The sequence below is a fragment of the Eumetopias jubatus genome, unplaced genomic scaffold (genome assembly GCF_037043125.1).
Source record: "Eumetopias jubatus isolate StellerSeaLion01/CBP00866 unplaced genomic scaffold, mEumJub1_p1.0 scaffold_1, whole genome shotgun sequence".
In the NCBI taxonomy this organism is placed as follows: domain Eukaryota; kingdom Metazoa; phylum Chordata; class Mammalia; order Carnivora; family Otariidae; genus Eumetopias; species Eumetopias jubatus.
Genome location: NW_028274807.1, coordinates 121,295,304 through 121,367,392, shown reverse-complemented (window position 1 = coordinate 121,367,392; position 72,089 = coordinate 121,295,304). Strand labels below are relative to the sequence as shown.

Here is a 72,089-nt window from a genome sequence, read left to right as displayed (position 1 = left end):
CCTTGACCTGAGTGTCAGGTTAAAGGTGCTTTGGCATGGTTATTGTGGCTGCAAAAGGAAGGTGTGGCTCAACTCGTTATCTAGTGTTAATAGGAAGAAACACCCAACACTGAATTTGGAATAAGTAATACTCCTAATATGGTTACAGAGGACAACAAACCATTTCCTTCCACCCCTGTTCCTTAACCACGCGATTGCTCACTTTATACCTTTTTACAAAATAGCATATTTATATTTTCATTTTCAGGGCTGTGTAGCATTCCTTTGTATGGAATTACATTTAAACCAGACCTCTCTTAATGGACATTTAAGCTAGTGGTCTGTGACTTGGCGGCATTGCCATTCCCTGGAAAATTTGTGGAAAATGCAGATGCTTTCCTCCATCCCAGAATCACTGAATCAGAATTCCTGGAGCGTGAGGCCTAGGAATTCTCTGTGAGCACCTCCAAAAAAATTTGTTTTACACTGAAGTTTAAGATCACTGAGTTTGTTTTCATTAGTGGTTGAGAGGTTCTGGTAGCAAGGTGGTTATGCCTGCGATCACGGCCCTGATTGTTGGTGACAAAGTTACGAAGAAAAGTCAAACTTCCTGGGCTACATTCAGGGTTTTTCCTTGCACAACTGGCCGGCATCCACTCTTATGGCCGGGTTTCTGGGTATTCCTGGCTGTGCGAGAAATTCCGTGAGTTGGTGCGACCTGGGGCAAGGCACAGTCTACAAGGCTCTCTGCGGCCTCGGTGCGATGAGGGGAGGAGGCGAGGGGAAGTGCGGGCTGCGGGGAAACTGCAGTTGTCACGGGGTGAATGTGGAAGCCGTTGCAACCTACTCCAAGGGTCTATCCCAGGTGATAGGAGCAACCGCTTTGCTGCGGGTTCAGGCAGAAGATAGTGGTATGGTGTAGGGAGTTAGGGGGTGGGGATGGGGGAGGAGCTTGCAGGAACCACTGCTTTGGCCCTTGAAATTTCCAGGCTCCGGGAATCACGGGAGTTCCACTCAGGAGACTGAAAGTGGATGTGCCCTGGTGTAAGGCACAGATGGACGAGTTTAAAGCTAGCCAGGACACAGGGAGGGGTTTAGAACTCCTGGCCTGCCCTGTAGTGGGGCTCTGAGCAAGGTGGAGCCTGGCCTTGGCTGGTACTACCTGGTGTCTGCTGCTCACCTGACCTAAGCAATTCCACTTTGGAGCTCATCATTGTCCCTGGTCCTGTGAATCCTCACTGTGAACTCCCCTTCCAAGGGAAGATAGTCCTGCCCTGAAATAGAAGCAGTTAGCAGGGGTCCTGGGATAGATGCACCCGATTTCCTCTTCTCGTCATCCACTTTCTTTTTTTCTTTTTTTAAAGATTTTATTTATTTATTTGACACAGAGAGAGCTAGAGACAGAGAGCAAGCACAAGTAGGGGGAACGGCAGGCAGGGGAGAAGCAGGTTCCCCCCTGAGCAAGGAGCCCGACATGGGGCTGATCCCAGGACCTTGTGATCGTGACCTGAGCCGAAAGCAGCCGCTTAACCGACTGAGCCACCCAGGCGCCCCTGGTCATCCACTTTCTACTTGGGTCATTTCACCTTCTCTGAGCCTCAGTTTCCTTACATGTAAAAGGGAGAGTGTCATCTACTGTGCCGGCTGGTTGTGAGAAAATGTATGTAAAATGTTGGAACATAGTAAGTGCTTAGTAAATAGTAGCTGTTTACTGTTTATTATGTTTATAATCTGTCTCTCCCACTTGATAATGTCAGCACTGTTCCCCAGTGTCTTGAACAGCGCTTGGCATGTAGCAGGCATTGAATGAATGGTAAAGAATATTGTCATCGTCATCATCATGATCATCATCCTAAAAGGGAGTCTGATCTGTTAGAAAGTACTCTTCCAGGTATTTTTATGACATAATATCCAAGTGGTTCAGGAATGGCTTGCTGGGCACTGGAGCAGATATGTTTCATCTTGCCTGACTTGACTTTCCTGCAAGAGTCCCAGGGACTCTCAGGGTCACTCCTTGGGTTTCCTTGGTGTCAATCAGTATTGCCTAACCAATCAGCACGAAATGCTTGAACCACTGTCCGGGCGGAATTAGCAGCTATTGCTTCAGGTTCTGGGCAGGGTACAGGTTGGGCACAGAGACATTGTATTGGAAGAAAAAAGTGGAGGGAACCTGGGTACTGGAAGTTAGGTACAAGATGGACATCAGTGAGTGGGACTCAAGAATTTCCTCAGCATTGGGCATCAGAGCATTCTGACCCCTTCATTGCTTGATTGGAGACTCTGAGGCCCAGGTCCTGAGCTCTGAGCCCTGACACTGGTCTTGACATTGGCTGTTATGTTATCTCCTAGAGTGCATAACTGGCTTTAAGAAAATTTTATTTACATAAGTAATAATACTTGAATACATTTTCAAAAAAATGTAAACAGTGTAGCTGTCCCTTCCACTCCCCACCAACCCTCAATCCAGGATTGATGTAGTAAGATACTTTTGTTTGTTTTTACAAACGTAACATAGGGGATATTTTTCCTTCCTGGAATGGCCAACTATTGTGGATATTTTTCTGTAATATGTTAGAGCTTACTGCTACTTGGTACTATCTGCAAAGTACATGATCTCTTCTATCTTTTATGAAGAGATCTTTTTTTTTCAAAGATTTTATTTATTTATTTGAGAGATAGAGAGAGCAGGAGAGGGGGGAAGGTCAGAGGGAGAAGCAGAATCCCCGCTGAGCAGGGAGCCCGATGCGGGACTCGATCCTGGGACTCCAGGATCATGACCTGAGCCGAAGGCAGCCGCTTAACCAGCTGAGCCACCCAGGTGCCCGAAGAGATCTTTTTCAACGTGCAGTACTGGTGTCTGTATCTTTGGAAATTTTGTGTAAGTACAAGAAAAGGCGACTTCAGATATCTTTTGTACAGCAACTCCTTTGTCTTTGCCTGAAGAAGAATGATTGTAATGGCTCATTCACTTTCTGCTTATCTCAGGGTAATTCTGGTGATTCTGGTATATCTTTATTTCCTGAACACATCACTGAGGGGTGAATGGCATTATATAATGACTGATGCTATTACAATGATTAGATATGATCATGGCCTATGTTATCATAAAATCAGTAATACCTTACTATTCTAAGAATGCCCAAATTGACAGTAAAGTAGTTATTTGGGTATTTGGTCTTTTAAAGGCTGATGCTAAATTGCAGTTGTTTTTTTTAACCAAATGCTTAGGTTTCTCTGTTGTAAGTGAATGCCAATAATTTCTCTGTGTGTGTGTGTGTGTGTGTACAATTTTAAAATTTTATTTATTTAAGATTTATTTATTTATTTGAGAGAGAGGGGGAGAGAGAGAGCGAGCGAGCATGTCTGCTCCCGAGTAGGGGGAGCGATGGAGGGAAAGAATCTCCAGCAGATTCCGCTGCTGAACCTGGAGGGGAGGGGGGTTCCATCTCAAGACCCATGAGATCATGACCTGAGCCGAAGTTATCAGTCCCCTGCTCAACTGACCGAGCCCCCCCAGGCACCCCTTATTTATTTTTTTTTAAATTTTAAGGTACAAATGGCCTCTATTTGCAACAGGTAGTGAAAGAGGAGGGGACATGGCAGCTCTGGCTTCGGGGACCGCTCCAAAGACTGAGTCCATTGCCATCCTCCCCGTGGTTTCTGTATATTAATTTTGCATTCAGATTTCTTATGAAATTGTCTTATTTTTTTTCAGTTACTTTCTAGGTTTACGATCATATGGTCAGCAAATGGTCTTCTCTTTTGAAGTTTTATACATCTGATTTCTTTCTCTTTTCTAATTTTGTTGTCTAGTTAAATACTAGTGGGAAAGTGGTATCTTTTTCTTCTAGACTTGGGTGGGAATGCTGCTGGTGTTTGCCTGTTAAGCATAACACTGGCTGTGGCTCAGAAATTAATGTCCATGTCAAAGAAGTATCAATCTCTTTATGTTTTGTTAATTTTTTAATGCTTTGTTTTGAAATATTTCCAAAATTACAGAAGCATTGCAAAAATAATACAAAAAACTACCATTTATCCTTCATCAACTTTTTACATTTTGCCACATTTCTCTATATGTTCTGTCTCTCAGAAAGACCACAGGAGATACAAATGTATATATTCCTTGAATCATTTGAGAGTATGTTGTATATATTAGGCCTCTTTACCCCATGATATTTCAGTGTATATTTCCTAACAAGAATATTCTTATATATCTTTAGTACACTTATCAAATTAAGAAAAATTTAGCATTGATGCCACACTTTAACAGTCCATTTTCCAGTTTTGTCCATTGTACCAATAATTTTTTTTAAAGATTTTATTTATTTGAGAGAGAGAGCATGAGAGAGAGAGAGCACATGAGAGGGGGGAGGGTCAGAGGGAGAAGCAGACTCCTTCCTGAGCAGGGAGCCTGATGCGGGACTCGATCCCGGGACTCCAGGATCATGACCTGAGCCGAAGGCAGTTGCCCAACCAACTGAGCCACCCAGGAGCTCCTCAATAATGTTTTTTATAATATAATTCTATTTATCTATCTCTGTATCTACCTTTTTAAAAATTTATTTTATTTATTTATGCATTTATTTCTTTTTTTGCCTCTAAGATGCAGGTCAGGATCATGTATTGCTTTCAGGTGTCATGTCTCAGGGGGAGAGTTGGGAGGAGAGGCAGCGGGAGAGGGACAGAGGGAATCTAAGCAGACTCCACGCACAGCATAGAACCAACCTGGGGCTTCATCCCAGGACCCTGAGGTCATGACCTGAGTAGAAATTAAGAGTCGGACACTTAACTGACCGAGCCACCCAGGCGCCCTGCTTATTTTGATGTAGTCCCAATAGCTTATTTTTGCTTTTGTTTCCCTTGCTTCAGGAGATCTATTTAGAAAAACATTGCTGTAGCTCTTATAATAATAGTTCTTGTCTTAAAGTCTACTTTTCCTCAATGTTAATATACTTACTCTGGCTCTCTTCTGGTTACTGTTTGCATGATATATCTCCTACCATTTCAACTCATTTGTTTCTTTAAGTCTTAAGTGTGTTTCTTTTAGACAACACATAGTTGGATCTTGCTTTTTTTTTAGGCAGTGGAACAATTTCTGCATTTTGATTGGGATGTTTAGACTATTTGTATTTATGGTAATTATTGATATGGTTGAATTTACACTTGCCATTTTGATATTTATTATCTAATTGCTTCTGTGTTTTTTTGTTCCTCTGTTATTCCTTGACTTCTTTTGCATTAAGTAAATATATTTGTGTGTCTCATTTTAAATTTTTCTGTTGATTTTTTAACCATATTATTTTGAGCTGTTTGGTTGGGATCTAGAGATCACCATATGCGTCTTAACTTATTACAGTCTGCTTAAGAGTAATACTAACTTAATTTCAATACTATATAAAAATGTTGCTCTAATATAACACCATTCCCTCTTTTTCATTCTATACTTTTATCTATATTATATTAATATACATTATGAATCTAATAATATGTTATAATTATTGCATTTTACAGTCATGTCTTTTAAGGAACTTAAAAGAAGAAATGAGAGAATATATTTATAGCATTTCTTAATAATAGATATTATTTTTTAGAGCAGTTGTAGGTTCACAGCAAAATTGAGCAGAAAGTGGGAGCAGGTTCACATAAGCCCCCTCTCATATGTGTATAACCTCCCCAAATATTAACATTCTGCACCAGTATTACATTTGTTACAATTGATGAGCCTACAATGACACATCATTATTACCCAAAGTCCATAGTGTACATTAGGGTTCACTCTTGGCATTGTACAGTTCTATGGGTTTTGGCAAATGTGTAATGATGTGTCTGTCATTATGGTATACCAAATAATTGCCCTAACAATCCTCTGCTCTGCTTATTCATTCTGCCCTCCTCCTCCCTAACCGCTGGCAATATCTATCTGATCTCCTTACTGTCTCCGTAATTTTGCCTTTTCTGGAATGTTATATATTGGAATTATAGATTGCAGCCTTTTCAGATAGGCTTCTTTCACTTAGTAATATGCATTTAAGGTCGTTTTACCGCTTGATAACTCATTTGTTTTTAGTATTGAATAATATTCCTTTGTCTTATGTGCCATAGTTTATTTATCAGTTCAACTACTGAAGGACATCTTGGTTGCTTCCAAGTATCAGCAATTATTATATTTTTAAAAAATTTTTAAGATTTTATCTTTATTTGAGACAGAGAGAGCACAAGCAGGGGGAGCGGCAGAGGGAGAGGGAGAAGCATGCTCCTCGCTGAGCAAGGAGCCCGATGAGGGACTTGATCCCAGGACCCTGAGATCATGAGATCACAGCTCTTCAGATAAACAATAAGGAGCACAATTGCTAGATCATAATGGTAAGAGTATGTTTAGTTTTTTTTTTTAATTTTTTATTTTTATGTTAATCACCATACATTACATCATTAGTTTTGGATGTAGTGTTCCATTATTCATTGTTTGTGCATAACACCCAGTGCTCCATGCAGAATATGTTTAGTTTTTTAAGCAACTGCCACACTGTATTCCATAGTAGCTGTATCACTTTGCATTCTCACCATTAATGAGTGTTCCTTTTGCTCCATGCCTTTTTCAGCACTTGGTGTTGTCTGGTTTTTTTTTTATTGTTGTTTTTGCTTTTTTTTAAGATTTTTACCATTCTAATAGATATGTAGTGATATCTCGTTGTTTTAATTTCTTTGGTGACATGATTTGGAAGCACCTTTTCATATGCTTATTTTCCATCTGTATATTTTCTTTGATGCAGTGTCTCTTCAGCTGTTTTGCCCATTTTTAAGTCAGGTTGTTCATTATCTTATTGTTGGTTTTTAAGAATTCTTTGTATATTTTGGCTAACAGTTTTTTTTTTTTAAGATTTTTATTTATTTATTTGACAGAGAGAGACACAGCAAGAGAGGGAACACAAGCAGGGGGAGTGGCAGAGGGAGAAGCAGGCTTCCCGCGGAGCAGGGAGCCTGATGTGGGGCTCGATCCCAGGACCCTGGGATCCTGACCTGAGCCCAGGGCAGATGCTTAACCATCTGAGCCACCCAGGCGCCCTGGGATTTTCTACATAGGCAATCATGTCATCTGAGAAGAAAGGTAGTTTTATTTCTTCTTTCTCAATTTGTATACCTTTTATTATTATTTCTTCTCCTTCTTCTTCTCCTCCACCTCCTTCTTCTTCTTCTCTCTCTTTTTTTTTTACCTTATTGCACTAGATAGGATTTCCAATACGATGTTATATTGGAGTGGTGAGAAAGAACAGCCTTAACTTGTTCTTGACCTTAGCAGGAAAGCTTCTAGTTTCTTTTCTTTTTTTTTTTTTAAGGTTTTATTTATTTATTTGACAGAGAGAAACACAGCTAGAGAGGGAACACAAGCAGGGGGAGTGGGAGAGGGAGAAGCAGGCTCCCCGCTGAGCAGGGAGCCCGATGTGGGACTCGATCCCAGGACCCTGGGATCATGACCTGAGCTGAAGGCAGACGCTTAACAACTGAGCCACCCAGGCGCCCCAAAGCTTCTAGTTTCAACCCACAGTTATGATGTTAGCTGTAGGTTTTGTATACCTACAAAACTCTTCGTTAAGTTGAGAAAGTTCCTCTCTATTCTTGATTTGCTGTGAGTTAAAAAATATCATAGATACAGGCCTATTCAGATAGTCTATTTCTTTTTTGCAGGTTTGGCAGATTGTGAGTTTTGTCAGATCATGTCTTTCAAGGAATTTGTTTCATCTCGGTCATCAAATTTGTGGGCATAGTGTTGTTTATAATACTCCTTTATTATTCTTTTAATGTCCATGAGCTCTGTAATGATTGTCTCCTCTTTTGTTTCTGATATTAGTAATTTGTATCTTCTTTCTTTTTCTTCTTAGACTTGCTAGAAAGATTTATCTATTTTATTGCTTTTTCAAGGAGCCAGCTTTTGGGTTTGTTGATTTTCTCTATTGATTTCCTGTTTTATTTTTTCATTTTCAAAATAGAATTTATTTCTGTAATAAAGAATTAAAATATGGCTGTGAAAGTAGAAAATAATATAGAAAAATATTTAAAATGTGCAATAGTAATTTTAGAATAAAGGTAGTTAAGCACTAGAGTCCATGCTCAACTTCTACTTGAAAGATCAACCCTGTTTTTAATTTCATTGATCTCTGATCCAATTTTTATTTTTTCTCTTCTTTGGATTTTTTTTTTTAAAGGTTTTATTTATTTATTTGACAGAGAGTTAGAGAGAAGAGCACAGCAGAGGGAATGGCAGAGGGAGAGGGAGAAGCAGGCTCTGCACTGAGCAGGGAGCCCGATGCGGGACTCGATCCCAGGACCCTGGGATCATGACCTGAGCCGAAGGCAGACGCTTAACCATCTGAGCCACCCAGGCGCCTCTTCTTTGGATTTAATTTGCTCTTCTTTATTTAGTTTTCTGAATGTAAGATTAGATTTTGGGTTTTAGATCTAACATATGCATTCAACATCTTGCTAGACACGTCTTCAAAGGCAAGGGAAACAAAAGCAAAAATGAGCTATTGGGACTTCATCAGGATAAAAAGCTTTTGCACAGGAAAGGAAACAGTCAACAAAACTAAAAGGCAACCTAGGGAATGGGAGAAGATATTTGCAAATTACATATCAGATAAAGGGCTAGTATCCAAGATCTATAAAGAATTTATCAAACTCAACACACAAAAAACAAATAATCCAGGCAAGAAATGGGCAGAAGACATGAACAGACATTTCTCCAAAGAAAACATACAAATGGCCGACAGACACATGAAAAATGTTCCACATCACTTGGCATCAGGGAAATACAAATCAAAAGCACAATGAGATACCACCTTACACCAGTCAGAATGGCTAAAATGAACAAGTCAGGAAACAACAAATGTTGGCGGGGATGCGGAGAAAGGGGAAGCCTCTTAGGCTGTTGGTGGAATGCAAGCTGGTACAGCCACTCTGGAAAACAGTGTGGAGGTTCCTCAAGAAGTTAAAAATAGAGCTACCCTATGACCCAGCAATTGTACTACTGGGTATTTACCTCAAAGATACATAAATAGTGATCCAAAGGGGCACCTGCACCCCAATATTTACAGCAGCAAGTCCACAATAGCTAAACTGTGGAAAGAGCCAAGATGTCCATCTACAGATGAATGGATAAAGAAGATGTGGTATGTATATGTGTGTGTGTGTGTGTGTACATATATATATACACAATGGAATATTATTTAGCCATCAGAAAGGATGAATACTTACCATTTGCATCGACGTGGATGGAACTGGAGGGTATTATGCTGAGTGAAGTAAGTCAGTCAGAGAAAGACAATTATCATATGTTTTCATTCATATGTGGAATATAGGAAACAGCACAGAGGATCATGGGGGAAGGGAGGGAAAACTGAATGGAAGTCATCAGAGAGTGAGAAAAACCATGAGAGACCCTTAAGTATAGGAAGCAAACAGTGTTGCTGGAGGGGAGGTGGGTGAGGGGGTGGGGTAATTGGGTGATGGCCATTAAGGAGGGCCCGTGATGTGATGAGCACTGGGTGTTATATGCACCTCATAAATTGTTGAACCCTACATCTGAGACTAATGATGTACTCTATGTTGGCTAATTGAATTTAGATAAAAAAATAAAAAATAAAAAAGAATAATGTATTTTTTTTGAGGGATTTTAAAAAAAATTCCAGTATTGCTAACATACAGTTTCAGGTATACAATATAGTGATTCAACAATTCTGTACTTTACTCAGTGATCGTCATGATAAATTTACTCTTTAATCCCTACCCCTTTTTCACCTATCCCCCCATTCTACCTCCCCTCTGGTAACCATGAGTTTGTTCTCCATAGTTGAGAGTCTGTTTATTGGTTTGTCTCTTTCTTTTTTTCTCCTTTACTCCTTTGTTTTGTTTCTTAATTTCCACATACAAGTGAAACCATATGGTATTTGTCTTTCTCTGACTGACTTATTTCATTTAGCATTATACTCTCTTTTTCCATTCATGTTACTGTAAATGGCAAGATTTCATTCTTTTTCATGGCTGAATAATATTCCAGTATATACATTATATGTATATATATACATATATATGTATACACACACACACACCCCACATCTTCTTTATCCATTCATCTATCAGTGGACCCTTAGGCTGCTTTCATAATTTGGCTATTGTAAATAATGCTGCAATGAACATAGGGGTGGCATGTTTCCCTTTGAATTAGTGTTTTTTTGTTTTGTTTTGTTTTTTTGGTATTTTGTAAATACCTAGCAGTTTAATCCTGGATTGTAGGGTAGTTCTATTTGTAAATTTTCATTGCTGGTAATCATTCTGTTCAAATTTTCTATTTCTTCTTGCTTCAGTTTGGCAGGTTGTATGTTTCTAGGAATTTATCCATTTCTTCTAGGTTGTCCCAATTTGTTGGCATTTAAGTTTTCATACTATTCTTTTACAATTATTTGTATTTCTGTGGTGTCAGTTGTTATTTGTCATCTTTCATTTGTAAAGATTTTGTTTATTTGAGCCCTCTTTTGCTCTCTTTTCTCTCTCTCTCTTTTGATGAGTTTGGCTAGAGGTTTATCAACTTTGTTGCTGTTTTCAAAGAATCAGCTCCTGGTTTCATTTATCAGTCCAATTGTTTTGTTTATTTGTTTGTTTTTAGTTTTTAAACATTTATTTCTGCTCTAATGTTTACTATTTCCTTACTTCTGCTGGTTTGGGGTTTTGTTCTTCTTTTGCCAGCTCCTTTAGGCATAAGTTTAGTTTGTTCATTTGAGATTTTCTTGTTTCTCAAGTAGGCCTTTATTGCTGTAAACTTCCCTGTTAGAACTGCTTTTGCTTCATCCCAAAGATTTTGGACCCTTGTATTTTCATTTTTATTTTTTTCCACATAATTTTTAATTTCTTCTTTGATCCAGTCATTGTTCAGTAGCATGTTATTTAACTTCCACGTATTTGTGGTCTTTCCTGATTTTTTTCTTGTTGTTGATTTCTAGTTTCATAGTGTTGTGGTCTGAAGAGATGCATGGTATGACTTCAATCTTTTTGAATTTGCTGGGACTTGTTTTGTGGCCTAATATGTGATGTATTCTGGAGAATGTTCCATGTGCACTTGAAAAGAATGCGTATTCTGCTGTTTTAGGATGGAATGTTCTGAATATTTCTGTTAAATCCCATCTGGTCCAGTGTGTCATTGAAAACCACTGTCTACTTGTTGATTTTCTGTTTGGATATACTGTCTCTTGATGTCGGTGGAGTGTTTAAGTCCCCTATTGATTAGTTCCTTTATGTTTGTTATTAACTGTTTTATGTATTTGGGTGTTCCCATGTTCAGTGTATAAGTATTTACAATTATCATATCTTTGTATTGGATTATCCCTTTTATTATTGTATAGTGTCTTTCATTGTTTCTTCTTGCAGTCTTTGTTTTAAAGTCTATTTTGTCTGATAGGAGTATTGCTACCCTGGCTTTCTTTTGATATCCATTTGCACAATAACTATTTCTCCATCCCCTCACTTTCAATCTGCAGGTGTCTTTATGTCTGAAACGCATCTCTCATAAGCAGCATATAGATGGGGTCTTGTTTTTTCACTCTATCTTGTCATTCACTCTATCACCCTGTGTCTTTTGATTAGAGCATTTAGTCCATTTACATTCAAAGTAATTATTGATAGATATGTATTTATTTTTCATTTTGTTACTTGTTTTGTTATTGTTTTTATAGTTTTTCTCTAATCCTTTCTTCTCTTGCTGTCCTTCATAGTTTATTCACTTTCTTTAGTGATAAACTTCGATTCCTTTCTCTTTATTCTTTGCATACCTATTACTGGTTTTTGATTTGTGGTTACCATTAGGTTTGTATATAATATCTGCTATATAGGTTGCTATATGAAGTTGATGGCTGCTTAAGTTTGGATCCATTCTTTACTCCTCTCCCCCCACATTTTTGGTATGTGGTGTAATATTTTACATTCTTTTATTTTGTGAGTCTCTTGGCTGATTTTTACAGATATACTTAGTTTTATTGCTTTTCTGATTCCGGCTTTTCATACTTTCACTTATGGTCTTTCCTTTCCACTCAAAGATTCCCCTTTAATATTTCTTATAGGGCTGGTTTTGTAGTCATGAATTTCTTTAGTTTTTGTTTGTCTGAGAAACTCTTTATCTCTACTTCTATTCTGGTTTTTTCTTTTCTTTCTTTCTTTTCTTTTTTAAGTAACCTCTCCCCGCCACAGGGGGCTCAAACTCATGACCCAGAGATCATGAGTAGCATGCTCTACTGACTGAGCCCGCCAGATGCCCTTTTTCTTCTATTCTGAATGATAGCCTTACTGGATAGAGTATTCTTGGCACTGATTTTTCCTTTTCAGCACTTTGAATATATCATGTCATTCCTACCTGGCCTGCAAAGTTTCTGCTGAAAAATTTGCTGATAGCCTTAGGGGGTTTCCCTTGTATGTAGCTGTCTTCGTTTCTCTTGATGCTTTATTATTTTTTTAAAAACTTAATAAGCACTAGGTTTATTATTACTATTTTTCTCAAGCTCTCAGTGATTATTTTTTTATTATGTTATGTTAATCACCATACATGACATCATTAGTTTTTGATGTAGTGTTCCATGATTCATTGTTTGCGTGTAACACCCAGTGCTCCATTCAATATGTGCCCTCTTTAATACCCATCACCAGGCTAACCCATCCCCCACCCCTCTCCCCTCTAGAACCCTGAGTTTGTTTCTCAGAGTCCATAGTCTCTCATGGTTCGTCTGCTCCTCTGATTACCCCCCTTCATTTTTCCCTTCCTGCTTTTTTTTTTTAAACATATAATGTATTATTTGTTTCAGAGTTACAGGTCTGTGATTCAACAGTCTTGATGCTTTAAAATTTTTTTCTTTATCACTACTTTTTGCCATTTTAATTACTATATGTCTTGGTGTGGACCTCCTTCGGTTGATTTTGTTGGTGGGGATCTCTGTACTTCTTGGATCTGGATATCTGTTTCCTTCCCCAGATTAGGGAAGTTTTCAGGTATTGTTTCTTCAAAAAAATTTCTGCCCCCCTTTCTCTTCTTCTGGGATCCCTGTAATGTGAATATTATTACACTTGATGGGATCACTGAGTTCCCTAAGTCTAGTCTCAATTTGCATAATTTTTTCCCTCTGATTTGCTCAATTTGGTTGCTGTTTACTCTGTCTTCCAGGTCATCAATTCATCACTATGCTTCCTGTAGCCTGCTATGTATTCCCTCAGGTGTATTTTAAATTTCATTTATTGTGTTTTTCATCTCTGATTGGTTCTTTTTTTATCTCTTTGTTACAGGTATCACTGATGTCCTCCACTCTTTTCTCATGTCAGTGAGTATCTTTATGATTGTTACTTTAAATTCCTTATCAGGCATATTACTTATATCCATTTCACTTAAGTCTCTTGCTGTGGTTTTTCCTGTTCTTTCATTTGGGACATATTTCTTTGTCTCCTCATTTTGTCTAACTCTGTGTCTGTTTCTGTGTGTTAGGAAAGTGAGCTTTATCTCATGCTCTTGAAGATAATGTCTGATGAAGAAGAGGTCCTGTAATCCTCTGCAGTGCAGTGTCCCCTGTTCTTCAGGACCTGGTGCTTCAGGGAGTGTCTCCTATGTGTATTGCCTATGCCCCGCTGTTGTGTCCTGGCCGTTCTTTCCTTCAGTCATTTGCAGAGGCTCTCTTTGCCTGTTGTGGGCAATGTTTTGTCCTTCTGGGGGGCGGTGGGGCACATTTTAACAAGGTGAATGCTGCTCTGCTTGTGAAATGAGGCCTGCCTTGGCTGCTACCAGAACTGAGGGCCTGTAAAATGCATGGGTTGGAGACATGGTGTTGGTGGGGCTTGTGCCAGTCTTCTTGGGGAGAGAACCCACAATAGCTGGACTGAGACAAGTGTGACTAGGAAGGGTGGATCTGCTGAAGCACAAAGGGGTGGGGCTTGGTGGAAGCAAGTTGGATAGCTAGTGTCAGTGCAGTGCTGGTTCCCACAGGTGGCCCTATGTTTATGCTGAGGGTTGGGGAAAGGAAATGTTGACTACCATGTCCCTTGTTCTTGGAGGACTCTTCCTGTGATTTCTGCCTCTCCAGCCACACTCTGAGATGAGTAAATAACTCTCCCTCCCATATGCTCCAGTCGTTTTTCAAGCTGCTATTTCTGTACTGTATCTCTGTGGGCTGTTGCTGTGCTGTCTCTTTAAGGGTGGGGACTCAGCTTCCTATCGCCTTCCAGACTCTCCTAGAGCTGAGCCTCTGATTTTTTTAAATTCCAGGCTTTAAGTCCCACTGATTATAGTAACTCATGAAATTTGTTCCCTCTCACTTTGAAAGCCAAATGTTATGAGGATTCTTCTTCCCCATGAGGGCTCCCTAGTGTGCTAGTCTGTTTCTTGCCCTTCACTGTGCCCCCTACTTACTCCCAATCATGGACGGCTATGATTTGTTTTTCTCCCAAACCACATCTCTGCCCTTCTTATCTTCTTTGATGTGACCTCTCCTCTATCTTTAGTTGTGTTTATTCTGCCAGTCTTTGGGTCATTTTTTGGGTTATTTGTGCTGATGTGAATGTTACCTAGTTGTATCCATGAGACAAGACGAGCTTAGGGTCCTCCTACTCTGCCATCTTTCCAGCCTTTCTATGCATTTCTTTTTGATTATTAGAGTTTCTGTCTCTCTACTTACATTACTTATTTATTCTTGCAGGTTTTTCCTTTTTCCATTGGAGCCCTTAGTGTATTAGCCATAGTTCTTTTAAATTCCTGGTATAATAATGCCAACATCACTACCATATCTGAGTCTGGTTATGATGTTTGTCCTGTTTCTTTAAACGATGTTTTTGCCTTTTAGTATGTCCTGTAATTTTTTGTTGAAAGCCATGCATTATGTACTAGGTAAAAGGAACTATAATAAATAAGCCTTTAGTGATGTGGTGGTAAGGTTTGTGTGGGGATGGGAAGTATCCTATAGTCTTATGATTAAGATCTCAATCTTTTAGTGAGCTTGTATGCCTTGTAGAGTATTTATTCCACACCTATTTTTCAATTTCTTCCAGTGTTGGACAGGATGGCTAGAGGGGTATGAGTTGGGCATTTCCCTTTCTCCAGATTAGTCAAGCTCTGAGAGAAATCCAGTAAGTTCTGGTAAAATGGTTGCTCTCGAGGTCATGCCTTGTTAAGAACAGAATGCTCTGGCATATTTAAAAATATTTATTTTTCCCTCCCTCTGCTGGAAGGAGGAGGGGATTTTTCTCCAGTCTTTATTGGTAGAGCTCCTGGAAGTAAAACCCACAAAAATGTGGATTCACTTCCTAAGTTATCCTCTGTATCTGTCTTTTTCTCTAATTTTGGTGGCAGCAGTTTCCTGTGACTTCTCTGATGGATTTAAGAAGAGTTGTTGATTTTCATTATGTTCACCTTTTTACTTTTTTTGTTTGTTTGTTTGTTTGTTTGTTTTAGGATGGAGTAACAACTTCCAAGCCCCTTATATGCTGGATAGGGAACTGGAAGTCTCTTCATAGTGTTTTAATGTTAATGTAGACGTTTAACATTTTCCTGCTCTTATTACCTTCTTTGGATTTGAGTTGTTGTCTAGTGTCATTTCCTTTTACTTGAAGGACTTTATTTCATTTTTTTAGATTTTATTTTATTTATTTGAGAGAGAGAGCCAGAGTCAGAGAGATCACAGAGGGAGAGGGAAGGGGAGAAGAGACTCGCCATTCAGCAGAGAAAGTCTGATGCAGGGCTCAATCCCAGGATCCCAAGATCGTGACCTGAGCAGAAGGCAGACGCTTAACTGAGCCACCCAGGTGCCCCGACTTGAAAGACCTCAGTATTTTTTTGGTACAAATTTTTTAAGAATTGAAATTCAGTTTAATTAACATATAGTGTATTATTAGTATCAGAGGTGGAATTTAGTGATTCATCAGTTGCGTATAATACCGAGTGCTCATTCATTCAAGTGCCCTCCTTAATGTCCATCACCAGTAACTCCATCCCCCCACCTACCTCCCCTCCAGCAACCCTCAGTTTGTTTCCTATGATTAAGAGTCTCCTATGGTTTGTCTCCCTCTGTGTTTTTGTCTAATTTTTCCTTCCCTTCCCCTATGTTCATCTGTTTTGTTTCTTAAATTCCACATATGAGTGAAATTATATGATAATTATCTTTCTCTGACTGACTTATTTTGCGTAACATAATACCCTGTAGTTCCATTCATGTCATTGCAAATGGTAAAATTTCATTCTTTTTGATGGCTAAGTGATATTCCATTGTGTGTGTGTATATATATGTATATATATATATACCACATCTTCTTTATCCATTCATCTGTCGATGAACATCTGGACTCTTTCCATAGTTCGGCTATTGTGGACATTGCTGCTATAAACATTGGGGTGCAGGTGCCCCTTTGAATGTTTGTATACTTTGGATAAATACCTAATAGTGCAATTGCTGGGTCATAGGGTAGCTCTATTTTTAACTTTTTGAGGAACCTCCATACTCTTTTCCAGAATAGCTGCACCAGTTTGCATTCCCACCAAAAGTGTAAGAGTGTTCCCCTTTCTCCGCATCCTCGCCAACATCTGTTGTTTCCTGAGTTTTTTCATTGTGGTTTTGATTTGTATTTTCCTGATGCTAAGTGATGTTGAGCATTTTTTCATGTGTCTGTTGGCCATTTGGATATCTTCTTTGGGGAAATGTCTGCTCGTGTCTTCTGCCCATTTCTTGACTGGATTATTTATTTTTTGGGGTGTTGAGTTTGATAAGTTATACTAGCCCTTTATCTGATAAGACATTTGCAAATATCTTCTCCCATTCCCTAGGTTGCCTTTTAGTTTTGTTGACTGTTTCCCTTGCTGTGCAGAAGCTTTTTATCTTGATGAAGTCCCAGTAGTTCAGTTTTGCTTTTGTTTCCCTTGTCTTTGGAGACATGTCTATCAAGAAGTTGCTGTAGCCAAGGTCAAAGAGGTTGCTGCCTGTGTTCTTTAGGATTTTGATGGATTCCTGTCTCACGTTTAGGTCTTTCATCCATTTTGAGTTTATTTTTGTGTATGGTGTAAGAAAATGGTCCAGTTTCATTCTGCATGTGGCTGTCTAAATTTCCCAACACCATTTGTTGAAGAGACTCTCGTTTCCATTGGATATTCTTTCCTGCTTTGTCAAAGATTATTTGACCTTAGAGTTGAGGATCCATTTCTGAGTTCTCTTTTCTGTTCCATTGATCTATGTGTCTGTTTTTGTACCATTATCATACTGTCTTGATGATGACAGTTTTGTAATACAGATTGAAGTCTGGAATTGTGATGCCTCTGGCTTTGGTTTTCTTTTTCAATACTTCTTTGGCTATTTGGGGTCTTTTCTAGTTCCATACAAATTTTAGGGTTGTTTGTTCCAGCTCTGTGAAAAATGTTGATGTTATTTTGATAGGGATTGCACTGAATGTGTAGATTGCTCTGGGTAGCATAGACATTTTAACAATATTTATTCTTCCAATCCATGAGCATGGAATGTTTTTCCATTTCTTTATGTCTTCCTTAATTTCTTTCATAAATGTTCTGTAGTTTTAGAGTACAGATACTTTAACTCTTTGGTTAGGTTTATTCCTATGTCTTATGGTTTTTGGTGCAACTGTAAATGGGATCAATTCCTTGATTTCTCTTTCTTCTGCGTCATTGTTAGTGTATAGAAATGAGACTAATTTCTCTGCATTGATTTTATATCCTGTGATTTTGCTGAATTCCTGTATGAGTTCTAGCAATTTGGGGTGGAGTCCTATGGGTCTACTACATAGAGAATCATGTCATCTGTGAAGTGTGAGAGTTTGATTTCTTCTTTGCTGATTTGGCTGCCTTTTATTTCTTTTTGTTTTCTGATTGCTGAGGCTAGGACTTACAGTACTATGTTGAACAACAGTGGTGAGAGTGGACATCCCTGCCGTGTTCCTGACCTTAGGGGAAAAGGTTTCAGTTTTTCCCCATTGAGGATGATATTTGCTGTGTGTTTTTCATATATGGCTTTTATGATATTGAGGTATGTTCCTTCTATCCATAAACTGCAGAGTTTTTATCAAGAAAGGATGCTGTATTTTGTCAAATGCTTTTTCTGCATCTATTGAGAGGATCATATAGTTCTTGTCCTTTCTTTTATTAATGTGATGTAGCACATTGATTGATTTGGAGATGTTGAACCACCTTGCGGCTCAAGAATAAATCCCACTTGGTTGTGGTGAATAATCCTTTTAATGTACTGTTGGATTCTATTAGCTAGTATCCTGGTGAGAATTTTTGCATCCATGTTCATCAGGGATAGTGGTCTGTAATTCTCCTTTTTGTTGGGGTCTTTGTCTGGTTTTGGGATCAAGGTAATGCTGGCCTCATAGAATGCGTTTGGAAGTTTTCCTTCCATTTCGATTTTTTGAAACAGCATCAGAAGAATAGGTATTAGTCTTTCTTTAAATGTTTGGTAGAATTAAAAACTAATGATGTAATATATGGTGATTAACATAACAATAAAAAAATTAAAAAAAATGTTTGGTAGAATTTCCCTTGGAAGCCATCTGGCCCTGGACTCTTATTTGTTGGGAGATTTTTAAAAAGATTTTATTTATTTATTTGAAAGAGAGTGAGTAGGTGAGAAAATGAGTGGGGGTGGGGGGGGAGAAGCAGAGGGAGAGGGACAAGCAGACTCCCCACTAAGTAGGGAACCTGATGTGGGGCTTGATCCCAGGACCCTGGGATCATGACCTGAGCTGAAGGCCGATGCTTAACCGACTGAGCTACCCAGGTTCCACTTGTTGGGAGATTTTTGATTACTGTTTCAATTTCCTTGTTGGTTATGGGTCTGTTCAGGTTTTCTGTTTCTTCCTGTTTCAGTTTCGTAGTTCATATGTTTGTAGGAATGCATCCATTTCTTCCAGATTGCCTAATTTTTTGGCATATAATTGCTCATAATATTCTCTTAAAATTGTTTGTATTTCTTCAGTGGTGGTTGTGATCTCTCCTCTTTCATTCATGATTTTATTTATTTGGGTCCTTTCTGTTTTCTTTTTGATAGGTCTAGCTAGGGGGTTATGGATCTTATTTATTCTTCTAAAGAATCAGCTCCTAGTTTCATTGATTTGTTCTATTATTTTTTGGATTTCTACGTCATTGATTTCTGCTCTAATTTTTATTATTTCTCTTCTCCTAGGCTTTATTTGCTCTTCTTTCTCCAGCTCCTTCTTTCTCCAGCTCCCCATGCCCTCACTTTCAATCTTGGGTATCTTTGGTCTAAAATGTGTCTCTTGAAGATAGCATATCAATGGGTCTTTTTTTTTTTAATCCAATCTGATACCCTGTGTCTTTTGATTGGAGCATTTAGCCCATTCAGAGTAATTATTGAAAGATATGAACTTAGTGCCATTGTATTACCTGTAAAATTACTATTTGTGTAGATTTTTCCTTTCTGGCCTTTGTTACTTTTGGGCTCTCTCTTCACTCAAAGGATCCCCTTTAATATTTCTTGCAAGGCAGGTTTAGTGTGAATTCCTTTAGTTTTTGTTTGTCCCTAGGAACTCTTTATCTCTGCTTTTATTCTGGATGACAGCCTTGCTAAAGTATTCTTGGCTGCATATTTTTCCCATTTAGCACATTGACTATACCATGCCAGTCCTTTCTGGCCTGCCAGGACTCTGTGGACAGGTCTGCTGCCTTATATTTCTACCCTTGTAGGTTCAGGACCTTTTGTTCTGTACTGCCTTCAGGATTTTCTCTTTATTTCTGAAATTTACAAGCTTCACTATTATATGTTGGGTTGTTGACCTATTTTTATTGATTTTGAGGGGGGTTCTCTGTGCCTCCTGGACTTGAATGCCTGTTTCCTTCTGCAGATTAGGGAAGTTCTCAGATATAATTTGTTCAAATAAACCTTCTGCCCACTCCCCCTTGTCTGCTGGGACCCCTATTATTTGAATATTATTGTGCTTTATGGTATCGCTGATTTCTCACAGTCTCCCTTCATGACCTAGTCTTTTGTTTTTCTCTCTTTTTCTTAGCTTCCTTCCTTTCCATCATTTTGTCTTGTATTTCACTCTCTCTTCTGCCTTGTTTATCCTAGCAGTTAGAGCCTCCTATTTTGACTGCATCTCAGTAATAGCATTTTTAATTTCAGCCTGATTAGATTTTAGTTCTTTTTTTTGGGTTATATTAAAGATGACCAAAAATGGTACTTAATGCTATCAGGCAGTTAGGACTTTGAGGAAAACCATATTTGTGACTAAAAGGAAACATTTTCTTGGAAACTTTCATTGTTATGGCTTAAATTTCCTTTAAAAAAAATAACTTTCCGGGGGAGAGGAGCAAGATGGTGGAGGAGTAGGAGACCTAAATTTCGTCTGGTCCCAGGAATTCAGCTAGATAGGGATCAGACCGTGCTGAACACCTACAAACTCAACAGGAGATCAAAGAAAAGAATAGCAGCAACTCGCTGAACAGAAAAGCGACCACTTTCTGGAAGGTAGGACGTCTGGAGAAGTGAATCTGAGGCGATATTCAGGAAGATAGATGGTGGGGGAGGGGCCTCCATCAGTCACTACTGGCAAATGATAGAGCAGCAGAAAACAAAATCAGAACTTGTAGAAGTCTGCTCCGCTGAGGGACATCGCTCCAGTGGCTAACTGGGGGGATGGAACCCTTGCTGGGACAGTGTGGTCTCAGGACCCTCGGGGTCACAGAAAGACCGGGGGTGCCTGAGTGCGGCAGAGCTCCTAGGTATCAGAGCGGGGAAGCCAGCTGCAGAGATGGAGCAGAGGAGTGGGCTCTCAGCTCGGAGTTGCCATAAACCATGATCCATGGCACAGTCGGGCCACTGCTCTTCCAGCAGAGACCTAACAAGTGGCAGATCCGGGGAGACTCCCCTTCCTCCCCTGGGAGGAGCAGCGTGGGAGCTCACTTCAGGGATCTGCTGGGTTTGGAGACTCCAAACGGGGTCGTGAGCCAGAGATAGAAATGCTTGGTCATAGGCCGGGTGAGCACGGAGTGTGGCCAGAGACCAGGGAAACAGGAGTGATTGACTCCTTTTCTCTGGGGGCACACTGAGGAGTGGGGCCCTGAGTTCTCGGCTCCTCCGGGGCAGAGGTTGGGAGGACGCCATTTCCACTCTCGTCCTCCAAAGCTGTACAGAAAGCTTGCAGGGAACAAAAGCTCCTGAGAGCAAACCTGAGCAGATTACTTAGCCTGGACCCAGCAAGGGCGGGGCAATTGCACCTCCGACAAAGACATCTGAGAACCACCGCAACAGGCACCTCCCCAGAACATCAGCAAGAACAGCCAGCCAAGACCAAGTTTACCAATCAATGAGAATGGCAGAACTCCAGCACTAGGAGAATACAGCACATAGAATTCATGGCTTTCCCCCCCCATTCTTTAATCTTTCAAAGTTAGTTTTTTTTTTAAAGCTTTAGCTTTTTAAAAAAATTTTATTTATTTATTTATTTATTTATAATATTTTATTTATTTATTCATGAAAGACAGAGAGAGAGAGAGAGTGAGAGGCAGAGGGAGAAGCAGGCTCCCAAGGAGCAGGGAGCCCGACGCGGGACTCAATCCCAGGACCCTGGGATCATGACCTGAGCCAAAGGCAGACGCTTAACCATCTGAGCCACCCAGGTGCCCCATCAAAGTTAATTTTTAAAATTTTCTTTATCTATTTTTTTTGAATTTTTCTTTTTCCCTTTTTCAACCAACATCTTATCAATCCCTTTTTAAAAAATCTTTTTTATTTTTCATTTTTAGAGTCATATTCTATCCCTTCATTGTAGTTAACCTTATTTTTGGTGTGTATGTGTGTGTGTATAGTTCTTGCTTTAAAATTTTGGGATACATTTCTTCTAATAGACCAAAATATACCCTAAATCTGTAGTGTATGGCTTTGTTCTAGTCTCCTGCCTGATCACATTCTCTCCCCCTTCTTTTTTTTAATTTCTCTTATTTCTTTTTTCAGCCAATTTATCTTATCAATTTCTTTTATAAAATCTTCTATAATATTCATCTTTACAGTCATATTCTATCACTTCATCGTATTTACCCTTATTTTTGTACATATGTAAGTTTTTCTTTCTTTTAAAATTTTGGGAGGCAGTTTCTTCTAACAGACCAAAATACACCCAAAATCTAGTGTGTGGCACTGATCTATTCACCAGCCTGATCATATTTGATCATATTCTTTCTTTCCTTCTTTCTTTCTTTCTTTCTTTCTTTCTTTCTTTCTTTCTTTCTTTCTTTCTTTCTTTTTCTTTGTTTCTTTCTTTCTTTCCTTTCTTTCCTTTCCTTTCCTTTCCTTCCTTCCTTCCTTCCTTCCTTCGTTTCTTTCTTTCTTTCTTTCTTTCTTTCTTTCTTTCTTTCTTTCTTTCTTTCTTTCTTTTCTTTTCTTTTCTTTTCTTTCTTTCTTTCTTCTTTCCCTTTCTTTTCCCAGGGTTTCAGGTCTCTTCTGATTTGTTTAGTGTATATATTTTTCTGGGGTCGTTGTTACCCTGTTGGCATTTTGTTCTCTCATTCATCTCTTCTCCTCTGGACAAAATGACAAGATGGAAAAACCCACCTCAAAAAAAAAGAACAAGAGGCTGTACTGACTGCCAGGGACTTAATCAATATGGACATTAGTAAGATGTCAGAACTAGAGTTCAGAATGATGATTATAAAGATACTGGCTGGGCTTGAAAAAAGCATGGAAGATACTAGAGAAACCCTTTCTGCAGAAATAAAAGAACTAAAATCTAACCAAGTCAAAATCAAAAAGAGTATTAATGAGGTGCAATCAGAAATGGAGGCTCTAACTGCTAGGATAAATGAGGCAGAAGAGAGAATTAGTGATATAGAAGACCAAATGATGGAGAATAAAGAAGCTGAGAAAAGGAGAGATAAACAACTACTGGATCATGAGGGCAGAATCTGAGAGTTAAGTGATACCATAAGACCAAACAATATTAGAATAATTGGGATCCCAGAAGAAGAAGAAAGAGAGAGGGGGCAGAGGTATATTGGAGCAAATTATAGCAGAGAATTTCCCTAATTTGGGGAAAGAAACAGGCATCAAAATCCAGGAGGCACAGGGAACGCCCCTCAAAGTCAATAAAAATAAGTCAACACCCTGACATCTAATAGTAAAACTTACAAGTCTCAGAGACAAAGAAAATCCTGAAAGCAGCTCAGGACAAGGGTCTGTAACCTACAATGGTAGAAACATAGATTGGCAACAGATCTATCCACAGAGACCTGGCAGGCCAGAAAGGACTGGCATGATATATTTAATAGAGCACTAAACGAGAAGAATATGCAGCCAAGAATACTATATCCAGCTAGGCTGCCATTGAAAATAGAAGGAGAGATAAAAAGCTTCCAGGACAAACAAAAACTAAAAGAATTTGCAAACACAAAACCAGCCCTCCAAGAAATATTGAAAGGGGTCCTCTAAGCAAAGAGAGAACCTAAAAGTAACATAGACCAGAAAGGAACAGAGACAATATACAGTAACAGTCACCTTACAGGCAATACAATGGCACTAAATTCATATCTATCAATAGTTACCCTGAATGTAAATGGGCTAAATGCCCCAATCAAAAGACACAGGGTATCAGATTGGATAAAAAACAGGACCCATCAATGTCTGCAAGAGACTCATTTTAGACCCAAAGACACCTCCAGATTGAAGGTGAGAGAGTGGAAAACCATTTACCATGCTAATGGACACCAAAAGAAAGCTGGGGTGGCAATCCTTATATCAGAAAAGTTAGATTTTAAGCCAAAGACTATAATAAGAGATGAGGAAGGACACTATATCCTACTTAAAGTGTCTATCCAACAAGAAGATCTAACAACTGTAAATATCTATGCTCCTAACTGGGAGCAGCCAATTATATAAGCCAATTAATAACAAAATCAAAGAAAGATATTGACAACAATACAATAATAGTAGGGGATTTTAACACCCCCTTCACTAAAATGGAGAGATCATTTAAGCAAAAGATCAATAAGGAAACAAAGACTTTAACTGACACATTGGACCAAATGGATTTCACAGATACACTCAGAACATTCCATCCCAAAGCAACAGAATACACGTTCTTTTCTAGTGCCCATGTAACATTCTCCAGAATAGATCACATCCTAGGTCACAAATCATGTCTCAACCAGTACCAAAAGATTGGGATCATTCCCTGCATATTTTCAGACCACAGTGCTTTGAAACTAGAACTTAATCACAAGAGGAAAGTCGGAAAGAACTCAAATACATGGAGGCTAAAGACCATCCTACTAAAGAATGACTGGGTCAACAAGGAAATTAAAGAAGAATTAAAAAAATTCATGGAAACCAATGAAAATGAAAACACAACTGTTCAAAATCTTTGGGATACAGTAAAGGCAGTCCTAAGAGGAAAGTATATAGCAATACAAGCCTTTTTCAAGAAACAAGAAAGGTCTCAAATACACAACCTAGTCCTACACCTAAAGGAGCTGGAGAAAGAACAGCAAATAAAGCCTAAACCCAGCAGAAGCAGAGAAATAATAAAGATCAGAGCAGAAATCGATGAAATAGAAACCAAAAGAACAATAGAACAGATCAAAGAAACTAGGAGCTGATTCTTTGAAAGAATTAATAAGATTGATAAACCCCTGGCCAGACTTATCAAAAAGAAAAGAGAAATGACCCAAATAAATAAAATCATGAATGAAAGAGGAGAGATCACAACTAACACCAAATAAATACAAACAATTATAAGAACATATTATGAGCAACAATATGCCAGCAAATTAGATAATCTGGAAGAAATGGATGCATTCCTAGAGATGTACAAACTACCAAAACTGAACCAGGAAGAAATAGAAAACCTGAACAGACATATAACCCGTAAGGATATTGAAACAGTCATCAAAAATCTCCCAACAAACAAGAGCCCAGGGCCAGATGGCTTCCCAGGGGAATTCTACCAAACATTTCAAGAAGAAGTAATACCTATTCTCCTGAAACTGTTCCAAAAAATAGAAATGGAAGGAAAACTTCCAAACTCATTTTATGAGGCCAGCATTACCTTGATCCCCAAATCAAAGACCCCATCAAAAGGAAGAATTACAGACCACTATCCCTGATGAACATGGATGCAAAAATTCTCACCAAAATACTAGCCAATAGGTCCCAACAGTACGTTAAAAGGATTATTCACCATGACCAAGTGGGATTTATTCCTGGGCTGTAAGGTTGGTTCAACATCTGCAAATAAATGTGATACAATACATTAATAAAAGAAAGAACAAGAACTGTATGATCTGCTCAATAGATGCAGAAAAAGCATTTGACAAGGTACAGCATCCTTTCTTGATTAAAACTCTTCAGAGTTTAGGGGTAGAGGGTACATACTTCAATATCATAAAAGCCATCTATGAAAAACCCACAGGGGATATCATCCTCAGTGGGGAAAAACTGAAAGCTTTCCCCCTAAGGTCAGGAACACAGCAGGGATGTCCACTATAACCACTGCTATTCAATATGGTACTAGAAATCCTAGCTTCAGCAATCAGACAACAAAAGGAAATAAAAGGATCTGAATCAGCAAAGAAGAAGTTAAACTCTCACTCTTTGCGGATGCTGATACTTTATGTGGAAAACCCAGAAGACTCCACCCCAAAACTGCTAGAACTCATACAGGAATTCAGTAAAGTGGCAGAATATAAAATCATTACACAGAAATCAGTTTCATTTCTATACACGAACAACAAGACAGAAGAAAGAGAAATTAAGGAGTTAATCCCATTTGCAATTGCACCCAAAACAATAAGATTCCTAGGAATAAATCTATCCAAAGAGGCAAAGAATCTGTACTCAGAAAACTATAAAATACTATGAAAGAATTTGAGGAAGACACAAAGAATTGGAAAAACCTTCCATGCTCATGGATTGGAAGAACAAACATTGTGAAGATGTCAATGCTACCTAGAGCAATCTACAGATTTAATGCAATCCCTATCAAAATACCATCCACTTTTTTCAAAGGAATGCAACAAATAATCCTAAAATTGATATGGAATCAGAAAAGACCCCGAATAGCCAGAGGAATGTTGAAAAAGAAAAGCAAAGCTGGTGGCATCACAATTCCAGACTTCAAGCTGTATTACAAAGCTGTAATCATCAAAACAGTATGGTACTGGCACAAAAGCAGACACATAGATCAATGGAACAGAATAGAGAGTCCAGAAATAGACCCTCAACTCTATGGTCAACTCATCTTTGACAAAGCAGGAAAGAATGTCCAATGGCAAAAAGACAGTCTCTTCAACAAATGGTGTTGGGAAAATTGGACAGCCACATGCAGAAGAATGACGCTGGACCATTTCCTTACACCACACACAAAAATAGACTCAAAAGGGATGAAAGAACTCAATGTGAGACAGGAGTCCATCAAAATCTTTGAGGTGAACACAAACAGCAACCTCTTCGACCTCAGCTGCAGCAACTTCTTCCTAGAAACATCGCCAAAGGCAAAGGAAGCAAGGGCAAAAATGAACTTTTGGAACTTCATCAAGATAAAAAGCTTTTGCACAGCAAAGGAAACAGTCAACAAAACCAAAAGACAACCGACAGAATGGGAGAAGATACTTGCAATTGACATGTCAGATAAAGAGCTAGTATCCAAAATCTATAAAGAACTTCTCAAACTCAACGCCCAAAGAACAAATAATCCAATGAAGAAATGGGCAGAAGACATGAACAGACATTTCTGCAAAGAAGACGTCCAAATGGCCAACAGACACATGAAAAAGTGCTTAAATCGCTCTGCATCAGGGAAATCCAAATCAAAACCTCAATGAGATACCACCTTACACCAGTCGGAATGGCTAAAATTAACAAGTCAGGAAATGTCAGATGTTGGGGAGGATGCGGAGAAAGGGGAACCCTCCTACACTGTTGGTTCGAATGGAAGCTGGTGCAGCCACTCTGGAAAACGGTATGGAGATTCCTCAAAATTTGATGATAGAGCTACCATACGACCCAGCAATTGCACTACTGGGTATTTGCCCCAAAGATACAAATTTAGTGATCTGAAGGGGTACGTGCACCCATGTTTATATCACTGATGTCCACAATAAACCAAACTGTGGAAAGAGCCAAGATGTCCATTGACAGATGAATGGATAAAGAAGTGGTATATATATATACATGGAATATTATGCAGCCATCTAAAAACACGAAATCTTGCCATTTGCAACGACGTGGATGGAACTAGAGGGTGTTATGCTAAGCGAAATAAGTCAATCAGAGAAAGACATGTATCATATGATGTCACTGACGTGATGAATTCTTAATCTCAGGAAACAAACTGAGGGTTGCTGGGGGTGGGGGTGGGAGGGATGGGGTGGCTGGGTGATGGACATTGGGGAGGGTATGTGCTATGGTGAGCGCTGTGAATTGTGTAAGACTGTTGAATCACAGACTTGTACCTCTGAAACAAATAATACATTATATGTTAAAAAAACAAAGATAGTAGGAAGAGAAAAATGAAGGGGGTGGAATCGGAGGGGGAGACGAACCATGAGAGACTGTGGACTCTGAGAAACAAACTGAGGGTTCTTGAGGGGAGTGGGATGGGGAGATGGGTTAGCCTCGTGATGGGTATTAAAGAGGGCATGTATTGAATGGAGCACTGGGTATTATATACAAACAATGAATCATGAAACACTATATCAAAAACTAATGATGTATGGTGATTAACATAATAAAATAAAAAATAACTTCACATAAGTTAAAATTAGCATTTTCACAAATACTAGCAGAGGTACTAAATGAAATAGTAGAGCAAAACAAAAAAACTTGATTAACAAAGAAGTTGAATGTTTTATTATTAAATTATTTATCTTCCTGCAAGGCTGTTGCTTCATTGTATAAAAATAACACCAGCAAGTGCAGTATATTGCAAAATTAAGGTAGTATTCTTTATCTGACACTATACACCTAACAAACCTTTCTCTACTGCCAGTTATTTCCAATGGGAAGATTATTTAAGTAGTTTTAGCCCCATCCAGGGATAGATGTAAGGAAGTTACAATATTCCTTAAAGGTGAAGGTAACAATGTCATCCTTGAATTACGTAATTTTTATCACTAGTTTTTAACCACAGATAATTTCAGGATTCTGAATATCATAACTGGAGCATAAAAATCAGAGTGGGTGTTGCAAAAACCAATGCATATTGTGTTTTTCTGCAATTATTATAAAGTTTCTTCCATTAGCATTGTTGCAAGTAGTTTATTTTTTGACTGGTATTGCTAATAGTTGCTATTTTATTTTGTTTATTTTTTACTTTTATTTTTTTAAGGGTTTTATTTATTTATTTGACAGAGAGAGACAGAGAGGGAACACAAGCAGGGGGAGTGGGAGAGGGAGAAGCAGGCTTCCTGGCGAGCAGGGAGCCCGATGTGGGGCTCGATCCCAGGACCCTGGGATCATGACCTGAGCCGAAGGCAGATGCTCAACGACTGAGCCACCCAGGCACCCCAATAGTTGCTATTTTAAATCCTCTGTGTACCACTAATTTAAGACAACTATGCTAGATTAAGTTGTTTCACACTAGTTTATTTAGGGGTTCCATTTTAACTCCTCAATAGATTTTATGTATTTCTCATATGCTTCTTCACTCATTACTTCATCCAGTTCTGAAGGATTACTGAGTGCTATCTTGATTAGCCTACCAACTTCATAAGAAGATTTATTGACAAATCCTGGATTTTCTGGAACAGCTTCATTAATTTCAGTTACATCTCCTGATGGAGAAGAATAGAGTTCACTAACAGCTTTCACGCTTTCCAAAGCACCAAAGTCCTCTTGTTTGTTCAGTTTTGTCCCAACTTCAGGCAGACTAAACAACATCCCCCAAAGCTTCCTGTGCAAAATTGCTGATTCTCACTGTTCCAGTACCATTTTCTGTTGTTATCCATTCATGTTTGTCTGTGAATTTACATGGAGAGCAGAGCAGATCCCCTGCACAGCTCCTGACGGCGCCCGCCCTCAGCCCCAGCCGTGGCAGGCAGGGTGGGTTAGGCGCGAAGGCAACCGTCGTGCAGGCTGCTGGCCACAGTCTACCCGCTCTGCACTGCTTGCAGTGCCATGTTCTCAGAGGTGCCTAGATTTTAGTTCTTTTATTTGTATAGTAAGCAATTTTTTAGAGTCTTTATGCTTTTTTCAAGCCCAGCTAGTATCTTTAAATTGTTGTTTTCAATTTTAGGTTTGACATCTTACTTATATCCATATTGATTAAATCAATGGCAGAGAGTACTACCTCCTGTTCTTTCTTTTGCAGTGAATTTCTCTTTCTGGTCATTGTGTCCAGAAAAGAAAGGAGGAAAGAAAAAACCCCAGCAAAAACAGCAATAACAACAAGTTCAGGACGTTTTCCTGGTATATGCTGTGTACACTCTGCCGTTGTGTTTTGGCTGTTCTTTCCCAGGGGTCCTTCTCTACAGAGTTCCTCCTTACTTGGAGGGGGGAGTGTTTGGACCTTTAAGTAGTTGTGCTTTGATTTATTTGTGACGTTAAGCCTGTAAAGGAAAATAGAAAAGGAGAAAAAAATAAAAATAAAATGAAAACAAGCCCGATCCAAGACAAGAGAAAAGGAAATGGAACAAAAATTGATACCAACGTACAAACAACAAACTTTAAGCCTGATTCTAAGAAATAAGAAACAAGGAGGCAATGAATGATAGGGAAAGAAGAGAAAAAAAAAATTTTAAATAAAAAAAAAAGGAGCCTGATCTGAAAACTAAGAGAAGGAAACAAACGAATCAACAAATGAACAAAAGATTATAAGCCTGATACAAAAAGAGAAAAGGAGAAAATATATAAAATAAGGGATAAAGAATAAAAATAAGAAATAGAAAAATAAATAATGTAAAAAATTTTTTAAAATTAAGGAAAGAAAAAAAAAAGAAGCAAGCCTGGTCCTATTTCCACTGAAAGCTGATGTTTTGGGGCTTTCTTTAATCAGTAGATCTAGTCGATGCGGGGGCCTGTGTTGGTTTTTTGGGGGAGAGGCCTGCTGGGCTGGCTCACAAGCTGACTTGCTCTTGTACAAATGCCCCAGGCCAGGGGGGCGGGGTTTAGTGTAGGGGACTCCAGCCTCCACTGGAGGCGCTGTGTTTCTCTCTAGAGTCCGGCTGTGCTGGCGGGCGGGAGGCGGGAGGGGTGGTGGAGGAGGGAGAATATGGCGTCACCCTGCCCTCTTGCCCCTGGGGAGTGAAATTCCTGGCCACCGCTGTTCAGGAGGCCCTCTTAGAAAAGCGAACAGTTTTTTTTTTCAGTTCCCTGCCTTAGCCTGTCTATGCCCATGCCCTCGGCAGGACCAGAGCCATAGATTTCCTGTATTTTATCTCTGGCTGGTGGCTGGGATTCAAAACTCCATGTTTTACAGGGCCTGGTAGTGTGCGCGCCTCCTCTCAACCCCTGGCAGAGAGGTTCGGGGTGGACCCAGGACAATCCCGTCCCAAAAAGCCATCGCACAGTGCTCGTGCAGAGGCTAGAGTTTATCGTAACCCTTGGTGAAAAGCTGGAACCAGGTTATCAGCCGTCTGCACTCTCCTACTCTTTTGACCCAGAAAAGCTGTCGCAGAGGCTTGAATCTATTTTGGCAGACAGCGAAAAGCAGCGGCCTGATAATCTGCAATCTGCTTCAGTCTCTGTGCTCTGATCAGTTCAGCCCCAGAAAAGCAGCCGCTAGGTGAGCACACAGAGGTTTAAGCCTACTGTGGCTCACAGTGAAAAGTTAGGAGGTTTGGTGCCCTCTGTGTCCACCTCTGACCCTGCTGCTGAGCCCCCCACAATGATTCCCTGGCTGGCCTTTGGTCTTTGGAGAGGCAAAATACGCTCTTGCTAATGCCCTCTGGGAAGGGGAGTGATTGCTCCCTGAGTGACCCAGGGGATCGCCTCTCAGAGGCTTTTATGCTGTTGAAACCCACTGTGACACTTTCTTCCTCTTCCTGACTTTGCTCTGTGAAATGGGTTCCCTCCCCTTCTGGCCTCGTGGCTTCAAACCTCGCATCTGCCTGGTTCTCACGCTCCAACTGTGTAGATTGTTTCCTTAATCCTCCAATCCTCTTCCTAGTTCAAAATAGTTGAATGTTGGTCTAGCTGTATTTGAAGGATGAGGCAAGTTCAGGGTCCCCCTACTACTCCACCATCTTACCTCCCATCCTCTTTAGTATTTCTTATAAAGTAGGTCTGCCAGCAATAAATTCTCTGTCTTTGTTTAGGGGGGTTATCTTCATTTTGCTTTCATTTTTGTAGTATGATTTTGCTGGATATAAAATTCTTTTTTGACAGATTTTTTTTTCATTCAGCGCATTGAATATGTCATTCCACTGCCTTTTGGCCACCTTTTTTTTTTTCTTTTAAGATTTTATTTGTTTATTTGATAGAGAGAGACACAGCGAGAGAGGGAACACAAGCAGGGGGAGTGGGAGAGGGAGAAGCAGCTTCCGGTTGAGTAGGGAGCCTGATGCAGGGCTCAATCCCAGGACCCTGGGATCATGACCTGAGCCGAAGGTGGGTGCTTAATGACAGAGCCACCCAGGCGCCCTTGGCCTTCTTGATTAATATGAGCAATTAGCTGTTAATCATCTTTTCACTTCATTTTACAAGTAATTTTTCTTTTGCTGCCTTCAAAATTTTCTCTTTTGGTTTGGTTTTCAAGAATGTGACTATGATGTATCAAGGTGTGGACTTTTTGTATTTATCCTGCTTGGAGTTCATTAAACTTATTGGATGTTTAGATTATTCTTTTCTTTTTTATCAAATTTGAGAAGTTACTTTGCCCCCCTTTTCCTTTCTCCCCTCTCCTTCTGGGACTTAAATTACATGTATTTTGGTATGTTTGCTATTTTCTCACAGGTCTGTGAGATGCTGTTCATGTTTCTTCAAATCATTAATCTGTTTTTCAGATGGGATAATTTGTACTGATCTATTTTCACATTCGGTGATTCCGTCTTCTGCTATCTTGACTCTGTGTTGAGTACCTCTACTGACTTTTTCATTTCAGTTATTGTACTTTTCAGTTCCAGAGTTTCCATTTTGGTTTTTTCTTTTAGTTGACCATATCTGTTTATTGGTTCATTGTTGTCACATTTTAGTTTATTTTCAAAAAAGATTTATTCGTTAAAGAAGAGAGAGGAGGGAAAGAGAGAATCTCAAGCAGATTTCCTGCTGAGTGCAGATCCTCATGTGGGTCTCGATCCCACGACCCTGAGATTATGACCTGAGAGCCAAAATCAAGAGTTGGATGCTTAACTGAGTGAGCCTTCCAGGCACCCCATATTTTAGTTTATTGTTTAAGCATAGTTTCCTTTGGCTTTTTGAACATATCTATAATAGCCTCCTTGAAATATTTGTCTGCTAAATCCAATGTCTAGGATCACACAGAGGCAGTTTCTATTGACTGCTTCCCACCTCCTCAACTCAAATATGGGGCACACTTTCCTGTTTCTTTGAATGTCTCATAATTTTTTGTTGAAAAATGAACATTTAAATAATATATTGTAGCATCTCTGGATTCTGACTTTTTTCCCTGGAAGGTTTTTGTGGTTGCTATTTAGTGCATTTGTGTGCTTTTTGTTTAGAAACTTGTCTGGGGTTAATCTGTGAAATGTCTCTCTCTTGCAGTGTGGCTACTGATGTATCTGCTCTTTTTTAAAAAAATTAATATTTTAAAAAATTTTATTATTTGTTTTTAAGACTTGCTTCCAAGGTGTTGCCCCTGTTTCTGAATTGCTTTGTTGTCTTCTTAGACAGAGATTATTCTCTAACACCTCAAGCCAATAAGGCTTCCATCTTCTGTTTATGAATGTGTGTGGGTAGGAGAGTAGATTTAATGTTCAGGCTGTTTTCCAGGGCCTGGCATTTAATTCCACTGGACTCTTTTGTATCTCTGCTGAGCATGTGCACAGCCTCAGGGTTAGCCAGGAGTATGTGGCAAAACTGGGTTCTCTCTAGTCTCTGCTGTACACATGTGGAGGTTCAGCCAGGAATTTGCTTATTCCAACCGTGAGTAGAGCCTTAGCCTAGTAAAGCATTTGGCCCTCCCTGCTTGCTTACCTCTGAGATTGTTACTTATACCAACAGCTTTTGGGCAGAGCTGTCACCTACCACTACAGATTTAGTGAGCCCCCTTTGATTGCAGTTGAAAAGCTGCGGGTTGTTCCAGCCTGCACCACCCTGGACAAACCTCCATTAATTGAACTTGTAGGAGGAGGGAGAGAAGCCATAGACCAGAATGCCACAGATAACCATTGTTCTTACCCAAATTTCAGCAATTTAAAAATTATAAAAACTTCTTATATTGTTGTATGCCTTTTGTCAATTTTAGATTGCAATGATTGTTTCTGTCAATTTTGTCTAACTTTAAAGGTGTTTTTTGGGGAGTGGAGAGGATTTGCCAATCTTAATCATAACCAGAAGTCTGCTGATGATATTAATTTTCATTGGTTGGTTAAGATGTTGTCTTTCACCAAAATGTTTTTTCACTGTACATTTACTGTTTTCTCTTGTGTAATTAAGTAATTTGTGTATAGAGACTTTGAGAATGTGTAAGTTTTGTTCCTCATCAAACTCCTCCTCCTATATTTAGTATTCATTGATATTTTCTGACTGATACAATTTTACTGTTATGGTAGCAAAATGGTGACTTTTCTGCTTGGCACTGTATTGTGAGGAAGTTTCCTTTCTGTCCCTTTCTATCCATCCATCTATCTAGACATTATCAGTATGGATGTGCACGTTCTTATTTTATTCATTGGGTTATAACTTATTACTACCTTTTTGTTTTGATGCTAAAATTGTTCAGATTTGGAGCTTCTTCAAATTGTCCCTTGTGTCTTTTTGATATGTCTCCATCATTTTATTCTGGAGCACTTTCTTTACTTTTTTAAGGGAGGTATAGTTAATATACAGTGTTACATTAGTTTCAGGTGTACACTATAATGATTCAACAATTCTATACACTTCTCAGTGCTTATCAAGATAAGTGTACTCTTAATCCCCTTCATCTATTTCATTCATTCCCTCACCCACTTCCCTTCTGGCAACTACCTTTTCTCTGTATTTAAGATCTGGGTTTTTTTTGTTTTTTTGTTTTTTGTTTTTTGGTCTCTTTTTTCCCTTTGTTTATTTGTTTTGTGTCTTGAGTGAAATCATATGGTATTTGTCTTTCTCTGACTGACTTATTTCATTTAACATTACACCCTTTAGCTTCATCCATTTTGTTAACAAATGGCAAGATTTTATTCTTTTTTTTATGTCTGAGTAATATTCCTGTGTGTGTGTGTGTGTGTGTGTGTGTGTGTGTGTACCACATATACTTTATTCATTCATCTGTGGTTGGACACTTGGTTTGCTTCCATATCTTGGCTATTGTAAATAATGCTGTTAGAAACATATGGGTGCGTGTATCCTTTTGGATTGGTATTTTTGTTTTCTTGGGGTAAATACCTTGTAGTGGGATTACTGGATCATTTGATAATTCTGTTTTTAATTTTTTGAGAGACCTCCACACTGTTTTCCATTGTGGCTGCAACAATTTGCATTCCCACCAACAAGCACTTCCTTACTTCCTGACACAAGATAACCTAGGCTCATCTTGTACATTACCTTCCCCAGTTCTATCCTTTGTGTAGTTTTCTATTATGTGGACTTTCTTCCAGTGATTTGTAGAAATTTTTTTATTATGGATATTAACCCTTGCTAATTATTTTCTCAAATCTGTTGTTTCAGTTTTACCTTAGATTATGACATCTTTTGTCATGCAGAGATTTTACATTTTGATCTCACTTTATTTGATAGGATTTTTCGCTTACCAATTTTATTAATATATATAATTATTTTTTTAATGACTGTAAAATTTCCCCCTTTTTACCTTTAGGTGTTTGATTTGTTGAAAAAAAATTTAAATTAATGTTGTGCATGAAGATTTTGTCTTTGTTGTTTTTTTAAATGGATAGCGAGTTGTCTCTACACCATTGTTGAATAATGAAATGTTTCTCTATTTATTTGAATTGGTATCTTTGTTTTATATAAAATTCTCCCCACATTTGTTGGTCTGCTTCTAGACTATTATGTTCATTAATCTGTGATATATTTCTCCTAATTATGAAACTATTTTTATTATTAACTTTTTGATGTCTGATAGGCAAGTTAGCTCATTAGTCTTCTCTTTCAAAATTGTCTTGACTCTTCTGCAAATGTTTTCCTTGAGATGAATTTATAGTCACCTTATTCGCTTTTTTTAAAAGCATATTATGATTTTGAGTGAGAGTGCATTGTTAATAGATTAATTTGAGGATACTGATGTCCTTATAATTTCAAATCTTCCCATGTAAGAACAGTACATCTAACAATTTATTTAGGTTTTAAGTTTTTTTTTTAAAGATTTTAGTTTTAAGTAATCTCTACACCCAATGTGGGGCTCAAACCTACAACCCTGAGATCAAGAGTGGCATGCTTTACTGGACTGAGCCAGCCAGGTGCCCTTGTTTAGTTTTTTAATATCAAAGTATTAAAGCTTTCTCCACAGAGGTCTTATGAATTTCTTCTTAGATTGATTCTTATAGTATTTATTTTATTGTTGTTTTGTTCTGTTTTGCTTTCATGAATAGGATATTTTCTTTTTCTATTACATTTTCTAATTACTTATTGCAGGTGTAAAGGAAAGCTATCCTTGCATTTTTTTTCCTTCCTTTTCTCTTTCCCTTATCTGAGGTTAAGTTAACCTGTGGATGCTGAGTTTTATAACTGCACTTTGTGGTTATGTGGGGGGACGGTGCTGTTCAGAGGATGTGTCACTTGTTAGTCTCTGTTGGTGGGAGCTTACCATTTTTCTTAGGAGTCTCTAGACCCTCTGTCGTCCTTTTGTGGTCTCCCTCACTGACCCCTACTTGGGCCAGATATCACTGCCTGGTACTAGCAGGTTAAGAGATGAAGGAGAGGATGACCCATCTGGCTGCTCTTTCTTTGGTTTCCCTGACCATTTACCCAGATGATCACCTCAAGGCCTCTCTGTCAAGAACTAGGAAGGTCCAAGATTTTACCTGACTTGTAAGCTCACAAGTGAGCCTGCCACAGTCTCATAGATGCTGCAGAAGACATGAGACTCCTAACTCAGAGACAAAGAACTTTACTACTTGGGGCTCAGAAAGCAGCATAAGCTTCCATTGTTATGTCAGTTCCCCTTGCTTCCCCCCACCCCAAGTCCCACAGGGGTGCAAAGCTGGTTCAGGTGGATGCTGCCAATGCAGTGGGTTGGTGTCAAAGCTAAGGGAACCCCAATCTTTTATAATGGGCTACAAGCAAATTTGCTCAGTCATTGCCCCTAAGGGGGGACATTATTTTTATTGTACTGGACAGCAACCAAACTTGCTCTCTGTTCCTGGAGAGAGACACTATCTCTGTCTTCTAAGACTACTCTCTATCCAAGCATCCTTTGTTTGACTAGGATAGTCTGGAACAAAAGTTGTCAGTGTCTCTTTATAAGACATGCAGAAATGTGAGAGACCCATGGAGAGTTCTCTCCCAACACTCTCCTGCTCTTGGGGTCCATCACAGCTGAGGTTTGAGTAGCCTTAGGGTCCTGTCTGCTTTTATGCACCAAATCCTTTCAAGGTTGAGTTTTCTCTTTCAAACCATATCTTCTCTGTCTTTTATCTTTCAGAGATCCCTGAAATTTCTGGTTTATCAAGAGCACTTTGTCCAATTTTCCAGTGCTTTTAAGGTGAGGAACAGTGATCCTGGAGGCCAGAGGCATGGCAATAGGAATTACTGTAAGGCCCGGAAGAGAGTGATCTCAGACATCCCTCCTGTTCCAGTTGGTCGGCATGCCATCTTGATTGTTGCTTCAGAACCTCTCTTAAATCCATCCACTTCTCTGCCATTAATTTATTAAGACCCTCATGATCTCTCATTAGGATTATTCCATTGGAATGTTAGCTCCACGAGAGCAGGAATTTGTGTCAGTTTTGTTCCCTCATTGCCTAGAACAGTGCCTGGAGATTTATTTATTGAGTGAATGTTTTTTATTTTTTAATAACAGCTTTGAGATGTAATTCACATACCATAAAGTTCACCCTTTTAGAGTGTACAATTTGGTAGTTTTTAGTATATTCACAAAGTCATGAGTCAATTAACACTAATTCCAGAACATTTTTATCCACCCCTCACCAAAAAACCCATCCCTGTTAGCTGTCACTCCACATTCCCTCCTCCCCTCAGTCACAGGCAAACACTAATCTACTTTCTGTCTATTCTGGATATTAATATAAATGAGATAATACAATATGTGATCTTTTGTGACTGGCTTCTCTCACTTGGCATTATGTTTTCAACATTCAACCATGTTGTAGTATGTATCAGTATTTCATTCTATTTTATGGCTGTATAATATTCTACTGTATGGATCTACCACACTGTTGTTTTCCATTCATCAGTATGATACACATTTGGATTGTTTCCACTGTTTGGCCATTATGGATAATGCTGTTATGAACATTTTTGTATAGGTCTTTGTGTGAAAATATGCTTTCAATTCTCTCAGGTGGAATGGAGTAGAATTACTGGGTTATATGGTAATTCTTTGTTCAACTTTTTTGAGGACCTGCCAACCTGTTTTTCAAAGCGACTGCACCATTTAACATTCCTACCAGAAATTTATGAGGGTTCCAATTAATCTATATCCTCACTAATACTTGTCATTTTTCTTTTTGATTATAGCCTCTTAGTGGGTGTGAAGTAAATCCCATTATGGTTTTGATTTGCATTCCCTAAAGACTAATGATGATCAGCATCTTTTCATGTGCTTATTGGTCATTTGTATATCTTCTGTCATTTGTGTATCTTCTTGTCTATCCAAGTCCCTTGCCCAGTTTTTAATTGGGTTATTTGTCTTTTTATTGTTGAGTTGTCGAGTTGTAAGAGTTCTTTTCATATTCTTGAGGAAAGTCTCTTATCAGATACATGATTTGCAAATATTTTCTTCCATTCTGTGGCTTGTCTTTTCATTTTCTTCATGTTGTCCTTTGAGGCACAGAAGTTTTTAATTTTTATGTTCAGTTTTCCTACTTTTTTCTTTTATCATTTGTATTTTGGGGTCATCATATCTAAATTGGATAAATGTTTGAATAGTTTCCTTTTATGTTTAAAAATTTATTATAAAATATTATAAAATATTTTGAAAGCATGATCTGAAACATTTCATTTATGCAAGTTTTGAATTAAAATTTTTTTCTTTCCAAATTTTTTGGATAAATTTGACATGTAACATTGTGTAAATTTGGGGCACCTGGGTGGCTCAGTTGGTTTAGCACCTGCCTTTGGCTCAGGTCATGATCTCAGGGTCCTGGGATCGAGCCCCCTGTCAGGCTTCCTGCTCAGCGGGTAGTCTCCTTCTCCCTCTGCCCTTCTTCTCACTTGTGCTCTCTCTGTCTCTCTCTCAAATAAATAAATGAGATCTTTTTAAAAAAACATTGTATATATTTAAGGTATACAGTGTGTCACTTTGATACATTTATGCATTGTAGTATGATTGTTGTTGTAACAATTTTTTATCACATTACATGTTTATAGTACAATATTATTGTCTATTGAATAGTTTCTTTTCTTTCTTTCTTTTTTTTTTTAGAGACAGAGCATGCACACGTCGGGGTGAGGGGCAGAGGGAGTGAGAGAGAGTCTTAAGCAGGTTCTCCGCGCCCAGCACAGAGCCCGACTTGGGCTTGATCTCACGACCCCAAGATCATGACCTGAGCCAAAATCAAGAGTCAGGGGCTTACTGACTGAGCCACCCAGGTGCCCCTCTATTAAATGGTTTCTTCACTACTCTTCCTTACCCTCCAACTCCATGTCTCTCTTTTACATTATAATGAAAGTGAGTGTTCTGAAAAGACAATTTATCAGTCACTTCCTATTTTAAATCCTGATTTGGCTTCAGTGGCTTCCTGTTGCTTTCAGGAAAAGTCTAAATACTGTTTTATGGCTAGCAGGCTCTCAATCCTGTTGTCCGTCGTATGTACTAGTGCCCTGCTTTTAACTCTGGTTGGATCAATGACTCCTGCTCATTTTCTGTCTCTTTTCCTTTCTCATCAGGACCTATGGCTCTATATATGTGAAAGAGTAACACTGTGGAGAGATGAAATTACATAGGACCCTGACAGCATGAAAAAAATGTCTTCAGAATGGGCTTTGTGTAATAGAAATAATATTCAGGCCTAGAAATCCCAAGTGTGTGCTAATAAGGAATGAGTTTATTTCAAAGGCTAAAGCTGCCTTAGATGGTGATCCGAATGACTTCTTATCAACTTGAATGCCTTTTCCTGTGGCAGTGTGCAGTTACTCTCAGGGTGAACACTTCTGAACTCCCTGGGAGAGCTGAAGCCTTCTCTGATTTCAGTGTAATTCAATTTAAGCAACGCTGTCATAGCATCTGCAGCCCGAAGCTGTTTCCCACCCAGATATCACAGTCTAGGGTAGACGTGGAGGAGGCAGGGAGAGGGAGCAGGCAGCATGTGTCCCCAGTCTTTCTTCTTGGGAGGTGAGGGAATGGGAGGATGGGATTAAGAGCACCTACTCTATGCCTGGTAAGGTGCTAGCTGCTTTCTATATATTATAGCATTTAATCTTCACAGTGATCTGCTGAGATAGGTATTATACCCATTTATACAGAAGCCCGTTTCTTTTGGCTGCCCAGATTCTGCCCTTGTTGCCCATGAATCGCCCCATCTGAGAGCAGGAGAACCTTAAAAATGCTTCCATTTTGGCCCCACACTCCTCTGGCCTAAGGTGCAATCATAAATGTGAACTTGTGGATTGGGAGAACGTTTGGCTGGGTCAGGTGTCTTCTCCTGGAGCTGACTTCCAGGGCTTCTCTCTACCCTCCTGGAATGTTTCTCTTTCCAGCTTTTGATTCTCATCCCTGCTGTGTAACATTGCCTGCCTCATGACCACAGTGTCGGTATCTCTTTCTAGCTTCCCTGGACTTCGAGGGTAGTGGTGGGGGCTACAGTGGGTGCAACCCCATGGTGATTTCTCACAGGGCGGTAGGAGAGCCTCTGCCACCTTTCCCTCAGCACCAAATCCTTGGTCTTGCGGCATCTGCTGTATGGGAGGTGATGAGTCAGTGCTGGGGTGTGGTGGTAAAGATGAGAAACACAGTTCCTGCCTTGTAGAGCTTACCTTCTTATGTGGGAGACCATTAACCAAGTAAACAAACATAAGCAGCATCATTACACTTTTTTTTTTAAAGATTTTATTTATTTATTTGACAGAGAGAGAGACAGCGAGAGAGGGAACACAAGCAGGGCGAGTGGGAAAGGGAGAAGCAGGCTTCCCCGCAGGGCAGGGAGCCCGATGTGGGGCTCCATCCCAGGACCCTGGGATCTGACCTGAGCCGAAGGCAGACGCTTAACAACCGAGCCACCCACGTGCCCCTTATTACACGTTTTGATAGGAACTAGGAATGAAACAATCGGGGGGACTGTGCTTTAGATTAAGTGGCTGGCACAGATCCAGCTGAGGTGAGAGTGATGAACCAGATGTGGTCAGGGTTCCTTGGGCAGGAGTGGCACAAAGGTCTCAAAGACAGAAAGTTTGGTGTGTCTGGGGAACTGAGAGAAGGCTTGCATGGGGTCTGGAAAAGAGAATGCAAGGTGGGTGGGTGGAGATGGGCAAGGACCAGGTTGTGTGCAGCCAGTCAGCAAAGGAAGTTTGGGTATTTTCAAGGTGTGTGGAAAGCTACTGACAGCTTTCAAGCAGGGGAGTGTGTGATAAGGCTTGTTCTTAAGAGATCTGTCTGGCCCTGTATGGAGCCTGCCCTGGAAGGCGCAGTGGTTCATAGGAGAGAAAACAGTGTCTGGGACCAGGTGGCAGAGAGAGGTGAGAGATCTGAGAATATTCAGGAGGTAGCAGGTTCAGAGCATGCTGTTTGGTTGGGTGGAGGGTTGAAGGAAAGGCAAAGATGAAGGAGGAAGAGCAGGTCAGGTCAGGTGGGCAGCGCACAGCCCTCCTGCTTTAGATTCCCCTGCTTCCTGGCTTCCTCCCGCTTTCTTTATCCTATCCCTCCTCCCACCCCAACCCTCGGCCCCCAGCTGCAGGAATTCCTCCCTCTTTCCCGCTGCTTGGGGAAGCCACCTCCACAGCTCCAGCTTCAGGAATTTCAGGTCTCCCAGCTAGTGACCCTGGCTTGGCCAAAGCATGGCAAACTCTTTTTCCATTTAGCTTGGCTGAGGCTAGGTTTGTGTTTTTCTGTTAAAGGAAGTGTATATCATGAAACTAGGAAGAATGGAAAATAAATTACCTTACCAACATCAATAAAAAAATTATAAAACTTTTGCAAAAGGAGGGTCTCAGAATGCAGTTTAAGTATAATGATTATTTGGCAAATGTCAAGTGAGTTCCTGTGGCTGGGCTGGTTGCTGGGAATTAGGGTTGATTTCCAGTGGGTTTCTACCCTTGGGAGCCCCCAGGTCCATGGGAGAGACTGAGGAGAAGGGTCAGTCTCATGGTCAGGCTTTCTTAGGAGTGCAATCGGGGGAGCCCAAATGAGGTGGGTGTTGGGAGAGATCTTTTTCTTGTTCGACACAGAGCCACGCCCTGGCACATCGGGCCTGCAGTGGATTTACTGGTCAGACTGATGTGAAAAGGCTCAAACTATGGGTACTGGAAGGCTATCTTGAGCTTTACTCAACGAGTGCATTGAGTAAACTTAACCTCTTGGTGTTCCTGGGCTGGCAAGACTCTCTCATGTGTTAGCAAAGAGAGAACCATCTACTGTTGGGGCCTGGAGGGGCAGTCAAAGACTTGCTGGCTGGGCAGCCTCCCTAAGCAGTCTGAGTCCTCAGGCTGGACCCTCCTTGTCAGATTCAGGGCAGGGGCTCACTAAGAGCAGAGGCAAGGCAGCAGTATCCTGGCCTGGCCACTCAACCTGAGGGACATGAGCTGGGCCTGCAGAGCCCTGGGGTGTGTGTAGGTCTAGGGGATTGCCCTGAGCTCCTGAGCAAGCTCCCAAGTGAGGAAGGTCACATGGTGGGTGACAGGTGGAAGTTTCATTCGCCTGGGGCCCTGGGGAAAGAGGAAATAGGAACCTCTGCTGGAAGTTTGAAATAGCCACCCTCCACATGGCAGTCACAGTGGCTATCTGTCCCAATTTCCCAGGAAGGTCCCCACTTACCATAGTTAGCTGTATTTGTGGAGAAACATGTATTAAATTTGAATCCTCAATCTGCTACATGGCTATGCAGCCTCCTTTAAGTTTCTTCTTCTTTCTGCGTCCATTTTTATACCCATAAAGTGAGGGCTTGGGTCATGGAATCCATCACTGAGCAGCATTCCTTCTGTAGAGCCCACCTCAGAGCCCACCTTCCTTCTCTGGCCTTTCCTCTCTTCTCCTCTTTCCCTCTGCTCTTATATGCCCACCCTTCCAAGGGCCTCCGAGGCCCAGGCTCTTCTCTGGTCTACCCCAGGAGGCAGATTGTTCTGTTGGTCTTGGTAAACAACATCTCCAGGAGAAGCACACCTTCCCTGCTGTCCTGATCATTTCTCATGACACAACTTCGATGTGTGTGTGGAGATTCTCCGTTCCCTAGGGGTGAGGTGCTCCTCCATACTTTTTGGTGAGGGACAGAGTGGATGAGAGGGCTCTATCTACCCCCCCTTTTTTGCTACCCTCTTCTCTAGTTTCCTGCCTTGTTTGACAGTGTCTAGATTGTGGGACCTGGAGCTGGACAGACTTGCATTCTGATTCCTGCTCTGCCTCTTTCTGGCTATATGATCTCTCCAGCACCATTTGTTGAAAAGATTTTCTTCCTCTATCCAATTATCTTGGCACCTTTATCAAAAACCAGTTGGCCATATATATGTGCATCTATCTGTGGACTTTCTATTCTGTTCTATTGATCTGTATGTCCATATGCCAATGCCATTCTGTCTGGATTACTATAGTTTCCAATAAGTCTTAGTATCAGGGAGTATAAGTCTTCCAACTTTGTTCTTCTCTTTCAGAGTTGTTTGACTATTCTAGGTCATCCTGCATTTCCTTATAAATTTTAGAACCAGCTTGGCAAATGATTAAAAAAATATCCTTCTGAGATTTTGACTGGGATTCTGTTGAATCTATAAACCAATTTGGGAACAATTGCCATCTTAATAATGTTGAGACTTCCAATCCATGAACATGGGATACCTCTTCATTTATTTAGGTCTTATCATCTATTTCTGTTGTAAAGGTCCATAAGTTTTTAGTTTTGCTATCTAAGCACTTCCTGTTTTGATAGGGGAATCTGGGAATATGAAAAAACTATTCTCTCACCACTGTCATCTCCCCTAAATCTCTTTCGCTAACTTCTTGCGGACAATCTTAGTTCACTAATTTTCACTTTTTTTGTTACAAACATGGGCATTTGTGGCTATAAGTTTTCCTCTAAGCACTGCTTTATCTGTATCTGACAAATTTTGGTGCATGGTAGTTTTCACTTCACTTTACTTCAAATGATTGTCTGTTTTCTCTTGGGATTTCTTTGATCCAGTGGTCATTTCAAAATATATCCCTTAATTTCCAGACATATAAATATATTTTAGAGTTTGTTGTTGTTGTTACTGATTTTAACTTAATTGTGTATAGTTAGAGGACATACTATTATGATTTCAGTACTTTTCAGTTCATTGAGATTTGTTTCATGGTCCATTATATGTTAATTTTATCATTTTTGTGTGTACTTGAAAATAATTTTTATTCTGCAGGTGTTGGGTGCACTGTTCTTTACTTGTCCCTTAGTTAAATGTTGCTAAAATATTCTTTATCCTTATTGATTTTTTTATCTGCTTTCCTTAACAGCTACTGATGATTAAATCTCTCATTTTGAGAATTTCTTTGTAGATTTGCCCAACTTTGACAGCAAATTACATGTTTTAAGGGCATATTATTGACTGCATATAAATTTAGCTATTTTATTGTCTTTTTTAAAAGATTTTATTTATTTATTTGACAGAGAGAGACACAGCGAGAGAGGGAATACAAGCAGGGGGAGTGGGAGAGGGAGAAGCAGGCTCCCCACTAAGCAGGGAGCCCGATGCAGGGCTCCGATCCCAGGACCCTGGGATCATGACCTGAGCCGAAGGCAGACGCTTAATGACTGAGCCACCCAGATGGCCCTATTTTATCATCTTGATGAACCTAACCTTTTGTCACCATGAACTGGCTCTCCTGTTTTCTAGTAATGCTTTTTGCCTTAAGGTTTTTGCTGACTAATAATAGTACAGTCACACTACTCTTTAGGTTATTACATACGTGGTATATATCCTTTCCGGTCCTTCAGCTTATAACCTTTCTGTCTTGGTCCATGTGAGCTGCTATAGCAAAATGCTGTAAACTGGCTGGCAGCCCAGGCAGCAGAGGGTCTGCCGTGGCAGAGTCCTGTGGAAGGGGGCTGGGGGGCAGTAGGCTCAGTGATGTACATCTCTAGCCCACTGACAGCCACTCACAGATTCCGGGCTATTCACCCTGACTCTCCTCCTTCACCAGCCTGAGCTCCACGGAAGTGGTGCCCACCTCTCATTTGCATCTGGATCTTCAGTGCTCAGCACACAGCCTGGTCCACAGTGATAATCAGTAGGTGAGAACCACGGCAGGGATGCTGATTCCTGTTGGGGTGGGCCACAGGTTCTACAGCGGGCTTCCTGGAGATCCAGACTGCTGCGCGGCAGAGGAGTCTGCTTTTGTTTGTGTCTGCCTGACCGTAAGTAGTCAGAGGCCCAGCTCTGAGCTGCAGGGCCTGGGCCTGGGCAGTTTTTCGCAGTGGCCGCTGTGGTTCAGGAAAATCTCATTGCTTGTGTATTGCATCAGTTCCCAACCTGCACAGCAACAGAATGTCTCCTAATAGGGAGGACAGACAGTAGAGCTGCTCAGGGAGCTTGACCCCCAGCCTGGGCTCACCATGACCTGGCATGCGTGGTGGAAGCAGGCTGTTGCCTTTCTCATAGCCGCTCCCACTGTGGCCCTGAGAGTGTTGCCCACAAGCTGCTAAGTTCTGCCAGCCCCTTGCAGAGAGAGGAAGGGAGTGTTGTGTCCTGCAGTCAAATGGGCAGCTTCCAGCCGGTTCCTGCCCTCACCATCCCCCCACCTCCTAGCCGCTGCTTGGCAAGTTTGCTGGGAGACCTTCCCTAGCACTGGCAGCTACTCCTGGACCTGAGTGGAACTGGCTAGTCCTCCTCAAACCATAGCTGGTGACCCCCTGGGGGTGAGGCTAAAGCCTCCCCCCTTCCGAGGGGACTTGGATGCGGGGGTGGCATGGTATAGCGGAAAGGGTCGGAACAACCAGGGTTTGGACGTGGGCTCTGGGTGACTGGAATGGGGCTTCAGGCAGAAGGAGAGGGGATACACCTGGGGAATTTAAGAAACAGATAAACACAGGGGAAAGAAAAAGAAAAGAGAGGGACGCAAACTGTAAGAGACTCTTTTTTAAAACAAATTTATTTATTTATTTGTTTATTTTTATTTTTATGTTCAATTACATAAGAGAGACTCTTAATGACAGAACAAACTGAAGGTTGCTGGAGGGATGTGGGTGGGGGATGGGCTAGAGGGGGGATGGGCAATTAAGAGGGCAAGTGTTGTGATGAGCACCCCGTGTTACATGTAAGTGATGACTTACTAAATTCTACTCCTGAGTTAGTTATTACACTATATGTTAACTAGAATGTAAATAAAAACTTGAAACTTTATTAAAAAAAACAAGGAGAGGGAAGAAGCCTGTGGTATTCCTCAGAAGTGGATTTTGTGGGGACATTTGGAAGCAGTAAAAAGAATGTGCTAGGTCAGGAGGGTGCTTGCCGTGACCCAGGGATCAGGTGAGGCAAGTTGGACGAGGCTGGCAACAAGGAGAAGGGAAGACGAGAGGGAGGCCGGGAATCCGAGACTGGGAAACCCATCATGGTGGCTGGAGGAGAGAGGAGCAGGGGTGAGGAGAGCCCCAAAGTGAATTCCCACATGTTGTGTCTGGGTGCGGGGAGAGGGGCAGAGCTGACAGGACCAGCTGGGCTGCCTTTGAGTTGGGGGGGGTAGGATCGGAGGTGCTGAGTGTGCTTGGCCCTAGGCAGGCCGGAGGGCGTGTGGCTCCCAGGGCCCGAGTGGGTGAACGCAGAGCCCTGCTGGAGGGACGCGAGTGGCAGAGCGGGACTCTGCAGGCTTCGGTCTGGCCTCACCACACACTCTTAGCTATGTGACCTCAGGAGAAATCCCTAACCTTTCTGAGCCTGACTGCAAGGCATCAGCTCCCTCCCCCGACCTTGAGGCCGTCATTACAGCTGCTGCCCTCCAGTTTACCAAAGGAAGGCAGATAGAAAGGAGCTGCAGATACGTGGATAAAGAAATGATGGCATATAGACAATGAAATATTATTCAGCCTTAGAAAAGAGGGAGATCTTGTCATTGGCAATGACATGGATGACCCGGAGAATATTATGCTAAGTGAAATAAGCCAGACACAGAAAGAAAACTACCGCATGATCTCACTTTTATGTAGAATCTAAAAAAGTCAAATTCATAAAAGCAGAGAGTAGACCAGTGGTTACCAGGTGCTGGGGTAGAGGAAATGGCCTGGTCAAAGGATACAGAGTTGCGGTTATAGGGAATAAATAATTCTACAGAAAGCTAAGGTACAATGTGGTGACTCGAGTTGAAAATACTGTATTGAATACAGGATATTGGTTAAGAGTAGATTTTGGGTGCTCTCACCTCACAGACATAACTCTGTGAGGAGCGATGTGAATTAGCTTGACTCTAATAATCATTTCACTATGTATATATGTGTCAAATCATCATATTGTGTACCTCAAGTATATACAACTTCTACTTAAACAAGAAAAGAAAAGAAAGGCGCCATGGCCAGACTGAGTCCAGACTGGGCAGTTCCATTTCACAGTCTGGAGAACTGAGACCCTGAAAAGGCCTCCCTCAGCCAGGTGGCCTGCTGGGGCCAGGTAGTGGATCCTCATGGGGTGCCGTTGGCCCTGCCTGATGGCCTTGTGGCGGCTTCTCCCACCCCCATTAGCTGTTGACATACAAATGCCCTGGTAAGGAAAATGTTTTCATTCTTTTATTACAACATTCTCGGGCCTGCTTAATCATATTTTTCTTTGTCTTTAAAAACAAGCTTCTGTGTGGTTTTCTACCTTCTTGCTGCTCTTCTCAGGACACCCTAGAACTGAGCCTTCCTGGTGCTTAATGCCTTTTCATGTGTCATCGCCCTCTGGCTTCTTTAGGGGACTCAAGGGCGGGCAGCCGCTGAGTCCCTCCAAGTGCCTCAGAGCACACATGAACACTTTACATCCAGGGATCTTTTACCAACCTCACTTCTACTCTGGGAGAAAGGGATCACCTCATTTTGCGGAAGAAACGGATATTCAGAGAGGTTAAGTATTCCACCCAAGGTCACACAGCTGTAAGTGGTAAAGCCAGAGCTTGAAGTGGGATTCAAGCCAATTTGATTTCCAAGTCAGGGATTATTCTGTTAATAGGTCTGCTCTGCTAGTACCCTGATCTGATCTCTGGCACCAGCCTGCTGGGGTGACCTAAAGCAAGTCGGGGACGGTCTCTGTGCCCGATCACACCCTCTGGGTGTGACAGCTCATCGTGGAAATGGGGGAATGGGGATGAGAGCTGGAACTTGATCCCATACACCACTGCCCAGTTGTGACAGAGGCAAGAATCAATCCATAGAGGTGTTTGCTGGAAGCCCAGGGGTCGCGTGCGTTGGGGGGAAGGGGCAATCCTGCACAGACAGGAAGAGGAGGAGCACGTCCTGGATGAAGCCTTGCGCTGTACTACGGAGAGCGGGCCTGTTTAATCCTGCCAGCAGTCCCCAGAGGAAGGCTCAGCACTGCCCCATGGTACAGCCGAGGAGACAGAGCACAGGTGGCCTAAGGGCAGAGAGCCGGCAGGTATGGAGCAGAGATCCAGGCCTGGAAACCCAGCCTCAGAGCAGCCCTCCCTCACTCTGTGGCCCAGAGCAAAGCCTCTCCCTGTCTGGCCTCGGTCTCTTCGGCAGTAAATTGGGGTGTCTGGCCTTGCTGGCTGCACAGCCTCATGTCCAGGTTAACTTCATTGAGCTCCAGTTTCTTCTCTGAGCCTCCCACCTGCTTCGCCTGCATCCCGACAGGCCCTCTGGGAGCCCAGGCCTGGCCTTCCCCCACTCTGTCAAACACTCCCATCTGGAGACAGTGCAGGGGGAGGGGCGGCGGGCTGGACACAAGGCAGGAGAGAGCTACCCTGTCCTGCTGCTGCCCAGCCCACTAGAGCCCCCTCTGTGTGGCTGGTGGGGTTGAGGAGGGGGCGAGAGTGCTGTGGAGGGAGTGGAGGGGAAGGGGCTGTTATTCGCTGCATGGAGTTCCTCTAGGCTACCTTCCCTCTCTGCCCGAGAGGGCCCCAGGCCCTGCCCTCTACTTTGGGATCTCCCCTCCCCCGCCAGGGTGCTTTGGTTTTGACATGGCTGGTGATGCGCTCTGGCCACTGTGCCAAGCTGGGAAGAGCGGTTGGGGGGAAGTGTGTGAACTTCCTACTATCTTCAGCTGGGCCTCTTTATTCTCAAGGTCTTTTAGTTGTGAAGCAATGCCTGGGGCCTTGACTGGCAAGATTAGCGTGGGAGGTGGCAGCCCCCTCCCGCGCTCTGTGGTGAAAGCCGAGCGTACTTTCCTTCAGCCGGTGTCAGAAGCTGTACTGTAGCCTATAATTACTGACATTAAAATCCCCACATGCAGAGAGTCTGGACGGGGCCTGCGGTGGCCGCAGCCTTGGGCTGGGGAAGGGTTGGAGTCAATAAGCCTGTGTTTGAATTCAGGTTCTGCCTCTCAATTATCTGTGTGTCCTTTGGCAGGTTACTTGCGCCTCTGGTCTCAGCGTCCTCCTCTGTAAAATGCTATAACTCTGCTCACCTCTTGGTGTTGCTGTGAGGGTTAATTAGGCTGATGTGTACAAAATATAACACAGGGGCCGTACTGAGCCATGTCACATCCAGGTGAAAGGGATCTTTTGTGCAGGATCACCCTTTGTGTACCCAACCATTCTCCAGGCTCCCCGACTGTCACCTTTGCAGGCTTATCTTCTTCTTCCGTCTCCCCAGATCCACAGTCATCTTTCTTCCTTCTGCCAGCAGCATCCTCCAAGCCCCTCTCCGAACTAGCTATCACTCTGGAAACCAACAGGTCAAACACATTCTCACCAGTATGTGAACAACTGATAATATCTTAGAATTTAACTCTCCAGTGGGTATTTGTATTGTAAAGACTATTTTTTCTTTAAGGTTTTATTTTTCATTTATTTGAGAGTGTGAGAGAGAGCACGAATCGGGGGTGGGATGGGGAGAAGCAGAGGGAGAGGGAGAAGCAGACTTCCCGCCGAGCAGGGAGCCCCATGTGATGTGGGGCTCAACCCCAGGACCCTGGGATCATGACCTGAGCCGAAGGCAGACGCCTAGCCAACTGAGACACACAGGCGCCCCAGATTTTTTTTTTTAACCCTACTTTTCCCAACTTTGGGTCTGGCAAACAGATGCTCAATAAAGGCTGGTTAATTGGAGAAATGAAAGGACCTTGATGATGTTCTATAGTTATAGAATAGTTAACATAGAATAGTTATGTATTCATACATTTAGCTCCTTTACAAATATTTGTTTTGTGTGCTAAACAATGGGGATATCTGGACGGATCAAACAGCCACAGTCCTACCCTTATGGAGCTTTTGGTGTGGTATTCCTGTAGTGGAGAAAATCAGATAATGAGCAAACACACTTCTACTTACAAATTGTGATAAATTCCCTGATGGAAGTAATAATGTAGATTCTCTGTGACATGGTATGATGGGGGGGGGTCCTAATTAAACTGAGGTGATCCTAATCCCACTCCAGAGGAGGATTTGGGAAGACCTTCCAGAGGAGTTAAACTTTAAGAGGAGAAGGAGCAGGGCTAGCCAGAGAGGATGTCCTGGCTTGCAGGCCTTCCTGGGCTCTGTGACAACCCCCCTAGGCCAAGACTTCCCGCCTGTGCCCAGTCCTGCAGGCACCGTGCCCCTGCCTTGGGGAGCCCTCACAGTGACCCATGTCTGCAAGCCTCTGGGGGTTAATGCTCAAGCTCCTGGTGCTGCTGCTGACTGTCCCCCAGAGAGGCTGTGGCAGACCTCCCTAAATGCCCAGGCCATACACTTTGCCCTGGTCTGCCTGGGCCCTGGTCCAGCACATGTCCCTGCTGCTTCAGAGGGAGAATGAGTTGTCCTCCGCCTGCCCAGGGGCTTTTTAAGGACTTGTCTGACACCCACATGCCTGGCTTTGATAGCTGTCCTAGACATCCAGACCCCTTGGAGATCAAAGCTCCAAAATGGAGGCATTGTAGACAATTGGTCTTCTTTGCAGCCATATGAGTGTTCAGTCGGGGATTCCTGGTGGAGTCTCTGAGGCTGAGATGTTCTCCCAGCCCTGAGGATCAGACTGCCTGTCACCTCTGCACACACGCTTCCTTCTTCTGCTTGTCTGTCACAGCCTGTGGCCCCGTCACCTTCTCCAGATCCTTCCAAGACCCTCCTTCTTGGTTGTGCCGCTTGTAGGCTACTCTATCAAAAAGCGACCCTACCATCCTGATTGTTTGCCATCTGTTCTCCTTAAGCCTTTGTTGGTCCTCATGTCTGAGTGGATAAACTTGGTATTTGAAGCCAGGTCTGGGTTTGAATCTTGTCTTGACCACTCACTAGCCTTGAAGGTGGCAAAACAGGGTAGCCATATGATTGCTTATCTCAGCTGGTGGAATACTTCTGAGAGTGAATTGCACAGGTACAACAAGCATGCACTAGGACCATGACAGGGAGTGGGAACCTGTCCCCCCTTTATTATACACCCACAGGGGCAGCAGCTTTCTAAGATACCTTGTGTTGGGGCTAGTCTAGGTCATGGTCACTTCCCACCTCCTGTGCTGGTCACTGAGGCTCCGCGTTGAGTGAGACTGGGCCCCAGTCCTCTTCTCCCTCACACATGCAGTGGGATGTGGCAGTGTCCGCCTGGGGCCCAGGGGGAGAAGGTGGAGTTGCTGGCCTGAACATCCTCCACTAGGAAGCCCAGCAGGGGAGGGGCCGATGGGATTAACGCCCCAAGGGTCTCTTTCTGCTGAAAGGGGAGGAGGTAGGAGAGAGTGAGCAGGAGGACAGGAGCTGTGTTCACAAACATGCCGGTTGAGGCTGGTTAAGGGAGACTGATGCTGCAGAGAAGCCTGAAGACCAGGCAGGGACCCAGAACCTGGATGGCTGCTCTCCCTGCAGCGGGCCACTTCAGACAAGAAGAGCCTGTGACCTTTTCCATTTCCAGAGGTCCGCTAAAAGCCAGCCAGCCTGGCACCAGTCCCTGACTCAGGGGGCCCAAAGCTGCCCGGCCACCACCCTCTAACACAGCGAGACTCCCTGGGTTTCCAGGTTTATGGAGCGATATTCCCAAGGCCGAGGGCAGGCAGGGGGCTGGCCTCAGTCTGAATTTCAACCTGCCCTGCCTTGGGGGCCGTGCCAAGGCCCAGAGCTCGCTCTGACCCCCATGTCCCAAGGCAGGGCAGACTGAGCCTGTTCTTGGGGAGTTATCAATAGTAGAAGCTACTACCCAAGATTGTGGGGGCCAGAAATGGGAGAGAGGGCAACAGACTCAGCTGACTTCTCCAGTCTTTGGTTGCTGTGAAAGCCTTCAGCCTGGGGGCTGGGAGGCGGGGAGGCTGGAGGCAGGGAGGCTTGGCACTCCTTCAGGAAGCCATGCCTGCTTTCTCTTCGTCAGGTGGCATTTCAGGTCTAAGGAGCTACCTCAGAGGACTCTTGGAGAGGAGAACATACCAGGGAATAAACTTGGGAGGATGAAACTGCTTATTCCTGCTTCTCTGCAGAGCTTATCCCTTTCTCCGCTTTGGCCATCCCCAAACACACTGTTTATTCCCACCTCCATGTCTTAGCATTTGCTCTACCACCTGCCTTAAATGCCTGCCCTTTTTTTGCCAGTCCTTTGAGGCCCAAATTCAGGCCTCTCTCTGGAAAGTCTTTGTGTCTTTTCCAGTCCACGGAGACCTTTTTCTTCTTGGAGTTCGTCCTGTAATGTGTGCCCAAGGGACACCATTCAGGTCCATGGCTTATGCAGCTCCCCACCTTCCACATGAAGATCCCTTCCCTCCAACCAGGCAGCAGCCTGCATCACCAAGGTCACTTCCTCTCCACCAACCCACAGTGGGGAGCAGGGAGCCGACCCAGCACTGGGTGCAGGTGTGCAGGAAGCCCCAGCATCGGAGGGGCCACACATAGACCTGTGGGCTGGGCTTGTCCTTAGATGGTGGCAAGGTGCCCTGTGCAACCGCAGGCTCCAAAGCCTGGAGGTGCCAGATGGTTTTTATTCTATTTGGCATTTTTCACTCACCCAGTTGGCTTGTGGGGGTAGATAGCAAGCACAGTCCCACCACTACCCAGCCATCCTTTCCCAGTTCTCCAAAGGGGTGATTTGTCCTTCTGGCCCTGTGCTTGAATTGCCCCTCTTGTGGTGACAGTGGCATCAAATGGGCCAGCTCTTCTGCCCTGGAGATGGTAGGAAGTTCACAGAGATAAAGAGCAGGCTCGGAGAGTGATGCTCTGGTTTTTAGATTTCAGGGTTTCTTGGCACAATTCAAGGAAGTTAGATTACCCCATATAGGACAAATACATGTATATTCTCATGATTGTCTTATTTTTTTTTCTGGCATTTATCAGCTGCCTCTTATTCATTGCATTGATTTCTTTCCAAGAGACAACTACATTCATTCCAAAATTCTGGTTGGGCCCAAAATGTCAAAGGGCTGGACTCTGCCATGTGCCAAGCCATACGCCTGAATCTTTGATCATTCAACAGGCCATTCTTGAGACGTCCGGCGGGGGTACGGCCAGAATGGCAAGGAGCTCCTGGAGCCCCTCATTTCAGAGTGTGAAATGTGTTCACCAGAGGAGTGCTCAGTGAGGAGCTGTTCTTAGCAGGCCTGCCAGAAGCATTTTCCAGCTTACGTACTTTGGGCCACCTGGGGCTCAGACCATCTGTGTCCTGGTAGCTCACGCTCCCTTCTCTCATGAGAATGGTCCCCTTAAAACTTTAGACAAGTGTCTAAATATGCCAGGCAAGCTAGGAATCCAGGCCTGATCCATCTGGAGTACAGTCTCTCTCTAGACCTCAATTTATAGCAGTAGATAGGGGTGATGGCCATATCCATTTGAAAGGCCAGCCGGAGTGGTGAGTTCGTTCTGTCCATCTCTGTGGCTAGTCCTTCTGGGAATGCCCCCAGAGTCGTCTTCCTTTCAACACTCACATACCCTAGACTAATTAGACAACCATTTGACTGCTTTTGGAAAAGGGGGAGAAAAGCACATTCCAGAGGACACATGCCACTCTTGATATCAAAGTTTCTCTAGTGGAAGGTTACCTTGGTTAGATTTCAGTTGCAGGCTGAAAACACTTCACTCTGCAATGTTGTTAAAAAGCTTAAAAAAAAAATCCTCCTGTGGTATGTTTCTAATTTAAGATTGAAAAAAATATTTCTATTGTGCCATATATAGAGTAACCTAAAACCCAATAAAAGCTCTGAATTAGGGCCGGACAGAAATGGTTTGAATTAAGCTCAGGTAGAGGCAAGGACACCGTATCTGTTGGCTGGGGCTGCTGGCTCTCAGGCCAAAAGGCAGGTTCAAGCCGGGAGAATGGACCTGCCAAGTCTGGAGAGGAACCAGCTCTTCTGTCAGAATCTGATGCTCCTGGCCACTGGCCCATAAGGGCCCTGATACTATTGTCATCTGCCCCAGCCCAGGGAGGGCCTAACTGTTGCTCTTCATGTCATCTTAGTTGCTTTGCAGGTTTCTCACTGGGGCATAGTTTATTTGATTTGTTGGATATTTATTATTTTTTTTTCTTTTCTTGAGGTATCTGCCAGACTGCCTTCGCACCTGCCTTTTGAGAAGCTGCTTATGGCTTGGTCCTCTATCCATGCCATGATTGCACAGTGTTTTGAGCTGAGGCTAGACTTCCTTGCCTCTGGAGTCTGGAAAGCAGCACTAGCTCAGCCAATGCACAGTGAATTAATGCATTTGGACCAGTGAACGAGAAACATGATTTTTTTTTTGTTAGTATAAACAGTGCTGCATGAAACATCTTTCCACCCATCTATCTACTTACCTGTCGCTCATGCTCCTTCTCCCACTCCCTTCTCATGCCATACATTCTCATTGCTCTGTTTGTGTCGCATGACCCAACCCTGACTACCCTCCCCATTCCAACGGCCTGGGGCCAGCCCACAGCTGATTGGATAAGGAAGGTCATCTGACTCCAGAGGACCCAAATCATAGGCTAGATTAAACCAATCAGATTCTCTTGAGATTTGAACTAAGAAACTGAGAAAGGCTGTTTAGACTGGTAGGAGAGCAGTGTCAGGAGCCAAGGGTAGGTTCTGGTTGGCCATGGTGGGGCCGTGTGCAAGCCCGTGAGTGAGCAGAAAAAGCGGGGGTGGGGGGTGGGGGTGGGGGAGGGGAGACACCTTGATGGCCTCAGTGATGTGGAAGATGTGACTTTAGTTCCTGTGAGGCCTGCCTACACTTTCTACCCTCAGATGCCATGTGATATCCCTTTCAAAAACAAAACAAAATAATCCTTCTCTTTTATGCTACCTCCTGACTATGATATGGGCTGCTTCCTTCCACTGTGCAGCTTCCCAGTGGCCCAGGTGATGTTGGGAGTTCTGACTTTCTTGTGGGGCCAGAGGTGGTCCAGTGTGAGCCAGGTGGAGGAGAAGATAGGAGGTGATCTGAACTGTAAACCCCACTCCACCCCACCCAACCTAAGAGATCAATGTGGACATCACTGTTCATTTCTCTGCTCATTTCTGGGGCAGAGGAAAATCTCCCACCTATGTGCCCAGCCCTGTGCCAGAAGTGTCAGTGATGGCTCTCTTCCACCTCCAGGTACCTCACTACTATGACCGTGGCCTCTAGCCCAGACCACTCGCCATGACCACACCCACAGAATTGGCCTCATGTTTGAGGTGGCACAAGGGTCACACAGACCTGGGTCTCAGGCCAGGTTCCTCTGCCTACCTTGGTGGCCTCAGCCAAGGTGAGTCCCCTAATCTTGAGGGCCCTCCCTGTGAGGAAGGCTTCTCAGAACCTGACTCAGCCCCTCGTATCATTTTAAAAGAGATAGCCTGTAGGAAAAGTGGCCAGTACCTCACAGACCCTGCTACCCACCCTGTGTTTTCCTCTCTAGTCTGAGGGATGCTCACGTGACACTGGCCACTCTCTTCCCTTCAGTGGCTCCGTCTGCCCACTCCCCCTTCCCCATCCTGGCCAGTGCTGTTCTGGTGACCTCTCACGTGGGCCCCTGGTTTGGTCTTCCCCTTCCTCGGCCTGGAGTCTGGGTGGGATGTGGGGAGGCAAGTGGACAGGAACTAGAGGCAAGAGGCCTGGTGGGTGAGGGAGGAGGCCCCAACAGCATGAAGCCACAACTTCACTGCCCTGTATCTGGAGATCATCTCTCTGGGGCTCAGCAGGGGGACCTCTGAGGGCAGGACGGCCCCCAGCCTCCACTAGATGGCACTGTTGCAGGTCATTTCTATCCAGGAGCCCTTCTCAGAGTGTGAGTGTGCACGTATGAATCCCTGAGCTGGTTGGGGAGTGTGTGTGTGTGTGTGTGTGTGTGTGTGTGTGTGTGTGTGTGTTGGGCATTCCTGGCTTGGATCTTGCAATGCCTCAGCCCACCCTTTGTTCCTTAGGCTAGGAGTTAACTTCTTCTGAGACATCTTCCAGGGCTCCAATGGGCTCAGGACATGGGTTCCTGACTCTAGGGAGTTACAGAGTGACCAGGGCAGGTCCAGCGCTCCTCATGGCCCACCCATCTGTGGGCGGCTGGTGAGTTCTTCTGAAATTCAAGCCAAGAGGGTGCAGAGCCTCAACAGTCTCCACGCTCTGGGTGGGCAGTCCTGGGGGATTTAGACTAGGGGGCAGGCTTTCAGAATCTTGAATATTTCCAATGCAAATTTTATTTTGTGTTTTAATGCTGGATGGTTGGTAGTAGCTACTGGAGTGCTATGTTGAAAGGCTTCTGAGGCTGGGTTTGGCTCAGGAGGAAAGAATACTGTTGCCAGTCAATGATACCTGCCAGAGGCTTGGGGTAAGAATAGCACTCTTGACAAGTTTTTTTTTTTTTTTTGATGTAAGTTGTCACTTGTCTATGAGGATATGAGGATGCACCTGTTTGTCAAGAGAATCCTAAATATTTAGGACTTTAGAAATGATCTGACTTATTTATTTCATAGATGGAGAAACTGAGGCACACATAGAAAAAATGAGTTACCCCTGGACATATGGTTTGTGGCAGAGAGAAGACTGGAAGGTGGGTCTCTGACCACCCATACCAGTATCTTTCTGACACATCCTTTATTTCCAGTGGATCCAGTTCTGTGTTCAAACAAGTTTGCCAACACCACATTAACCTCTTTTGTCTGGTGTTTTGAGATCTTTAGACACGGCTGCCGAGGGAAAGTTCTAAGTTAAATTTCTTCATGTCTTTGTGCTACTCTAGGTAGATACTGAGTAGGGCAGGTTGTAAGGCTGAATCTTGGGAAATAAGTCTTAAGAGAGAAGAAAGGAAAGAAACTGGGGTTCTGTATATTTGAAAGAGAACACAGGGCAGCAAATTAGACATGGCTTTGGCCAAGGGTAGTAACTCCTATTTAGCCCAAAGAGACGAGCTGAAAGAGCACGAGGGTCTCAGGTGAGATGTGAGTGAGGAAGGATTTGCTCATGGTGGAGGGGGCTGCCTGGTCAGTGTCTCAGGGCTGGGTTCTGCATGGGCTGCCTCATATGCTCATCGGTTGGAGTGGAACCAATAGGAACAGGAGAGTCCCGGGGAGTAGAGCAGGTGCTCAGGAGCTGGAGCCCAGAGCTGTGCGTTCTAGGCCCAGCAGCATCACCAACTTAAGTGTATTGCATGGTGTCCCTTTGCTTCAGTTTTGTCAGCTGGCATATGGAGTTAGCTGTCTGGTACCCCAGGATACAGTGTGAATCAAAGAAATGAGGGTTGTCAGCCTGTGTGGGTATACGAGTTGGTTTGGAATCTCTTGAGGACTCCATGAAGAAAACCACAAGCCCTGTTTAATAGTCTTCGTTTGCATAAATGTGAGGGTGGGAACATGTGTGCATACTGTGAGTGAGAATAGTATTATATTTGGAGGAGTAGCCAGGAGCTGTGCTAGGCACTCTATCTGGATTAACTCTCCAAGAATCCTGGGGGATGGGTACTATCATTATTCCCATGTTCCAGAAGAAGAAGCTGAGGCTGGAGAGGTGAAATCACATGTCCAAGAATATACACTCAGCACGGGGCAGAATGCTTAATGAACTGCCCCTACCTGTAATGAGGCTGGTGCCATCTATAAATTAGTCTGAGAGAGGGCTGGCTTGCGGCACCTATTTCCACTTGTATATATTGTCTGGACTTATCACAGGTATCTTGGAATGAATAAGGGCTTAAATGTTTACCCAGGTAGGGTGGGGGTGTTTGTGTGTGTGTGTGTGTGTGTGTGTGTGTGTGCGTGTGCATGCACACACATACATTTTAGAAAATGATGCCCAAGGTGGAACCCAGAAGGTGGTGGCCCTTCCATGAAAGCAACACCATCCCTGGCATGGTACCCAAGCTGGAGACCAGGCCTCCATCACCTGTGAAGGATTGTTTTGTCAGGATTCTCCAGAGAAGCCAACAGGGGATGGATGTATACATATATTTGTGAACACACACACACACACACACACACACACACACACACACACACATTTTAAGGAATTGGCTCATGTAATTGTGGGGGCATGCAAGTCCAAAATTTGCAGGGTAGGTTGGCAGACGGGACACCTAGAGAAGAATGGTGTTTTAGTTTGAGTCCACAGGGAGTCTGCCCACAGAATTCCCTTTTCTTCAGGGGAGGTCACATTTTTTTTTTTCTTAAGATCTTCAACTGATTGGATAAGGCCCACTTGAATTATGAAAGGTAATCTGCTTCACTCAGAGTCTACTGATTTAAATGTTAACCTTAGCTAAGATATATCTTTGCAGCAACATCCAGACACGTTTGACCAAATATCTGAGTACTGTAGCTCAGGCAATTTGACATGTAAAATTAATCATCACAGGGACTAACTGACCTCTTTCCATTTAGGTCATTGAAAGGCTTCGGAAACATCTTTCTTTGTGAGGGGATTCCCCATGCAGATAAAAATCTGGTAGGTAAAACAGTATGGCTGACTTTCTCCTGTCCAGAGGGAGGGCTGGGGCATACCAGTGCGTCAGGAGGAAGAGCCTCTTCTGGGGCACATACACCATAGAGTCCCCTGGAGCTGGGGCTACTGCCTTGGTTGGTTGGGTAGGAGTTTTGGTTGAACTGTCCCTCTGGATCAGCTGAGTAGCTATTGTGTTCCTAGGGAGCCCCAATGTATTAATGGGAAGCCCAAGGAGACTTCTTGGTATTGGCACGATCTGCAGCTTTTTCTTCTTCCCACAGATGGTTAATGGCAGATGGGATTTCTGGCCCTGAAATGTCTTCTTTCCAGAATATTCTCCAGCCTTTCCTATTGGTGGCTGTGAGTCTGCTGGAGTTCTTAGTGGGTACTAATCTGTGGGCTCTGGTTATACTCTTGTAGGGACTGGCTGGAAGCTCTACAGGAACCTGACCAGAGCCCCTGTAGGCAGGAGGAGATGGCCTAAGGAGTGGTGAATAGCTTTAGCTATGGTGCCTGACTCCAGGGAATAGAGAGCTCCTACAACCTGGCCTGCCCACCCTAGCCAGTATCTTTGGTTCTCTCAGCCTGATAAAGATAGAACTGAGCACACAGATGCCTTGCTTTTGACCTTGTCTTCGTCTGGTGGAGAACAGCATAGCCTACCAGTTGTCTGTTCTAGGGAGAGGCCTACCCCTATGAGCTCGACTCTTGAGGACAGGGCTTTGTTGAATGGGTGACCCTGAGAGCAAAGATGGAAGCATCTAGTGCAACCTGGGGGTTCAGGGAAGGACATTGGAGCAGAAGATGTAGGGACAGTAGTAGTCAGGTGAAGTTGTGCATGTCCGAGTGTATGTGCATCCTTTGCAAAAGTCTTGATGCAAGATTGAGCATGGCTCAACGAAGGCTCTGGTTCAATGTAGTGGGAGGCTAGCATTGTAGAGAGGAGAGGTGGAGGGAGGCAGGACAGAGGGGCAGCCTCTTAAGGATGCAGGGTACAAGACAAAGGAGTTTAGATTCTACCTTATGGGCAGATTTCAGTTTTCTAGAGCTCACAGTGTGGGGCGGATGGGGTGATACTAGAGGCCAGTGGCCACAAGGCCACTGCGGTGGTCACCCAGGTGACTGAAAAGAGGACTGTGGCCAAAGAGGTCTGGTTGAGGGGACAGAGCTGCATGCCATGGACAGGATATGGTGGTTGACTAAGCATGTAGAGCGTGATAAGACGTGAGGAGTCAAGGGTGAGCGAGGCCTGGTCTCTAGCTTGGGTACCAGTTGGAGGAATGGTGCTGTTTTCCTGGCAGGGCTGCCACCTTTTCCAAAGATGTTGGGCTCTCCTTCCCTGGGGTACCCATTCTGCTCTCATGAGTCCCCTTACTTCAATGGCCCATCTCATGAACCTGAGCTTGCCTGGGATTGCAGGGTCTGTGTGAGCCTAGGGGCCTGATTTAGTGGTGAGTGGTTTGGAACTTGGTGCTGGGCAAGTTCAGGTGCGGCTCCACCGCTCTGCCAGGGCACTGGGGCTAGACTCCCGAGGCACTCAGAGCCCTTCTTGACCTCTGGCTCTGGCACCCAAAGAGCTGTTGCATCTCCCCGGAAGCAGCTGGGCTCCTGCTGGGTAGGCTGTTCTCAGAGATTTTCTAAATTGTTACATGGGGCCTGGAGAGTCTTGGGGTTTGGCAGTTGCACGTCAGGAGAATCTGCAGGGAGTGCCTTACTATATGCCTGACCCTGTGCTGGGCTCTGAGTGGGGTGGGGGAGGTACAACAAGTTTAGAATAAACAGGGAGACGGGGCTCTCATGCTGGACACATCAGGAGACCAACAACTGACACCCAGTTATCAGAAATTGATTTGGTTGCCAACTTAGGGAAGGGAGAGGGCAGTGTGGACTAGAGGGTAGGAGGGACAGCTTAAGCTAAGTCTTGTCCTGTGGTCCTAGAAAGGAAAGGAAGGGGGCTGTTGTCCGTGATGGCGGAAGGGGAAGAGCAAAGGTCAGGAGTGAGTGATTGGGAAAGACTGGCTTTTGGAGTGAATGCATATGTGTGTGTGTACACTGCACAGATCAGGCACTGTTTCTTTATATATTCTCTTATGTCTACATGTCCAAATTATACATTTCTGCTTCTAAAGAGGTGGAGGGGAGGCAACAAGGCACATGTTCCTTTTGAATCCCAAGTTGAGGGGGACAGCTTTGGTTTCACACAGGCGGTGGTACAGCCCTTCCCAGGGTGCTGCAGTTGAGAGCAGGGTTGGAGAGTGTGAGGAGCTGCCTCCACCCCAGTTCCATCTCCATCAGGGCTCAGTAACCTGACACTCTCCCCAAGGCCTCTCAGCCCAGCCGGGTAGCAGTCCCTGTCACCATGGCAACCTTCCTGGATCTGGGTATGGTTAGGGGCACTCACAGGGACCTCTGTTCAAGAGGGGCTGAAGTCATTTGGTGGCCAGTCATGATGATCGACACCAGGGAACTGGTTTCCAGTACTGAGTCCACAGGTGGACAGCGGACCAGCAGTTCTGTCATCAGGCATGAGCGGGGCTAACACCCCGCTCATGTCCATAATAGTGTCATGTCGGGGGACAGCAAGGAGGGCCCGCAGTCATTTCTGAGGTGGGAGAAACTGTGGTCCGCCCCTGACAGGGTAGATGGCCCAGCCACCCAAGAGGTTGTGTTGGATCAGATGCAGCCCACTCTGTGCTGTTTCCCATCTGTTTCCTGAGGCCTATTTCCACCTCCCGTCCAGTGTGATAGGCTGCAGCCTGGACTTGTAGAGCTGGCCGGGCCAAGGCTGGGCTCATGGGGCCTCAGAGAGAACCTGTCTTAGGAGGTGGGCCCGAGGAAGGGCTGTGGCATGTCCAACTTGCCTCATAGATAACTTGATTCCTGGATATGAGACTTTTTCCATTTGTCAAACTGGTTTTCACTTCCGGTTCCAGAGTGAAGATAAACCTGGACCAGCTGTCAGCAGGCCACTAGGCTGCCCTCCTCCCTTGAATGGCTGCCTCTGCTTTCCCCCTGGCCACTAGATCCTGAGTCTCACCCGTGCGGTCCTTTTTCCTCACTCTGGCTGGAGTCATCTTCCTAAATACACACTTAAAGCGTGAACCCCTTAATGCTGTAGCCAGACACCTGGTCCTGTGCATGCTCCTACCGCCTGGACCAGGAAGCTGACCTTGGCCTCTCCTCTGTGCTCCTCAAAGCATCGATACACACATCTCTCATTGCTCTGATCAGAAGGTGCTGGGATTATCTGTCTATGCCTCTTTTCGGAGCAAGCACCTTGAGAGCAGGGGCTTAGGTGCAGTTTTCTGAACCTGACCCTGTCATGAACGGGACCAAGCAGGGGTGGGAAGAGGCCCCTATAGCTGGTGATTGCTCAGTGGTCTGAGGAGAGGAACGTTCTACATCTTAGCCTTTCGCCTGACCTGAGACCCCTGGGTAGACCATGCCACCGAGGAGCCAATAACTTTAAAACTCACATTAGAGTAGGAAGGCAGATGGTAATTTCACTAAGCTTCCACACAGAGAACCTACCATATACCAGTACTGATTTCCAATGTTTGCACATCTTGTCTCTAACCCTCACACAGCCCTGTGAGCTATGGGTTATAAAAAACATCCCTCCAGTGAAGAAACTGAGGCCCAGAGAGGTTGACTTGCCCAGAATCCCACAGCTGGTAACTATCGGGGTGGGGATCAGAATTCATGCTGGTCTCATCTCAAAGTCCATTTCTTTCCATGACTCCACTCTGGCCCTTTGTAAGTGTGGCCTGTGGGAACAAGCCCACTCCAGAAAGGTCCATTCTAGCGTGAAGAGCATGTGCTATTTATTTCTTACCCAGTATTCTGTCAGGGTCCCTGGCATGAGCATCAGACAAGTCGTGTAAACTCTTACTGCCGTGAGCCCTGACGTCAGGGCCAGCTCCTCTTCTGTTAGTGTTTCCTAATTGGTATTATCTCAGCAGTTGCTTTAGAGATTTGACTTTGATGAAAAAATTAATTACATAATGAATTACTCTCCGAGGACCAGGCTGTTGTGTCATGGCTCAGCCACGTGTGGGGCAGGGAGCCGGCTGAAGGGGAGTGTTTGGGATGAGTTGACGTGCATCCCCCCACCGTGTGCCTCTGCATTTTTTCGTGGTGACTACAAGATGAATTGGGACTTGAATGGCCCGCGGGGATAACACACTAGTGCCTGCGCCACAGGGAAACATCTGCGCCATTTTGCTCCTAACGGACTAGAGAAAGCTGAGTGCGTAAGAAGCCTTGTTTTGAAATGTGTTTTCAAAATAAAGGGTTTCATAACAACCATGATTGCAGAAACAACTGCTGATGGGAATAACTTCCTGGAAAGCAGAGGCCTCCATGAGAGCTGGGATTTAAAAGGCCAAGCCGAGTTCCAAACCTAATTGAAGTTGAGCACTGCTTTTTGTGCATGTGCTCACACAAGTATGCACGCACACACACACTCACACATTTGTGGGTGCCTCCCTTGGGCTGCAGGCTTTGTTGTTAGTTTCTGATACTCTGCCCAGGACCACCGAGCTTTTGTTTCGAGGTCTGGGGCAAAATAAGAGGCTCAGGGGTACTCCCCATTCTTCCCTATTCCGAAGTCACTGGTCTAAACAGAGTGGCTGGTGGGAGCTCCTTTCGCATTGGTTGCCTAGAGCTGAACTATGCATCTCTGTCCTCTGGTCAGATTGAACCAGAGATGGAGGCTCAGCCAAAGGCAGCATCTCATAGGCTAGCGAGTGGTCTGTGGGGTGGTCTGTTGCAGGATGCTGTCCAATAGAGACTCCAGCATTTGGTATCGCGGCTGCTGGGCCCAATCAGATCCTCTCCTTTGTGGGTAGCAGAGGAGGATAGCCACCAGAAGGCAGGCAGAGAAAAGGTGGAAGTCAAGAGATTCTTAGAAACCCTGAGACAGCAGGATACCTGGTGGCAACAGCTATCGAAAGGACAGCTGGTGGCAACCGGCAGAGACAGAAGAAGACTGGGTCATAAGAATGTCAGAACCCTGGAGCCTCAGTGGCCTCCTGAAGGTAACAACTGTTCCTCATGCCTGAGCACCTACATGTCTCTGCATAGCCTTACAACAAACATGCATTCCTGGAGGTCCTTTGAACCTGTTTAGCTTCTTGCTCCCTAATGGAACCTAGCCAGCCAAGGGTCCACCGGGTTCTTGCCCGTGGAGATGGTTCTGTTGGGCACCACAGACCAGCAAAAAGAGAAGATTCTGCTAAGGGGAATTCCCAGTCTTGGCATTTCACCAGTCTTCATTTCAGCACTTCCTCGGGCTTTTGGGTAGGGGAGGGTGGCTGTGAGACCCTCTACTTCCCAGGCAGGGGGAGGTTGGTGGGGGGTGCTGTGCTGAGACTGGGGACTCTTGGATGTCCAGGGAGACCCTGGTTTCCAGACCAGAAGAGTTTCCCACAGAGGTGGAAGGACACAGTTCTGCTTTGGATTTGGAAGGGGTCTTGGTGCATTTTTCCAATGTTGGTTCAATGAAACTCAAAACTTTTTCCTAATGCTTTCCTCCCTTCATTTTAAAGTCACCCTGTATGCACAAAAAGGCAGTACATGTGCTTTTGATTCCTTTACCCTGAAATCATCACCCTTTCTCCCTTGAGAAATCCCAGGTCTCAGAAACCTTTGGAGACATTTAAGCCCTTTCACCCCCTCTTAAAACCAGGACCCTACATGATGCTAAAAGCAAATGAATGCGGAGGGTTTCAATCAAGGCAAAAAGCATTCTTCCCTGCCTGATCCAGTGTGATCAAGGCCAACCTAGGCAGCAGCCACATTCCCAGGAAACAAGGCCTTGGAGAAATCAGCACATGGTATGAAGACACCGAAGACTGAAAAGAACAGCAGGGGGGTGTCAAGTTGTAAATGATTGTCAGAAGCTGACTTCCATATTGCATCCTTTAGCTGCAACACACTGTCTTCTCTCTCCCCAGGCCTGGGGACTGGAGGCTCACGTCTTGTACAGTGGCCTATATTCTGCCTTGGTAGAGGCTCAGGGGGTGGGAGTGGGGGTCCTCAGGGTCCACCCTTCCTGCCTCTTGTCTCCAGGACGGCAGTGCCTTTCAGGTAACCTGATGGCGATGGTGATGTGGCAGGGGTGATGAGACAGGAAAGCAGAGGTGACCGGCTCTGTGCATGAACTGCCAGAAACTCATTCTGGGCCAGTTCTGTGGGGAGGGGGAGAGGAGCGTGCTGCCTTTACCCAGGCCTAGAAATGGCCGTGCTCCCCTGAGGTAGTGCAGTGCAGAGGTTAAGTGCACAGACTACCTGACTTCAAGTGCTAGCTTTGCCACTTACCGGGTCGGGGACCTTGGGACAGTTGCTTGTGTACCTGTGCCTCAGCTTTACCATCTGTAAGATGGGGATAATAATAGGTCTCCCACGATTGTGGTCTCCCATGATCAAAGGTGTATGAATGTGTGTTTGTCATGCTGTACCTACCTGACATCCAGCAAATGTTCTTCAAATGTTTGCTGTTATCAAGAATGACATGTATACAAATGAAATGATACGGTGTCTTTGATTTGCTTTAAAATAATATGGGAGCTGGAAGTGGGATAGTATACAGATTTAATGGGACTAGCCATGAGCTGACAGTTGTTGAAGCTGGGTGATGGGTACACAGGGGTTCATTATATTATTCTTTCTACTTTTGTTTTTGAAATTTTCCATAATAAAAAGAAAAAAATTCATAATAAAAAGTTATATGCATCTGTATATGTATATTAATATGAGATAATAATTTTATAGCAGAATATAATTAGATATTGCAGTGTGCAAGCTGATTTTAAGTGATATGCTGATGAACTTTTATTTATTTTTTATTTTATTTTATTTTATTTTATTTATTTTTTCCGGAGACCAGGATGCATTTTATTGCCCTGATAGAGCAGAGATACTTCCCCGACCCTGCCACGTCCTTTCACACAGGTGTGCAAAGGGGACCCTCTCACGGCAGAGATCTTTCAGCGTCCCTCCAGGGACAGAACCAGGGGCTTCCCTGGGTGTGGCCTGGGGCCTCAGTCCTGGGTGCTGGCCTTCAGCATTGCTTTGTACTTCCCTGTCAGCTCCTTGGGTAAGGGCACCAGGCCCGGGCAGGGGACCTGTCCTTCCACCTCGCAGATACACTCCCGCAGGCAGTACTTTTGGGGCCCAAAGTGGGCTGGGTGATAAAGCTGCTTTTTCTACTGCTCCTCCTTCTCCAGGGTTTCCTTGTTCTTCCCCAGGATTTTTTTGATGTGCTCCATGATCTCCTTATTGCTCTTGGTCTCCACACCCACGAGGACCTGCTCCCCGGAATCCAAATAGAACCGCAGGAAGGGTGACGGCGTCATGTTCTTAAACATCATAATCTGTACCCAAGGATTTTTAGACTGGATCTGAGGTATGTTGAAAAACACAAACTTCCTGGCGCCCTCGCCCAGCTCCCCGTGCGTGTTGTAGTTCACCGTCATGACCTTCACTGAGTCCTTGAACACTGCGTGTCCCTGGCCCAGGTACTGGAGGATGCGGCGGATCGGGAAGCGGCCCTTCATGGGCATGGTGGCGGAGGGATTGGGCCATGGGCTTAGCCGCGAGGACAGGGACAGACCCAAAGCAGCCGATGCTGCCAGCCCGACGACCTCACACCGCGTCACCTCCTCGCTGGTTTCCACTTTCCGTGCAGACCTATTTATTTATTTTAGAGAGAGAGTGTGCACATGTGTGAGCAGGGGAAGAGCCAGAGGGGGAGGGAGAGAGAGAGAACCTTAAGCAGGCTTCACACCCAGCGCAGAGCCCGATGCTGGGCTTGATCTCACGACCCTGAGATCATGACCTGAACTGAAATCAAGAGTCAGACGCTTACCCTACCCAGCCACCCAGGTGCCCTGGCCAGTGAACTTCTAAATTTTAATAATTATGTATTTAAGATGTAATTAATTATAGCAAGTGGTATGAAATATTACTTTTCAAACTAACGTTAAGTAGGAAAATTGAGTTGATTTGATGAGAGGAAATTAAGATAATGAGAGAAGAGATTGTCTGGATATGGCAAACGTGACGGCAATAGAAATTGAATTGCGGAAGTTTTGGAAACATCGTTAAAATTGTGATGAGGAAGGGCTCATGTTCGTTACTCTGAGTGCACACTGTGTTGGCCTTATGGGACCGATTATCTAGAAGGTTCAGCATGGGGGTCACAGCAACAAGAGACATGAGGGAGATGATTGTGGGCTTTGTTGATGCACAGAACTTGTTTCAGTTCCTGACTCTCTACTTAATTACTTAATGGCTGTGTGACATTGGACAAATGACCTACCTGCTCTGGGCCTTGTTTCTTCATCTGCAAAACTGGGATGTTACATATATCTTAAAATGTCCTTGTGAGAATTAAATGAGGTGCTGCCTGTGGTGCACCTGGCACAGTGCATGGCATGTAACAGGTGCTTAGTAAATGGTAGTGCACTTGGGAAAGAAGTAGAACAGGGAGTGGAGCATAGAGTCCATGTCTGAGCTCTGGGCGTAGCCCTCACAGGTTCATTCAGAACACGTTTACGCCTATCTGAGACACAATTTTAAACACGTGTGTTTTTTGTGTGCCATGCTGTTCTCCTAGTCTGTGGATCCTGAGAAGTGGACAAGAGACAGGTGGGGACATGCTGAGCAGACAGAAGGGGGAGCTTGTCGATTGACACAATCAGCACATTTGTTAGCCACAGGACGTATCATGTGGCTCCTTGTCTTGTTCTGATAACACTGTTGGTTTCTGTCGCTTGAAACAGCTCCCACCCCAGTCAAGCCAAATTTTGCTGTCTATAATTCACAAATAACAGTTTTTATTGAGTGTTTACTGTGTGCCAGGACAGTGCGGAGCATCCACATTCAATTTCTGACTCAGCTGCCCTGACAGCCTTCCAGGCGAGGGATCACTGTTCCCACATCACAGCTGAGGACACTAGGGCTGGAAGGATGAGGTGACCTCCTGACGGCCTCACAGCAGGTGAGTGGCGCGGCCAAGACAGACCAGGTGTGATTTCAGAGTCCACATGCTTGGTCACAGGACTCCACCAGCACTCTCTCCGAGGGCCCCTGGGATCTTCAGGACCTGAACACCCCCTTCTCCTAGGGTATGGTCCCGGTCCTGGCCCAGTAGCATGAGGCGTCAGCAGGTCAGCTCTTGGGGACAGGTGCCTGGGGGCAAGGGTGCCAACCACATGTGGCTGCAGCCTGGCAGAGCTGTGGCTCTTGTCAGTCTGGAGACCCTTTAGACCTTTACACTTAAAAGTGCAAGCTCTGCCCATCTTCAGAGGACGAGTCATGACAAATTGGTCTTGAACATTTGCAGACCGTATTTCTGAAAGATCACAAGGACCTTACCTTTCCGTGTGTGATGGAAGGGTAAGGATGGAAAACATATGCCTTGGTTTCTGCCATGTGTGCCCAGGGTCCCAGAGATAATGTTTGTTTGAGCTTCAAAGTAGTCTGTTCACAGATTGTCCCATAATTTCCCACTAGTACAGCAGTTCTCTGTAGATACCGTAGGCATCTAGCAGTTCCAAAGAGAAAAACAGTAACCCATGGTTTAGAAATGCTAATGTCCATTAATTGAATTCACATAACTTCTAAATGGGACCATCTCCCATACAGAAAAAAATATACTGACTTTTTATTTTTCCAAATATTTTTCATTTCCAAAACCTTGCCACTCTTAAAAAAATGACAGCTTCTTTGTTTGTTTCATGGATATGGTATCCCGTTCAACCCTCCTGAGGACATTAATATACTTTTAGAGCTGCTTCAGATTATCTGTTAATTCTGTTTCCTTAGATGTTGAGTCTGGTGCCTTCCTTTCATATATTGGTGATTCTTCAGCGTATACTTTTTTTTTGCAATCAGCATTTTTTCTTTTTTATTATTATTATGTTATGTTAATCACCATACATTACATCATCAATTTTTGATGTAGTGTTCCATGATTCCTTGTTTGCGTATAACACCCAGTGCTCCATTCAATACGTGCCCTCCTTAAAACCCATCACTGGGCTAACCGATCCCCCCACACCCTTCCCCTCTAAAACCCTCAGTTTGTTTCTCAGAGTCCATAGTCTCTCATGGTTCATCTCCCCCTCTGATTTCCCCCCCTTCATTTTTCCCTTCCTACTATCTTCTTCTTCTTTTTTTTTTAACATATAATGTTTCAGAGGTACAGGTCTGTGATTCATCAGTCTTAGACAATTCACAGCACTCACCATAGCACATACCCTCCCCAATGTCCATCACCCAGCCACCCCATCCCTCCCAACCCCCACCACTCCAGCAACCCTCAGTTTGTTTCCTGAGTTTAAGAATTCCTCGTATCAGTGAGATCATAAGATACTTGTCTTTTTCTGATTGACTTACTTCCCTCTAGTTCCATCCACGTTGTTGCAAATGGCAAGATTTCATTCCTTTTGATGGCTGCATAATATTCCATTGTGTGTATGTGTGTGTGTGTGTGTGTGTGTGTGTGTGTGTGTGTGTATAGATATATATATGTATATATATCTATATATATACCACAGCTTCTTTATCCATTCATCTGTTGATGGACGTCTTGGCTCTTTCCATAGTTTGGCTATTGTGGACATTACTGCTATAAATATTGGGGTGCATGTACCCATTCATATCCCTACATTTGTATCTTTGGGGTAAATTCCCAGTAGTGCTATTGCTGGGTCGTAGGGTAGCTCTATTTTCAACTTTTTGAGGACGCTCCATACTGTTTTCCAGAGTGGCTGCACCAGCTTGCATTCCCACCAGCAGTGGAGGAGGGTTCCCCTTTCTCCACATCCCCGCCAACATCTGTTATTTCCTGACTTGTTAATTTTAGCCATTCCGACTGGTGTGAGGTGGTATCTCATTGAGGTTTTGATTTGGATTTCCCTGATGCTGCGTGATGTTGAGCACTTTTTCATGTGTCTGTTGGCCATTTGGATGTCTTCTTTGGAAAAGTGTCTGTTCATGTCTTCGGCTCATTTCTTGAGGCAATTCTTTGTCTTTAGGGGCAGATTTGGCTTTTAGAAAATCCCAAGGTCAATCCAAGCTGAACAAGTGTATATGTGGGGATAGTTGTGTCAGTTATCAGTTGCCAGAGTACTGCTGCAAAAGAAACAACCAGAAAAACCTCAGGGACCCATAACAGTGGTGGGAGAGACTACTCAGACAGTAGTGGGAGAGACACACGCACATACAATAAACTATTGCTCTAGTGAGTGATAAAGGTCATACAAGAGGGCTAAGTATAGGATACTTTAAGGGGTCAAAAGAGGGGCCTCTCTCCCTGCATGGGAGGGCTTCTCAGCAGAGGTGACATTTGCACCGAGTCTCCAAGAATAACTAGGAATGCACAGACAGAGTGGGGACAGCACAGTTGTCATATGCAGAGGTGTGAGACAGCAAGTCTCACTTAGAAAGGGGCAGGACAATGACAGAGAAGCAGAAAGTTTGGGATTTTGTGGGGAGGGGATATAGAGGTGACGAGATTGGAAGGCTTGGGGGAGGGCAGGTTGGGATGGGAACCCCATGAGAGATGGTGAGGACTCCAGGCAGGGGCACTGGGAATGGAGAGAAGGGACTGATGGGAGGGGAACTGGAGGGGTAGTGGAAAGGGCTGAGGGGCTGATGAGGTGAGGGAGAGGTCAAGGTCAAGACTGCCACCTGGCTTTGGGTAATGTAAAGGTCTGTGCACAAGAAGGCAATGTTGGTCAGTTATGTAATTAGTGTACCAGAAAGAGCAAGGTTGGAGTCAGGAGGACTCGGGTTTGAATCCCGGGTTCACCACTGTGCGCATTTGAGCAAGTTGATTGCCCTCTGTAAGGCTCAATTTCCTCATCTGTAAAACAGAGATGATACATAGAGGTCTCTTTTGAGTGCTAAATTATGTTGTGGGTTTAAAACCCCTGGCATAGAGCCTGGCTCATTTCAGGTGCTAGAGTCAACCCAGATAGGCAGGCAGGCAAGCAAGGAGCCATCTGGGGAGACAGGGATTACTCTTGGGAATGATGGGCACACCTCTATGAGCCCCTGTGAATACCCCTGAGATGCACCCCTGGCTTGGGCTGAGCAAGTGGGCACGTGTGAGGGGTGCCAAGGTCTGGGTGAAGAAGGTAGGTCAACAATTTGAAGGCAGGTGTGTGTGTGTGTGTGTGTGTGTGTGTGTGTGTGTGTGTGTGTGTGTGTGTTTCCTTTGAAATAAACCATCTGAACAGATGTAGTCAAGGGTGGCTACAACATTCTGTGCTTCCAGCAGTCCTCCTTGACCTAGGCTCTTAACTCTATCTTTGAATCCCATTCTCAAACCAGGGAGGTACCTGGGGGTGGATGTTGGTCCTGACCCACGCTAAGGTCAGTGAAAACCACAAGGATCAGTGAGTCCAGTGGGCTGTGAGCACCTGTTGGCTCAGTTACGCACACTTGTGGATAGTCCCTGTCCCTTTTTAGAACCTCAAGCCCTGGGAACAGAAGAACAGCTCAACTGGCTTTGTCTTTGTGAATATGGATAGAACCGGGTGTCTACAGAGGGCCAGCAAGATGGGTTGGCAGGGGGGTGGGTGTAAGGGCTGGAGATGCCCCAAGACAGACAGACAGGCAACCAGATTCAGGATCCAAGATCTCGGGTCATGTAAAGAGGAGCAGCACAAATGCCGGGTGCCAGCATTTCCAACAGAAGTTGTTCTCCTGGTCGGGGTGAGCGCTGCGTGAATTCCTCCAGGGCTGCAGGCTACTGCACTTTCGCCACCACTCCTTCCATCAGGCACCTGCAGACAAGCAGCCCCCCTGGGTACCTGTGCTCAAAGCAGCCACTGATGCAAAGATCAAGATGTGAGGCATTTTAAAAAGCAGTACCCGTCTCTGCTGTGTCCTGGGAAGCCTGAGCACATTTACTGAAGGCAGGAGGTGTCCATACGTATTTATCCAAAGACTGTCAAGCATGTAGTGGGAGCCCTGCTTCATGCATGTGCTCAGTACTTTGGAGGAGGCCTGAAGAAAGACCCCACCTCAGTTTTCAGTGAGCTGGTGGTCTAGCTGGGGGTCAGCAACTCCCATGTCAATTACTAGGTAGGGAACAGAGAACATTAAAGGAGAGATTACGTACTGTTTTCTATTTTCACTCAGCAGGTGTCTTGGATCCCCTTCTCTCTGCTGGCAAGTGCTGGCCATGGCTGTGCCCTCTTGCAGCCCACGGTCTGGTTTAGAGGCAGGGGGATGATTTGGGCTGGAGTAGACAGAAGCCCAAGTGCTTTGTGGGCACAGATGATGCAGCCTCCGAGGATGGCAATCCTTGAGTTGAAGCTTAAAGGCTGAACAGGATTTGGGGCAGGCTGTGGAAAGGCTGGGGGGTGGAGGGAGAGCAGTGATGGGTGCAGGGGTCAGTGGTCTCCCTCACCGAGGCCAACACCATCCCTGATCACTGACCTAGCACCCTCTTCCTCCTGAGAACAGAAACAAGAGTGGGAAGAGAGGCCAGAGTCCCCGGATGGACTGATGGTGGTCACCCCAGCAGGTAGCAAACCACCAGTTTAAGGCAGACTGGGAGGGCAGGGGTGCCAGGCCCCAGGGCTTTGTGGAGCACTTTCCGAGGCTAGAAGGTGGCAAGGCAAGATCCGACAGAGAAGGAAGGGATGTGGCAGCCCCTGGGGGTTCGTGCTGACCAGATGGTTTTGATCGTGGGGGGAGAGGAGAAGAGAGCGGGGTTAAATGCTAGTTCTGTTGCACACTGCCTCGGGAACTGC

At 43.7% G+C, this 72,089-nt stretch overlaps 2 pseudogenes; both read right to left on the bottom strand.

Moving 5' to 3' along the window:
• Positions 1-28,589: 28,589 nt before the first annotated feature.
• On the bottom strand, positions 28,590-50,651 carry LOC114205573 (glycine cleavage system H protein, mitochondrial pseudogene; annotated as a pseudogene).
• A 14,706-nt stretch (positions 50,652-65,357) lies between these two features.
• Positions 65,358-65,879, bottom strand: LOC114205701 (small ribosomal subunit protein mS25 pseudogene; annotated as a pseudogene).
• Between the last annotated feature and the right edge of the window lie 6,210 nt (positions 65,880-72,089).